This window comes from Asterias amurensis, chromosome 16 (assembly GCF_032118995.1).
Source record: "Asterias amurensis chromosome 16, ASM3211899v1".
Lineage (NCBI taxonomy): Eukaryota > Metazoa > Echinodermata > Asteroidea > Forcipulatida > Asteriidae > Asterias > Asterias amurensis.
This window is the reverse complement of record NC_092663.1, coordinates 4,286,615-4,358,703: the sequence shown is the minus strand read 5'-3', so window position 1 is coordinate 4,358,703 and position 72,089 is coordinate 4,286,615. Positions and strand designations below refer to the sequence as shown.

The 72,089-nt window shown below is 38.2% G+C and overlaps 2 protein-coding genes across 2 annotated transcripts; both read right to left on the bottom strand.

Annotated features, from left to right (window-relative positions):
• Positions 1-38,831: 38,831 nt before the first annotated feature.
• On the bottom strand, positions 38,832-63,367 carry LOC139948907 (uncharacterized). Its single transcript, XM_071947270.1, has 15 exons — positions 63,299-63,367; positions 60,908-61,093; positions 58,402-59,212; positions 56,732-56,877; positions 52,561-52,708; positions 51,708-51,844; positions 50,968-51,103; positions 49,999-50,094; positions 48,711-48,841; positions 47,371-47,465; positions 45,849-46,008; positions 44,548-44,649; positions 42,442-42,600; positions 41,496-41,591; positions 38,832-40,677 (listed from the first exon to the last, which is right to left on the bottom strand). The coding sequence occupies exons 3-15, from the start codon at positions 58,571-58,573 to the stop codon at positions 40,438-40,440; spliced, it is 1,818 nt and encodes a 605-aa protein (XP_071803371.1). The 5' UTR covers positions 58,574-59,212; positions 60,908-61,093; positions 63,299-63,367; the 3' UTR covers positions 38,832-40,437.
• A 2,255-nt stretch (positions 63,368-65,622) lies between these two features.
• LOC139948811 (uncharacterized) lies at positions 65,623-71,842 on the bottom strand. Its single transcript, XM_071947149.1, has 5 exons — positions 71,665-71,842; positions 70,461-70,567; positions 69,249-69,392; positions 67,032-67,196; positions 65,623-66,677 (listed from the first exon to the last, which is right to left on the bottom strand). Exons 2-5 carry the CDS (start codon positions 70,547-70,549, stop codon positions 66,521-66,523), a joined length of 555 nt encoding a protein of 184 aa, XP_071803250.1. The 5' UTR covers positions 70,550-70,567; positions 71,665-71,842; the 3' UTR covers positions 65,623-66,520.
• Between the last annotated feature and the right edge of the window lie 247 nt (positions 71,843-72,089).

Genomic DNA, 72,089 nt, shown 5'->3' with positions numbered 1-72,089 from the left:
TTGCCGTTCACATGGCGTCAAAGAGATCGGGCTGGAAATAATCGTTTGCCCAACACAATGTGTCGGACTATGTGGTTTCTTCTAAAAGAAAGTATACAAGTCGGTTTTGTAAAAATATTTTCCTAATGCAACTCGCAAGACACACAAGGCATGATGAAGGTCACTTCAAGGCGTGACTTACAACTTTTGTTCTTCCAGGGGGGAGGGTTACCACCTACTCTAAGTGAAGGGCTTAAACAGGGCTACCCCCTTTACAGACAATCCAAACGGATGTAGGCCTGGGTGTTAACCATCTGAAGCCTGGCGGCTGGAAGAAAGCACTACCTCCCCTATTTTAAGTGTCACGACCGGGATCGAACCCACACTCAGCTGCTGATCGAACACCAGAGCTTGAATCCAGTGCTCTTAATCGCTGGTACTCTGACCAAAACTTGAATATGAGAAACGTTACTGCAATAACGCCTCTGACTATTAGGGATGTGAAGTTCCTGCGTGGACATCAGCAATATCTAAACATTACTTCGATTTTCATTCCCCAAAAATTGGGTTGGTTATTAACAAACATAACAAGCTGGTCGACTCTGTTTTTCTCGAAAAATGGATGAACTGTGTACTATTTTGTTCAGCAGGACACATGACGAACGGCAAAAAAAATGTCAATCAATTATCAGACCCATTTCAGGTCAGCCCCCAAGAGGGGGGAGGGGACAGGAAAAGCCTCTTGCGAGTTGTGATTTATGGATTTAACGATGTGGAGTGAGATTGACTGGATGCAAACATTCCGGACTCCCTGCAGTCAAGACTGATTTATACCACACCGTTTACTGTACACGGAAGTTGCATTCCAAATCTAGGCACTAGGGTTGCACTAACGAGTATATTGGGAAATGCACTATAATTTCAGCCGAGCACATTTTTGCGTCTCGTCTCAAATAGGAAGTTGGTGTTTACCGTTCAGCCAACACCTGTCTTTAAGTAAAATGGAATTAGTTCTGTAACTGATACAAAATCTGGTTTGCTAAGGGAACGCAGGTGATAGGAACAAATATTAGAAGTTCAACTTGTGTATGTTTTATTTCAATTTGTTTTAATACGGGCTACAATATTTCCGTATTATGTCAACTCAGTTAGCCGGCTCGCGAATATACGACCTAATTTGACGAACTTGACGACTGAAGTGCCAAGTGTGGAGGAATTCCATCAGCAAAGAAAAAAGATGAGGAATATGAAAGATTAGAAACCTTTACTTGACCAGATGGTGTTCTCTGTGTAGGTGTGAATTGTTTGCAGAGCAGCAACGTCAAAGCAAAACGAGGGCGTGAAGACTGCTCTCTTTAAAGCCATTGGACACTTTCGGTAAACAATGTCCAAGGCCCACACTTCGTGTATCACAACTTCTATATAAGACAAAAAAAACTATGAAAATTTAGGCTCAATCGGTCATTGGAGTCGGGAGAAAATATCGGAAAAACCCACCCTTGTTTCCGCACGTTTTGCCGTGTCATGACATGTGTTTAAAATAAATCCTTTATTATCGATATCGAGAATTGATATTGTTTTGATGTTTTCTCAAAAACTAAAAGCAATTCATGGAATAATATTTCAAGAGAAGTCTTTCAACATTACCTTTTGTAAACCCTGTAAGTTATTTGTAAATCTATGAACGTTTTTTCTGTACCGAAAGTGTCCAATGGCTTTAATTGGGAAACTTTATTCTAGTAAACAAATCATCAACATCATCAGTAAAGGTAATGGGGCTGATTGCTTATGAAATTATAACAACTAAAACATTTCTACCGCTACACACGAAGTGTGGACCCGAGAACAGAAGGTCCACAAATAACGTAGGGACTTGAAACATATGTGGACTAACACACGTCCACAAAGTGTTATTTACAGTACTTAAGTATTGTTCCCAGTGTGCAGTACATGGGAGTTATGTCCACAATGTAACTGCAACACAGAGCTTGTGATCTTCCGGTTAAAGGAATGTTACAGACTTGGTAAGAAACAAAACTCGTGGAGATCACAGATTTACATAAAACTTACATGCTTTGAAGATGATAGTAGAAAACATCCCTTGAAATATTTCTGTCTGAAATTTCATATTTGATTAGAAATAAATAATATATATTCGCGATGAAGTTTATCGCTCAGTGAGTGTTTTTATCATTCATTTTTATTTTGGCATCGATGCAATGCAAAATTTGTAATCGGTTTTCACTATTCTCTCGTGACCCAGATGGCCTATCGATCTCAAACTTCTACAGGTTTGTCAGTTGATGTATATAGTGGACTACTTAAAGTGCTTACACTGCCAGCAACTGTTTTGTTTTTATTATAAAAAAATGTTTATTGCATTTTTGTGTGTTTGAGGGTGTATGTAACGAAATTCGGCGTTTGTTTATCTGTTTATTTTCGTTTTGCTTAGTTCTTTTTTGCCTGTGAGCGTTCTGTATGTGCATTAACGCTAGACTCTAAGACCCTCCGGCCCAGAATTGACCCGGATCCGGTATATAAATGTATTTTCCTGCGTTACAGCGTATAGCAGGAAAATATTGTCTGTTGGTCACTAGCAAGCGCGTACGCTTGCAAAGAATTTGGTATGCAAAGCCCAAGTTGGGCTAAGAAAGTAGCCCAAGGTGTGGCGCATTCCTAAAGGCGCCACAACAAAGAGAATGGGTTTGGGATCATTCTAGCCCGCGAACACCATTCTGCTGGGACGGGTTAATTTTAAAATTGAGGGAATACATGTTTGTATTATAAGGAATTTAATAATGGGATACAATCCAGACAAAGATTGGAACGGTTTCATAAGTTATTACAAAGCGTAAATCTAAGTTATTTTATAGCTTAATTTTAGGGGACAAAATTATTCATGGCCCTTAAAGTCGAAAGACGTAAACGTTTATATTCGGTGGCAAGAGAAAAAAGACAAAGGATCTGAATGTAATTACCATAATGCAATTAAAATTACTTTAACAGGGGTATATTTAATTACTTCTATAATTATTTGCATTAAAATAATTTGAGAAGTGTATTAAGTTTCCATTTTGCTAAATTTGTAACAAAATTAAGCGTAAGTTTTAAGCTATTGCAAAATAACGTGAAGTGTAGATTTATTTATTTTGCTAAATTTGTGACAGATAGTAGGCCACAAGGTTTTCCAGAGTCTTTTAGCTCAATGAGTTTTATCTCTGGTTTTTAACCCTGGGCACAGTAAGTGGGAAAAGTTCCACATGGAGCAGCCTGAAGGGCCATGTGTGCAATGGCACGCAGACAATAAGAATGTCATTTGCATTGTAAATGTACGTGTGGTATACTAAATATCAGAGAATGACAAAAAGGATGTAATACAATGTAATGAGTAAAAGTACTGAAAATGTAAAAATCAGTTGATTAAACTATCCCAGCAGCAAGTTCGGCAGGCTCAACTCAATTTTGGTGTAAAATTGTGAAAATTATTATAATTAGGATAATTTTGGTTTAATGTTTGTCAAGACACGCTATGCGTGGAAAACAGACGAGTCTTTAACCTTTTCTTGGTCAGTTAAACCAGGAAACTTTGTCAAAACTGCATTGAAATTTAATAAATCTTTTGAGCAACCATTTGCGGATCAGCGTGACCCGCAAATGGGTCAGTTCCCTTTAGGACTTGGAAACCGGGTTAAGTCCAAACCGGGAGTTAAATATAGTGTCGGACTACGCTGACGAATGTAAGCTCACTCACTTCCCATTGTTCATTTCACTTGTTCTGGTCTTAATATTTGTATACGGTTTCAATTGTTCCATTGTTCGGGTTTGTCACATGCTAAGACTACGGGTCACGATGGGTGTTATTCGTGCATTGTATTTCTCGTTGCTCTTTATGCACGTAGCGTCCTGTGGGTCCGGCTTTCTGTGCTCTATAAGTTTCAATTTTCCTTTATTTGTATTATATCTCCTTAAAGCGCCGCAGGACACTGTTTGGGGGGGTTAGGAGGGATGTATAAAACACGTAATAATAATGAGAGAAAGTACTGGTCAATATGGATTAGATGGCTGCAAAGTATTTCTATTTCAAAACTCATGGGACGGGTGTATTCGAACAATCCGAAGAAAGTACGATGAACTTGGTTTCAGTTTCATCATCATGTTTGTTGTTATCCGGGGAGAGGTTAAAATTTCACTTTAAAAAATGTTGAATAGTATTTGTATGACAGATATTATATCAAAATCAATCTTCAAATTTGATTCGCGTTGCACACACATGGCATCGAACACTATTTAATTCAATTTCACCACAGAACAAAAATCTATAAAACACTAAAATACTCAACCATAACACGTTTTGAGTTTGTCTTTGTTTTTTTGTTTTTGTTTTTTTTTTTTTAAATTATTTCCCTCTTTTTTACTTAAATATTGACAGTATTTGAAGAAAAAAGAAATACTCCCGTTTCTCGAACATCTTGTTTGTCACAATTGGGTGTTTTTTCCCCGAAGATAAACAACCAAAACCTTTTTCGTGTTTTTTGTTTTTTGTTTTTTGGGCGTTTGTTTGTTGCTAATTTGATAAAACAATTTGCTGTGTTATGATCATTATTTTGAAAGATATTTGAAGGACTTCAACAAAACTGTACACTCAAGTTCATACGAAATTGGAAAAATCTGTAAAAAAAAATATGAAATTTAAAACAATGCTAATAACTAAACAATCAAAACCAACTGAATAAAACGCACGACGATTTAAAGGCAGTAAACACTATTGGTAATTGTCAAAGACTAGTTTTCTCACATGCTGTATTTCAACATATGCATAAAATAACAAACCTGTGAAAATTTGAGATCAATTGGTCGTCGGAGTTGCAAAATAATAATGAAAGAAAAACACCCTTGTCACACGAAGTTGTGTGCGTTTAGAAGCGTTTGAAGTGCCATTAGTTTCCGAAGTAATTTTTCACGAATTTGACTTCGAGACCTCAGACTTAGAACTTGAGGTCTCGAAGTCAAATTCGTGGAAAATTACTTCGGAAACTAATGGCACTTCAGAGGGAGCCGTTATTCACAATGTTTTATACCATCGACCTCTCACCAATACTCGTCACCTAGCAAGGTTTCTGTGGAAATCATTATTTTGAGTAATTACCAATAGTGTCCACTGCCTTTAAACAGAAAGTCACCGTGAATCTGAAACAATATCTCAGGCGTACATTAACACAGAGGGATAGTAGTCCAGACAATCGAGGTTGGGTATTAGCTTACGAGCCCCCCCCCCCGTATTCCCCACCCCTCCCCCATCCCAAACACCACCACACCAATAACATAGTGATCAAGTTAAAATCAACATGGGACCAAACGGCTCACACATGTCAGCACATTTACAGAGGATGAAATTCCGTTAACTGATGTCTACAGCACATTATATCACCATTGGGGGAATTATATTAGGAAGATAGTATGTTGATCCATCGCTCCCTAAAGTGTTTTATTGGATAATGAGGTGGGAGTATTCGGGAATGCATCTTGAGACGATGAGTTAGGTCTGTTTTTGCAATCATCGGCGGTATTTCAATTACCTAGAATTTCAAGCATGAAGTGGTCGATTATCAGGCTGGTAATCACGGTGGCACATTTTATTTGCCAGTTCCTAAAATAATATAGGCCTACTCGTGTTTTTCGCCGCTATGTCGCCGCTTTATTAGCCTTTTTGAGATGGTGGACACTATAACGAGTGCATTGTTCAGTTTGGGTGTATACAGTCAACTTTACCCAAACTTAATAGTGTTACAGTTTTGTGTCCATCATATTATCTCAAAATTGAATTGCGTCATTCGTATTATTTTGTGCTACGGAGCCGAACAGATAGCGGATTAAAGTAGGCCCTACACCCGGCGATTAAACGCAATAAATTTGGTAATAAAAAAGGCGCCATAACATACGGCGAGCGCACTAACACGGTAATACATATAACAGAAATACGGTGATATAACGGCGATATAGAACAATAGAGCGTTGTAGTACTGGTAATTACTCAAAATAATTGTCAGCATAAAAACTTTCTTGGTAACGAGCAATGGAGAGCTGTTGATAGTATAAAATATTGTGATAAACACACTCCGTAGTAACGTAATTTTTGAGAAAGAACTAATTTTTAACTAAAACATTTGAATTGAATTCGAGACCTCAGCTGTGAGGTATCGAGTCCAAGCATCTGAAAGCACGCAACTTAAACGACAAGGGCTTTGTTCTTCCAATTATTCTCTCGCAACTTCGTCGACCAATTGAGCTCAAATTCTCATAGGTTTGTTATTTTATATACATGTTGAGATAAACCAAGTGAGAAGACTGGTCTTTGACAATTACCAAAGGTGTCCAGGGGCCGATTTCACGAAACTTTACGCAACTGCGTAAGTCCACTTGCGCAACGTTTATGGCGTAAGTTGCGCCATAAACGTTGCGCAAGTGGTTTTACGCAGTTGCGTAAAGTTTCGTAAAATCGGCTGCAGAGCCTTTAAAGGCATCTTTGGTATAGAAAAAGAAGAATACAAAACACGATCTTGTTTTAGTTGTGTGAGTTACGGGAGACATGCTTGAAAGTTGATGCTATGGGCTTTCTACACCCGTCATTGGTTTCTTATCCAAAACACTCAAGTACGGATATCGAATACATAAACCAGACACAAAATCGTGTACAGGGCCGTTCGACAAAATCGCATCTCACAGGGGAACGAGGAGGGATAAGTAGAACGCGTGATAATACTGATACCCTCAGTATCACCATGACACCGATTCGATCGACCCCGAGGGAGCAATTCCTAAGTGACAGTTATAGACACCAATCAGAGAAAGTGCGTCAAAGACGGGGGACAATTTGTGCAAATGACATTTCATGGCTGTACTGTTTCTATAGCATTGATTCACCAACCTGTGGCCCATGATGTGTACTGACGCACTGATATCACTGAGTGCCTCTATTGAATGATTGTAAACAAGGTGCCACGTGGAACAGATCTAATTTCAAATTTAGGCATATAACGGTTTACGCATAATAGCTAAATCGACACTGTGCTAAAACATTTCAAAGTTTTTGCATTGGAAGTCATAAATGATCACTGTAGAAGAGCTTTTAAGTGTTATTAATGATGGAGGAAAGTGCCTTAATGGCATGTAAACAAGGTACCACGTGGAACAGACCCAATTTCGGTAAATTAACGATTTACGCTAACCAAATCGTTACTGTTTAAGATGCATTCCTTGATTCTCTAAATAAAAATGTTGCAAAGCTTTTGCAATGGAAAGTCATAAACGATTACTGTAGAAGACCTTTATAATGCAAATGCTGGAGGAAAGTGCATCCATTGCATGTAAACAAGGTACCACGTGGTACATACCCAATTTCAAATTATGTCATTTAACGGTTTACTCAAAACTAAACCAATTGCAAGCGAAACGCGCACGGTGGTTCAACTATAATACTGAAATCTTGCAAAGCTTTTGCAATAAAAAGTCATAAATGAGGACTGTAAAAGAGCTTCTGAAAGCAAATGTTGGAGGAAAGTGCATCCATTGCATGTAAACAAGGTGCCACGTGGAACAGACACAATTTCAAATTCTGTCATTAAACGGTTTACTCATAACTACATCAATACTGTGCAATCGGAACGCGCACCGTGGTTCTACAACCAAAATAAATCTTTTAAAGCTTTTGCAATGGAAAGTCATAAGTAAGCACTGCAGACGATTTGTTAACATTGTTGAGTGATCCTTTCTGCTCCTGGTAAACGTTTGTTAGTGTATACCAATAAAATATAAATAAAATATCTTATTTAGTGCAGATTAAGGAGGAAACCTTAATTTATCTATAATTTATATATTATTTGTATGCCAGTGTAAAGCTCAAAACGGAGAAGATGAAAAAGAGAACGAACTACTCAAGAAATGATCACAGTGAAAGGTCTTTTTAGTGCAAAAACCTAAGAGCGTTTTATCTTTTCAACGTCAATTTCTGAAAACTCATAGTGAAGTAACAGGTTTGGGAAAGCTGGAATGACAGTTAAACGCAGGCCGCGTTCAGTCTGACAGTAAGTAGGCTTCGCATTTCATTTACGGAAAACAGACAATAAATGATATGATATTGCCCCTAAAAAGGTAATATGCATTGTAGTTCTAAACTCAATGGAAATGGAGCAAATTGAATCACATTGGATTGAGAACATTAACAGGCAGTGGGCACTATTAATAATTACTCAAACTAATTTTTGAGGTTGTTAGTATAAAACTTTTCATGGAAACGAGTAATGGGAACAGGTTGATAGTATAAAACATTGTGAGAAACTGCTCCCTCTGAAGTAACGTAGTTTTGGAGAAAGAAGTAACTTTTCACAAATTTGATTTCGAGACCTCAGGTTTAGAATATGCGGTCTCGAAATCAAGCATCTGAAAGCACATAACTTCGTGTGACAAGGGTGTTTTTTCTTTCATTATTAACCCCCAACTTTGACGACCGACTGAGCTCAAATGTTCATAGGTTTGTGATTTTATGAATATGTTGAGATACACCAACTGTGAAGGCTAGTCTTTGACAATTACCAATAGTGTCCACTGCCTTTAATCCTAGCGTTAGACTAGAGCAAGATACTTTAAATTTATATTAGTATCTCATGGGATTTATGTTTACCGGACTCTCAAATTTCAAAACCAATGTGGACAGTTTCACCTGGAATTGGACGTTAAAGACACATTTTGTCAAAGCATTGGTTTATATCCGACAACTCAAATGTTAAACCATGCTCACGTCGAAACCGATTTTTCATGACCAATTTTTTATTTATGTATTTATTTCACTCGACGTTTCGATCAGTATGCTCCGATCGTCTTCTGTGGAGAAAGCTGGGGTGGATTTCACAAAGGTAGTCCCAACTTAGGACCAGTCCTAGGCACTGCTATAAGAGATATAGGACCGGTCCTAAGTTAGGATGAGTTACTGGTTCTCACTTAGGACTGGTCCTATCTCTTAGCATTGCCTAGGACTAGTCCTAAGTTAGGACTACCTTTGTGAAATCCACCCAGGAAATATAAGTATTTTCAAACATAATGTTTGCACACGTTTCAAAGCTGGAAACTTACCGTGCGCACAGATATTTTTTTGTTTTGTTTTAAGTACAGCCACTTTCTGCTTTTCTAACCCATCTATTAATCAATGTGTCAAGACCAACGCCACAAAAATAAACTAGTCTGTCCATTCTTTTGTATAAATATAATCAATTACTCAGTATCAATTACTTGCATAGATAGATAACTCGACGCAGATTATGTTGTTTTCAGATGATTTGTTTTAATCTTTGCGTTAGCCTCATTTCCCAGTGGAAGAAAGGCATACACTGAACAACACAACTTCAATATTCTATTAAGATTTATCATCCGGGCCTGCCTGGAAAGCTCATTTACAGAAAGAGTCAAACAGTTATCATGAAACTCATCCCAGCTTATCACGGCTCTAATATCTGGCAACATCAAGCCGGGGCCTGTCGATAAATCTTACCGGTGGAGGAGTCCAAGCTTTCATGCCGCAAATGAATTCAATTTCCTCCTCCGGGTTTGTTCAGGCAACAGGATCTCAGGAGATTTGATGATATCCCTAGTGGTATTGAGCTACATATCAAATCCATGCTATCTGACAGCAATACATCACTCAGCAACGTCCCATCAAGGGAAGTGATTCGATATTACGGCGCTTGCTCTCTCGCGTGGCAGGGGAAAACAGTGCCGTGTGAACACAGTGTACTTTTGACTGACATCCACCCACACTGTGGTGTGGATAATGCAATGGGCAGGGGAGTGTGTGTTAAGTGATATCGGGCGGAGCTGTGATGGCTCAACATTGTGTCAACCAGTGGCCAATGGGTATTGGCAATTATGGCAAATAATACACTAGTTGCTTTATGCATGGAACAATAAACTATTGCTCCATGCTTTATCTCTACAGCCGAGCTATAACAGTATTTCATGCATCAGAAATATAACTTGCTTTTTCTGCAAAAAAATAGTTAATGGCCTGACGTTTCGACCCTAGCAGAGTCTTTCTCGAAGACTAAAAAGTAGGGGAATGCGTAGCCCTTAAGAATAACACATTCAGGGTATCATGACTAAGCGTGCTATCGCGTCGAAGTTATTAAGGTATTTTTTTGTGCTACAATTCAATCAGGTTTACGATACCTGGGAGCGGCAGCCAGGGGCCACCTTATGGAGGCGTTCCTTTTTGTTTCAGATATCCAATAATCAGCCACAAAAGAAACTGAACGCATTGTTGTTGTGACTATTGTTACTGTGATTGTAGTTGGTGTTGTTGTGATTGTGGTTGTTGTTGTCTGTGGTGCTGTTGTTAATGCTGTGTTGGGTGTTATAGGGGGTAGTTACACCATGGAGGAAGGAATAGATGGTTACACTCATTCACCGTCCTAACCCCCCCCCCCCCCCCCCTCCGCCTAAACCAATCACTAAACCGCTATCCATCAATCAAAGACAGGCAAGTGGGTTTTGAAACTTTGCATGTTGGAAATACGATATAGAAAGGATAGCGGTAACACCATGTAATGAAAATCTCTGGGTGGTTCTGAAAAGAATCACTGTTTTCAACTCGACGTTTCGATCAGTATGCTCTGATCGTATTCTGGAGAAAGCAGGCAGTTAAATTAAACTGATGGCTTTGTGCAACATGCAATAATGGTTAATTTAAAAAAAAAAAAACATGATATGCCTTCACTCACCATACATTGACGTTGGCGTTTATAAACTCAATTATGTTGAAGAGGGTCTTTAAGGTCGATTTGGTTTTGTGATGCTCTCTTTTCCCGGAGTCCTTTAGATAAGGGGAAAATGATGATATAATTATTATTATATTCAATATCATTCCTGTGTGAATGTTGTCAATTTACTAAAAAACATCCAATGAGGCTCAATACACACGTGTCTGTGTTTTTGAAATAAAAATGTTTTAGTCCATTCCAGAGTCTAATTACAATTAATCCAGAATCTAATTACAATTAATCAAAATAAATGACGGGGTTTGTTTAAAGCCATTGGACACTTTCGATAAACATTGTCCCAAAGGCCCACACTTCGTGTATCACAACTTATATATAAAATAACAAACCTGTTAAACGGTTATGTTAATTATTTTTGGTACCAGGAACAATTTTCTTTTGTTAATCCAGATTCGATGACAGTTCATAAAATAAAAACTGAAAACGAACTTGACATTGATGCTATATAAAATAAAATTCCTTGGTGGGATTTAACATACCATTTCATTGTTTATATTTATGGGCGTCATGTTTCAAGTTTTGTTCTGAAACAGAAAAAAGAGAAGATATTTCACACCATTTTTATGAGGTAAAAACTTGCGGGTACAACCCAAAACTATAAATATATGGTGATTGTCAAACTACCCTCGTTTTTTGCCAGCAGCAATTCAATCTGCCAGTACATTTCAAATTTTAACATCTTGTCTCAAAACTTGAGATTTTAAAGCAATCGCACAACATCGGTAAACAGTATTGTCCAACGGCCCACACTTCGTGTATCACAACTTATATATAAAATAACAAACCTGTAAAAATTTAGGCTCAATCGGTCATCGGAGTCGGGGGAAAATAACGGGGAAAACCCACCCTTGTTTCCGCACGTTTCGCCGTGTCATCACATGTGTTTAAAATACATCCGTTATTCTCGATATTTTGAGAATTGATAATTGTTTTAATGTTTTTTAAAAAGTAAAGAATTTCATTTAATAATATTTCAAGGGAAGTCTTTCGCCATTACCTTCTGTAAATCCTGTAAGTTATTTGTAAATCTGTGAACTTTTAAATTTTGTTATGTTCAGAAAGTGTCCAATGGCTTTAAAAATATATATTTTTTGTAGCATTATTGCTGTTTTCTGTTTTAACATTTGTTTCTTCTGTTTTTACTTACATTTTCTGTATATTATTGGTTTTAATTGTACAGCGCTTTGTAAGGTCTGGGACATGGAAGGTGTTTGAAACTGAGAAATGGCACAACTTCGCCAATACCAACATCCAACTGTCAAAATTGCAAACAAATTACTATTTGAAAAATATCTTTGACAAAACACACAATTAACTCGTTTCCAAGTTTTCCTGATAATAATTATTATTAGGCTTAGATTACAAAACTGTAAGCATTTCGACGAGATGTTTAAAAATAATTTTTAAAAATCGTCAATGAAAACACACATTGAGCTACTTTAATCATCGTTTCCAGCTTTCAGTGCCTTTTAAACTTGGGTTAATAATTCCTTATAAAAATGTCAAAGTTATTAACATAGATTTTTCTATGAATAGCGCGGTGCTACAAAGGCATCATTGACTGATCTTAGTAAGACAATGTCGTGATTTCAACAATATGTTATTTTTATCTTTTATTTGATTGTATCGACAAATTATTTGCTTTTTATTTTATTTTTAGTTTTTAACAACAAAGCAATTGATATTATATCAAGGCCCATGTCCCCTGTGAGCTAACATCAATACATTGTGAGTGGGAAGATGTGTCATGTTGCTACTATGAAGTATAGTGGTAATGGATCGATTGCGAGAGAGGACTCAAAATGGGTTTATGCCTACAGCGGGGGGGGGGGGGGAGGGGGCTGTTGCTTTATTTTTATGTTGTTGATGTTGTTGTTGCTGTTGTTGATGTTGTTGATGCGTTGTAAATGCTGTTGTTGCTTTTGTTGTTGTTGTTGCTGCGTTTGTTACTGCTTTCATTGTTGCTGTTTAATAATGATTTTGCTGTTGCTGTTTCTTTTGGTGTTGTTGCTGCTGATGCTGCTGCTGCTGCTGCTGCTGCTGCTGCTGCTGCTGCTGCTGCTGCTGCTGCTGCTGTTGTTGTTGTTGTTGTTGTTGTTGTTGTTGTTGTTGTTGTTGTTGTTGTTGTTGTTGTTGTTGTTGTTGTTGTTGTTGTTGTTGTTGTTGTTGTTGTTGTTGTTTTTGTCGCTGTTTCTGTTGTTGTTGTTGTTGTTGTTGTTATTGTTGCTGCTGCTTCTTCGGAAATTTCACCGATGAAAAATGTAAAACTGACACATTCCAAGTAACTTTGGGGACTCGAGCCACTTTGGAAGCTAAATAAGCGTTGTCAGTCAGCACATCACTACCAGGGGTTAGTGACGAGAGGTATCGGTGTGCTGTTCAATGCTAGCGAGGGTGATTATAATATAATCTCTCAGCGTCAACTCGTCATCTTCAATGGAACCCATGCGACACCGGGTACTATGTAACCTTATTGGTTGCTGTCAGTATCATCAAGTGTTGATCGCTCACCATGTGGCCAGTGTTAGAATGGATTATAGGGGTTATTAGTGATATCGGTCAAAGTGTGGACAGGTGAGATCAAAGGTGCAGACCACCGTGCCTCTGTAGCAAAGAATATTAATAATGTATTTTACTGGATGGATAGGATACAACTTGTAACTTTATTGCATTTACGGCAGTTGCTGCCGTCGATTTTACAAAACCCTTCCTAACTTAATCCTAAGTTAGGAAGAGTTACACGTCCTAACTCGAGATAAGACGAGTCCTAATTCTTTGTGAAATCGACCCCTGCACTCTTAAATCTCCCGGGTCAAAATTAAAGGCAGGTTTTGGGTCCAAGGGAGCATGACCCACTTCTTGGCAAGGCTTGTTGGTTAAAAACATGGATTTTTAGTTAGTATTATTTGCAAGTGTGACTGACAAAGGTTCTGGATCACATTGACCCATAATGGGTCATGCTTCCTGAGATCCGGAACATACGCTTTTCAAAGACCAACTCGACCGATCCAAGGCAACGTGTTCCTTTAAGCACACGTTCGTGCCACCGTGGTATGCCTACGGATTTAACTGTACATAACATCACGTAACTGCACCATAACCCTATATCAGACGGGTTTTATGCTTATGTTTATAGGAGCATTATACATAATTGACTTTTTTGCTATAAAAAAAAAACAGGTGCCGGCAGTGTAAGCACTTTATTTAATCCACCATATGCATCTAACTAACAACCCTGTAGAAGTAGGACATCGATCGGCCATCTGGGTCATGAGGAATTAGTGAAAAACAGATTACACATTTTGCATGATATCGATTAAAACATAAAAACCACACGCTCACTGAGCGATAAGCTTCAAACTGGATATTTTTATTTCAAGTGATGTTTTCTACTATCATCATCATTAGACCGTGTGAATTTAATGTTAATCTGTGATTTTAGACGATTTGTTTTTCTTACAAATGTTCCTTACGAAGGTACACCTTTGGTAATTGTCAAAGACCAGTCTTCTCACTTGGTGCATCCCAACACAATCATAAAAGAAGAAGCCTGTGAAAATTTGAGCTCAATTGGTCATCGGAGTTGCGAGAAAATGATAACAGAGAAAACACCCTTGTTGGACAAATTTGTGTGCTTTCAGATAAGAATAAAAGTCTTCGAGCTAGAAGTCTTTTATTATTTTAGTGAGAAATTACCTCTTTCTCAAAAACTACGTTACTGCAGAGGGAGTCGTTTCCCACAATGTTTTATACTATCAACAGCTCTCCAATGCTCATTGTCAAGTCAGTTTTTAAGTGAATATTTGTTTTGAGTATTTACCAAACGTGTACCTTCCCTTTAACTGTCATCACATGCCACATTTCTTTACCCTGACACTGTCTTATCGGCTTTTGCACTGCTCTATCTTCCAATTCCATTTTCATCAGCACACATTTATACTTCAATTTAATTTTTTTCAATTACTACTGGTAACGGTTGATCACCCAAAATAATTAGACATGGTGACGGTACGGGTGGGGTATTCACAAATGCGGGTTGCAGGTGTTTCCATGTGCGTTGTTGCGTTACATTACACCATTCCATATGTCACTGTATTTATAGATAGTTGACAATATTGGTAATTACTCGAAATAAATATTAGCATAAAACCTTACTTGGTGTTACGAGTAGTAAGGAGAGGTTGAGTTTCGCGAAAGAAATAATTTTCATGAATTAGATTTTGTAACCTCAGAATTAGATTTTGAGGTCTCGAAATCAAGCATATGAAAGCACAAAACTTCGTGTGACAAGGATGTTCTTTTCTGTCATTATTATCTCGCAAGTTCGACAACCAACTGAGCTCAAATTTTCACAGGTTTGTTATTTTATGCATATGTTGAGATACACCAAGTGGAAAGACTAGTCTTTGCCAATTACAAATAGTGTCCAGTGTCTTTAGCCGTTTATGTGAGTTTATCATTCAAGATATAGAGTTACTAAGCCAATTGCGTTTTAGATTTGAATATTACGGAGGTATAGCTTCAAGTAACGCGAGCAAGAACGTGAACGTGGCTTATTGCATGCTCACGTATGACGTCAGCATGTACGTACCCGGCGTGAAACAATGGTCACTTCAACGTCAGCTTAAAACGTGCGATTTAACAAGACAATTTTCTGGCGTTTTTTTATTTTTGCTCGCGTACAATGACGTGTTTGATAGATTAATTAATTTGAATTCCTCAGACTAGATAGTTGCTACGTCAAATAAGTAAGGCAAACTTTTGCTTAGTTGTGTAAGAGACGGTGATCACCAATACACAATTCTGAACGAATGTGTATGGCACAATTGAACAAGGGTTTGCTCATCTGGAGGTTGCTATGTAAAAGCTTGCCTCGATCCATTTTACATAGCAACTGTCCCTAAGTCTGGGGAATTCAAATGTAAGCGGTACAGTGTGACTAAGCAAGTCATTGTGCGATACAAATCTAACACGCAAATGGTTAATTGTCCATCGGAAATAATTACAAAAGAAATGTGTCCGAAAGTGCATTGACTGCTGGCGTCATATTAACAAGAGTGGTGCATGCTTGTGTAGACATTCACTGTACAACATGTGAATGTCCAATATCCAATAGTTATATACAAGGTAGACGTTCACTGTACAAACCTAGAATGTTCAATATCCAATATCCATTAATAGCTCAAAGGCAACTATTCGCTGTACAAACATAATGTGAATGTCCAATATCCAGTATCGATATCGAAATCCACCATACAAACTATATGTGAATGTACAATATTCAATATGAATTAACTTTTAATATCATGTGTTTCTGCTATCATTTGAAAAAATAGTGTCGTGCATGTGTTGTGTTCGCTTGATCGTGTGACTGCGAGATGCGCATCCAACTCGGCCTTGACAGTTGCGTTGTCATTCATCATTTTTATTTCGTTTCTAAAATTAGATTTCCTTCAACCTTGGCGTGTATAGTAGAACAGCGATGTCTTGAGAGTAACCTACGCGTCTTGGTCTATGAGAAAGAAGAGATCTATTTTTTTTTCCCAGTCTGCAATTTTAATTGCCAAATGTGTACGGTGCCTTTAAAAAGGCACTGCACACATATTGGTAATTTTCAAAGACTAGTATTCTCACTAAGTGTATCGCAGTATTTGCATACTCTAGCAAACCTGTGGAAACTTGGGCTCAATAATTGGTCATTGAACTTTCACGAGAATAATGTAGAAAAAACACACCGTTGTTGCATAACTTTGTGTGATTTCAGAAACAAAAAGAGCTTCGGCTGAAGTCCTTTATTATTCTAAAAAAAACTAGGTTACTTCAGAGAGCCGTTTCTCACAATGGTTTATACTACCAACAGCTCTCCATTGCTCATTACCAAGTAAGGTTTTTTTTTTTTTTTTTTTTTTTTTTTCTTTCTTTTTAGTAATTACCATTGTGCCTTTAATAAACACTGGTCTGAATGTGTCACGTGCGTATGTGTAAACTCGCTGTGCAGTGTATCTATTACACACTTCATAAAGTGGGTTTGAAATGTTATACCAAATTCGAAAATGTTCATTCAACTGCAACCAAATTAAATAACCTCCACTTTGGCCAGTGGCTGCTTTGTACGCCATTAATGTCAATGTTTTAGTATAATTCCATATCAAGCTAAACGTAATTTGGTGCAAAATATCATGGAGAAAAAATGCGGATAACAAGTCAAAAAAGATAATGTATTCATGAACATCGCGTGATCAGATCTGTTGAAAATGGGCACCTGCAGCATGGAAACAAAATCTTTTTGTAAACAGCTATACGTGAATGTAGCAAATTAGTCTCTAATATTATACCAAATAATATTAAACATTATAATCAACTAGCAAGCAGCACCCAATAACTATTTAAACACCAGATCCATATCTTGGGAGACAATTAGTTGTTTTAATTTTTTGATCCACCACTTAGTTAATTAACTTGTCGCCGTTGTGTTTGCTTTTTATGTCCAAGATTGTCAGAAAATTCCTTTAGGTCTGTTAGTTAGTTGTGGGTTTTTTCATGCTTTTGCCTGAGGACAAGTAATGAGCTGGGTTTTTATTTTATTTTGTGGGGTTTTTTTTGTGGGGCGGCTATCCTTGGATAATTGTGCTATAATAATATTTGTCATTGTTTTCTATTTTCGTTTTATTTAATTTTATTTTTTTGCTCCATTCTTATTTTCAAATCCTTGCTGTAATTGTACCATTCAGGTGAATATTCTGCAAATGTTCTATAAATATTACTTTTGCTGAGTTTATACAACCAAATTGATATGCACCCTTCAACATTGTTTAACCAGCGTAGTAGTTGCCGATCAGAGCCGGTTGTCATCCATTCAATGTCAATTATGTATTAATTTAAAACAAATTGAGAACCGAACCCATCCTTTTGAAAATATTATTATCTTGCCATCTTTAATCGCGAATGATTAATATGGTAGACTTATAGACAGAGGTTTCGAACGTCAAGTGAATTGAAATTGAAATAACTCATGGTCGAACAGAGCATGGGGATATATCAGATGGACCCCAACAGAGCCTGTTCCAATTCCATTCCTTTGATTCGACGTAACAAAATTCCGTGCCCATGTGTGTGTCTTCGTGACAGGCAAATGCGTAACATTTTGCGTGCTGATGAACGGCCGACGAGTGGTACAATTCAATTGCTCAATAAAAACGACGCATCTCTCGCCGGTTTGTCTGAGCCCCCCCCCCCCCCCCCCAGCGGATTTAGTTGTAGCAAAGTACTCGCGTAGTGAGTGGGGGCAGTATACGAGTGCGTTTTGGCGCTCGTAACCAATAACTGTTTTGGTAATTGGACAGTGATAAACCGACGGGCAACTCAACCGAAACAGTTTGGTTAGGACAGCCAAAACGTACCCCAGTTTTTCCCTTAGTTTGGTCGTCTGTACGGCACCTAATGTAGCCTGACCTAAATGTAGCCCCAAACATGTACCTATATGTAGCCCGGACCTTAAAGCTACATTTGGGGCCCTGGCTACATTTAGGTGCCGCACAGTCGTCCTGGTATGGTCATCTTCATTTGTCTTTATTAATTTCTTTAACTGGTTCTTATATTGCTATTATTTTGGGGCATGAATCGTTTATCTCACTAACAGGTGTATTTTCCAATTCTCCGGTCCGTGTTTCTGTTTTGTTAAGTTGTCTTTGCTTATTGTTTTGTGTTATGTTTATGACTGTTCCTTACAGACACAGGTTTTTTTTACAAGCCTCTTAACTCACTTCTTATATTAATGTTTTTTAAAGATCATTTACATTGGACATTCTCTCTTTGCTTGTTTTGTAACTACTGTACATTTTGCCTGTTGATTATGTTTTTTTTCGTATGCTGAGTACGGAACGGTAAACAGGTGTACTGCTCTAAAAGCTTCCGGGTCAAAATCACTTCCGGATGCTGTGATTCCGGATCCGGGTTTCCCATTTCCGGATGACACTGACCTAAAAATTGGCTTTACAAAGTGACTCTAACCATGTCATGTTGACGAGTTCTGGGTCATGTTGACGAGTTCTGGGTCATTTATGTAAGTTCCGGAAAAGAGCACTATGATTAACGGACACACCTTAATATTCCTGGTCAGTGTGACGGGATCCGAAATGGGTCAACCCTCGCTAAATACAAACAGCTCCAGGCGTAGTCACACCCGGAACATTTGAAGAGTGACCAACTTTACATGATTTAACTGGACAGTACTCCACTCAAATACACATAAGATAGTCCGAAATACCATTTTTATATGTAAAGGAAAAAAATCTGAGCAAACAAGATATTCGCGTGTAACTCTAACGTATTTTGCACTGCAGCATGTCAAGAATATGAAGTTGGAGTGCTTTTCCAGTAAAACGGATATCACAATATTTCAAAAGCTTTTACCCTAATGCATGACGGCACCGCCCCGCTTACAAATCAACCCAGCATCGCTAAGCCGTTTAGTTCTGCGGACATAACATGTCAATTGTGCTGAAGGAAATCATCGAAGATTGAAATTTGCGAAAAAGGGATAAAGATGGTAAATTTTTTATCAGTGGCTACGACAAGTTGGCCGTAAGTAATATGCTTAGAAAGGTATGGGCTTTGCTTTTAATTGATCAAATAGATGTTGGGGGTTTGGTTTGGTTCGTTTCTTCTTTTGTTAATTTTTGTAACGTTTTTTTTTTTTGTTTTTTTTTTTCATAGCACTCTTAGTACGGAGTCCCTAAAGGGACAGGTAAAAATAAATTGAAAGGGTAAGATAATAATACTTGCGTTTCCTTGAAATAACATTTCGGGGACACAAATCAGTTCGAGGGAACAAATGGTTTTTAGTTGCAAAGGGTATAGGCAAGTATTGTAAGTGCTTAAAATAAGAGTCTACAACTTTGTAGGTTTTAGCGATTCAAGATTTAAAGATAATTGCCTCTAACCCATCACATGACTGTTGTCTGACAATTAATAAAAACAAACCCACGGGAATGTCCAGTATCAAGTAATATAGCAACATCGACATTCGCTGTACAAACATGTGCATGTGCAATATCCAATTTCGATGTACAGTGTATAAATTCACTTAAAGAGCCAATAAAGGATGATCTCAATAATTATTTCAACTATTACCTTTTTATGGCCAAATATACATCGTAGATACCGGTTAATAACCATTGTACTCTAAAAAATTTGCATTTAGTAACGAATAACTCGAGTCAAAAATGCATCCGGCCGCACGGCTTTTTCAGTCGAGAGTCAAAAACGGCCTATCTATTATAATGACCTCTAATGAGGGCGCTATTTTCCCCACCATTTAGCCACCACTGACGTCACGATTCCTTTGTCGCGCAGGTTTGTTTGACCCCGCAGTTTTCAGAAATTTTGCTAAAAGCGTTCTGTAGAAAAAAAAAACATTTTTACCATGTTTTAACGTGAGGCAAGAGACTCGTTATATTTTTTGTATGTTTCCTGTGGACTCCAGCTAATAGAAAACTGTAATATCTATATATTTGAGTTCATCCTTTATTGGCTGTTTAATCTACGTGAAGGTCCAATATCCAAAAAGCAACATTGATATTTGCTGTGCAAACATATGTGAATGTCTAATACACAATTTCGATATACAAGGTAAACATTCACTGTAAAAACCTACGTGAATGTCCAATAACCAATATCGATGCCAAGGTAGACATTCACTGTACAAACCTATGGGAATGCCCAATAACCAATATCGATATACAAGGTAAACATTCACCGTACAAACCTATGGGAATGTCCAATAACCAATATCGATATACAAGGTAAACATTCACTGTAAAAACCTACGTGAATGCCCAATAACCAATATCGATATACAAGGTAAACATTCACTGTAAAAACCTACGGGAATGTCCAATAACCAATATCGATATACAAGGTAAACATTCACTGTAAAAACCTACGTGAATGCCCAATAACCAATATCGATATACAAGGTAAACATTCACTGTAAAAACCTACGGGAATGTCCAATAACCAATATCGATATACAAGGTAAACATTCACTGTAAAAACCTACGTGAATGCCCAATAACCAATATCGATATACAAGGTAAACATTCACTGTACAAACCTACGGGAATGCCCAATAACCAATATCGATGCCAAGGTAGACATTCACTGTACAAACCTACGGGAATGTCCAATAACCAATATGGATGTAAAAGGTAAACATTCACCGTACAAACCTTCGGGAATGCCCAATAACCAATATGGATGTAAAAGGTAAACATTCACCGTACAAACCTTCGGGAATGTCCAATAGCCAATATGGATGTAAAAGGTAAACATTCACCGTACAACCTTCGGGAATGTCCAATAACCAATATCGATATACAAGGTAAACATTCACTGTAAAAACCTACGTGAATGCCCAATAACCAATATCGATATACAAGGTAAACATTCACTGTACAAACCTACGGGAATGCCCAATAACCAATATCGATGCCAAGGTAGACATTCACTGTACAAACCTACGGGAATGTCCAATAACCAATATGGATGTAAAAGGTAAACATTCACCGTACAAACCTTCGGGAATGCCCAATAACCAATATGGATGTAAAAGGTAAACATTCACCGTACAAACCTTCGGGAATGTCCAATAACCAATATGGATGTAAAAGGTAAACATTCACCGTACAACCTTCGGGAATGTCCAATAACCAATATCGATATAATATTCAAAGTAAACATTCACCGTACAAACCTTCGGGAATGTCCAATAACCAATATGGATGTATAAGGTAGAACTTTACTGTTCAAACCTAATGGAATGTCCAATACCGATACACAAGGTAGACATTCACTGTACTAACCCATGTGAATGTCTTGCATACAATGATACCTCAAAAGCAACAACGATATTCGCTGTACAAACATAATGTGAATGTCCAATATGTAAAAAGCAACATCATTATTCGCTTTAAAAACCAATGTGAATGTCCGATATCCAATATCGATCGAAGGTAGAAATAGTAGAAGGTAGAAATTCACTGTACAATCCTACTGGAATGTTCATTGTTGATAATTTAAACAGAAACATTATAGTGATCGCCGTTCAAACGAAAGTGAATGTCCAATATCCAATATCTCAAAAGCAACATCGATATTCACAGTAAAACATGTGAATGTGAATGTTCAATATCCAATATCAAACTCAACTTTACTCTCATTCAAACAGCAGCCCTTTAATTTCCGAACGGGTAAAGAATCCATTACCGGGAAAAGTACTGTATAGTCTGAGCTTGAGGGAGGGATAAAGTACGTCAGGAAGAGGATTTTTTAGTGGAGCGTGTTCTGCCACTCAAAGTACAATGATCTTTTTCATTCAATGGGACTTCGAAACATTCTATGATACACAAAAACAAGGGGATTTTTTTTTCTTTTCTTTTTTATGAAGGCAGTGGACACTATTGGCAATCACTGAAAATATTAATCAGCATAAAACCTTACTATAGGTATCGAGTAATAGGGAGAGGTTGATAGTAAAAAACATTGTGAGAAACGGCTCCCTCTGAAGTAACGTAGTTTTCGAGAAAGAAGTAATTGTTCAGAATTAGATTTTGAGGTCTCGAAATCAAGCAGCTGGAAGCACACTACTTTGTGTGACCAGGGTGTTTTTTCTTTCATTATTATCTCGCAACTTTGACAAACAATTGAGGTAAAAATTTTACAGGTTTGTTATTTTATGCATATGTTGAGATACACCGAGTGCGAAGACTAGTCTTTGACAATTACCAATAGTGTCCATGTCTTTAAGAAGAGCATAATGCCTTGCACTTGCATCACTTTAAGAGTCAACAAATCAACGCCAAACTAAACCTCGACAGATGTTCAACCCATGATTATGACAGTTGTTATTCAATGCAATCTGAGTTAAAGGTAATGTGTATATTATAGAGGGATATTTACAAAGAGAACATGCAATGGTTCTCCGGAGTATTTAAAGGAACACGTTGCCTTGGATCGGTCGAGTTGGTCTTTGAAAAGCGTTTGTTATAAAATGTATATAGGTAGAAAGATGCTGTAAAAGTAGAATACAATGATCCACACAAACATGCCTCGAAATTGTACGGTTTTCCTTTTACCTCGTCGACTAACACAGTCGGCCATTTATGGGAGTCAAATTTTTGACTCCCATAAATGGCCGACCGTGTTAGTTCGCACAGTAAAAGGAAAACCACGCAATTACGAGGCAAACTTGTGTGGATCATTGTATTCTACTTTTAAAACATCTTTCCAACCATATGCATTTTATAAAAAAAAACGGTTACAAACGCTTTTGTTTTGACCAACTCGTCCGATCCAAGGCAACGTGTTCCTTTAAGCAGTGTGTGTTCCTATCAGCAACCTTTTGTACAGGAAAAACATGAACAACAAAAGAGGTATACAACACAAACTTTATACAAACACAGAGAGCAATGAGTGGACAAAATACTTCATATCTCAACCAGAGATAGTGTCACATGACATAGAAATACGAAATGCAAACAGGAGTTAAAGACACTTTAAAGGGACAATAAAACTGGCTAAATGGAGATGGGCTGGGCACAGCCGGAATAGCACACAACAGATAGACAACAAGAGTATATTGGTGGAGTGGCAAACAAAGAGAAAAGGCAGACAAAGATCTTATGCAGAGACAGTAAGGACATGAACAGCAACACGGAAATGAATGGAAAGGCAACCAAGGAAAGGGAAAATGAGAAGAGGTAGTCAGAGAAGAAGATGGAGGGATGACATCAGATCGTATATGCAGTATTATTTCCGTTTTACAAACACATTTCTGCTGCAAGGCTTTGAACATTCGGGAAAGCTCGAACAATATTTCAAAAAGATACATGAGTTATATATAAAAGCATCTTGGACAACCTTAAAATCAGCCAATACAGGCATGCAGTAGACCCTGGGCACCCCCGGCACTGAGTTCCTTTTGCGAAAGGAATAGAAATAGACGTGTACAAAAGTGATGATAACTCATTATAAGAAATGTGATCGCTCAAGCAATTTAACTTCTAAGGTGTTGAGTTTTGTGTTTTAAATAACATCTTTCCTAACCCGACTTCAAACGGCAATCTTTACCCGTAAGGGATAGTTCATATGAATTCTTTATGTTTTATTATTACGATTTTGTTTAACAGTAATTATTCCCATCCTCTTATTTCCAATAAAAATCCAGTAGGGCTTTGAATACGTGTCCAAAAACTCTTCAGTGCACGCAAAGTAACTTTCAACTAATGTCACAATCACTCTTTTGCGAAATTATGAACGAAATGTGAATGTTGTATTATTGATTGATACAGTCCGGCTCATCTGAGCCAGATCTGGGGTCGATTTCACAAGGATAAGGACTAGTCCTAACTTAGGACAAGTCCTTGGAGATATAAAAAAAACGCATGGCTAGTCCTCAGTTAGGACGAGTAAGTCATCCTAACTCGAGATAAGACTAGTCCTAGCTGTTTGTGAAATCCACCCAGGAGGTGTAGTAGGTGGCTTTACCCAAGATTCAAGGGTCAATATAACTCGAGTCCCAGAGGGACTGGTCAAGATGGGCGTACTTATGACCGGGAATATGTGACAAAATCATGGGGTGACTCAAACTAACGCCGGGTTTCTTTCGTCTCAGTTTAATTTTAAGACATCCATTCCAACAGATAATCAACAAACAATAACAAAAAACAGTTAGGAGCAAATTGGAAAATTAACCATCGTGAAATGTTCTTTATTTAACTAAGACAAAACATAATCTATGAGAATAATCAAAGTGCGATGCAACTAAAAACAAAACATAGGATTACGCATAGGCGTTCCATTAACAATAACACAGGGTGTATTACACGTAAATTCGAGTTGGTAAATCGTGTATTTCCCAATTTTGCAGTTTTCAAAGAGCGTACAGAGGATACAATTTTATAAGAATATAATGAGATAGCAGATTAACACAAGAATGGAAATTTTTATGCAGAGTTTGTTATACTGGTTTGTACATTATTTGTTCTCCTATTTATCTATTGATTATATACTCGTTCTCTTTTGGGGATTTCAGATGTTTGGAAAGTGTGACTGTAGTTTCCCGAACAAACTGAATTCGGTATGCAATTACCACGGAAAGGACTATGTGGTCGGTCAGGGGAACCGTCGGCCAATTTCCTTCGTTTTTGTATAAATATTATGCCAATGGCTGTGATCGCTTTGGGAATTAACACCCAGGTTTAGAGAAATAAATCTGTGAACAGACGCGTTCCTGAATGAAGTAGACGAGGCTTGCAGTTCATCCGGGAAGTCTAAACTAGTATACTCTCCAGTCACTGTACTATTTACAGTTGAGTTTTGACATTTCTAGACATATTGCCGTTATTCGGACACGGGTATGAACGATTTTGATCTTCGTTCCCTTTCGTTCCGGAAGGACGTTTGTCCCAGTGTTAATCGATGTGGCTTTACCGAGGTTTTTGGTATTTGTGTTTATAGTGTGATGCCTTGTCTCTTGTCATTTCATTTTCTGGCTTTTATTTGCTGTTGACTTTCGTGTTTTTCCGGTTTTTTATCTGGAACTTTATATAATGTATGCTATTATTGATATTATTAATTGAATGTATAAACTTTGTACTTTTGTAGAATTAAAGCCACTGGACACTATTGGTAAATGTCAAAGACCAGTCTTCTCACTTGGTGTATCTCAACATAGTGCATAAAATAATAAACCTGTGAAAATTTGAGCTCAATTGGTCGTCGGAGTTGCGAGATAACTATGAAAGAGAATATACCCTTGTCACACGAAGTTGTGTGCTTTCAGATGCTTGATTTCGAGACCTCAAATTCTAAACTTGAGGTCTCAAAATCAAAATCATGGAAAATTACTTTTTTCTCGAAAACTACTCCACTTCAGAGGGAGCCGTTTCTCACAATGTTTTTTACTATCAACCTCTCCCCATTACTCGTTACCAAGTAAGGTTTTATGCTAATAATTATTTTGAGTAATTACCGATAGTGTCCACTGCCAACACGGTGATGGTTGATCTTATAAACACAGGCAATACTATCATGTGGAAGGTGACTAAGCTGTGGAGACATTATTATTGTTTTTTTTTGTAAGAGAAAGGTTCAAAATGCCATGATGTCAAAATTTAATATTTAGTATACTTAATGATATAATTGGTGACTTTAGGTCGATATCAAGTTAATCAGTGAGGAGGTTTGTTGTTTTTTAAAATAATCTCTGTTCTTGGATATTCTACTCCTCGCCTTGTGCATTTTCGGAAACAACGAGTTAGTCAGCAGTCTCGTACTATTAACAAGTTAATAAAAATCACTTTAAAATAATGCACTTTAGAACTTAAACGCAATTAGGTGGTAAGCGCCGTTGTAATTTTCCTCCGCAAAAAGGGAGGCCCTTTTTATTTGTCTGACCTTCCGTCCCATTAAAAGAGTCATGAACTGCTTGCAAATTGCTGCCGACCTTAATTAGCGTAAGGTACAATATAAGACTGGGATGGGTTTTACAAGCGATCAAAGTAGATTACGACCGGCGTTTGAGACAATTACTTCCTCTAATGGTCGTGTAGCGAATAATAGGAGCTTCCGATCCGTCCACAAAAGTGGAAAGAGTTCGTTCACGCGCCAGCATGTCAAAGAAACAACTTTGAATTACCGCGGAAGTTTTTTTTGTTTTTTTTACCGCGGAAGTTTTTTATCTTTTTGACCTTCCTTTTCAAGGTTGAAAACTTGGTAGCTTTTAGTTCTGCACAAAGTATAGCGTTTGTATAGACCTTATGCATTGACGTCATCCAGCCGCCATCTTAGAGGTAAAACGGTGACGAAACAATCGAAACGCCCAGATTTGTACGCGCGGCGCACAGGATTGGCCAATGAACAACCTCCTTTTGACCTCTAGGTGAGGGCGCCCTACTGAAAGGACGTCATGTGCATAGACCTTTTCGCAAATACTGGGGCGCGCGCGTAAAGCTTGGAATTAGATGCATTGTGGTCTAGCTGGCAGCAAAATTTGATTCATATCTATCCCACAATGCACCTCATTCAACAGTCTGCGCTTGCGCATTGGTATTTGCGATAAGGTCTATAGACCTTATCGCAAATACTGGGGCGCGCGCGTAAAGCTTGGAATTAGGTGCATTGTGGTCTAGCTGATTACAAATTTGATTCATATATAGCCCACAATGCACCTCATTCAACAGTCTGCAATTGCGCATTGGTATTTGCGATAAGGTCTATAGACCTTTTCGCAAATACCATTGCGCAAGCGCAGACTGTTGAATGAGGTGCATTGTGGGATATATTTGGATCAAATTTGGATACCTGCGAGACCACAATGCACCTAATTCCAAGCTTTACGCGCGCGCCCCGGTATTTGCGAAAAGGTCTAAAAGGTCTATTATGGCTTTGATTTTGTATAAGGGGAAATTTAAAATGCTAAGACAGTTTTTGCTATGGTTACATGTTGGTGGCTACCGTCAAGATTTTAATCAGTCTACAAAACTCAAGCGGTTGTTACACAGTTACCGTTCCGCATCGGTGAACGTGAAGGGAACCAACTTGGCAGTTCATCCGTCACGGCTTAGTGCTTGACGCCTCATAAAGCTTCAAAGAGCAATAATTTGGTACTATCCGAGTTTTATATTTGCATTGTTGTACACTGTATGCTTCATACTCTAACCTCTGAGAATCTCATTTCAAAAGGTGGTGGCGACTTTGTGATATTAGGGAGGTTTAGCTGCATGCTACGCGAGCAAATAACGTGAATGTGATTTGTCGGAAGTTTGTTTTACTCATTTCTCAAAAACTACAGCACCTCAGCAAGTAATACTTTAAAGGTAGTGGACACTATTGGTAAATACTCAAAATAATTATTAGCAAAAACCTCACTTAGTAACGAGTAATGGGGAGAGGTTGATAGTATAAAACGGTGTGAGAAACGGCTTCCTCTGAAGTGATGTACTTTCGAGAAAGAAGTAATTTCCACGATTTGATTTCGAGACCTCAGATTTAGAATTTGAGGTCTCGAAATCAAGCATCTGAAAGCATGGAACTCCGTGTGACAAGGGTGTTTTTTCTTTCATAGTTATCTTGCAACCTCGACCACCAATTGAGCTCAAATTTTCACAGGTTTGTTACTTTATACATATGTTGACTATACAACAAGTGAGAAGACTGGTATTTGACAATTACCAATAGTGTCCAGTGTCTATTAGAGAAGCTTTCTACCATCATTATCTTAAAACTGTGTAAATTATTGTAAATCTGTGGACATTGTGTATCCTACAAAAAAGTATCCAGACACTTTAAGAATGTTTGACGTGACGATCATGGTCAATTTCTTAAAGATGACTTAAGCACATTTGTCGAAACGTCTCAACGTCATCATTAATCAAATGAGATGTTTCCTTACTGTCATTGCAAACGTAAACAATTACAATCAATGCCATCTCTGTGGATAAAGGTCTGTGACTTAACTTGACCTTTTGAAGGAATAAAAATAGTATGCAGGCTTGAAATATTATTTGCAGTTAGTGAGAAAAACATTTCTCATCTTTTAATAAGGGATCTGCAAACAGATGGCATGGTAGTCCTTGATTTCATATATTAAGATTTTTGTTATTCCGTAATGGCAAGTGGCTAAGACTTTTATTTACCATCTTTAGCCCTTGTGCGTGTAAAGAATTAACAAAGAGTAAATCATGATTCAGGAACAGAAAGTAGTAAAGACTATACTTCGGACAAATAAACCTATATCTTCTAGATCAACAAAACGGAGAAGACGGAAATTAGAAAAGTTGTAACTAAATTACAAACTAGCATGTAAATTTAAACCTTTCGGATGTATTTGATTGATTCAGGTGGTGTTTGTTTTTTGAATGCGAGTTGACTCGGCCGACTTAATGACATTTGCCAAACCCCATGTTATGTACAGAGCAGTCTACAAAAGTTGAGAAACAATTTTTATTTTATTTTTATAAAATAATATCAGGGTTTATTTTTATTAAACTAGATACCAGAAATAGTTTTTAAAAATAAATTTAATTTGTCTTTATTTATTTTTATTTTTCGTTATTATTTTTATTATTATTATTATTTTGCGAAGAAGCCTATCATTTTTAACAAAACAATTACTAGCAAGGGAAAAATGACAAATTTTGAGCGTCTTTGTGGGAGAAAACAAACACTGCGATAAAACAGTAGGACTGCCAACCCAGTTCATTTGAGGCTCCAAACTAAGGTGGGATTCGAACCCGAGTCACAATGGGAAACTGGGTAAGAAAAGTCCGAATGAAAAGCTTTGGTAAATGCAGGAACAACTTTAAAATATTCGGTTAAAATGAGATGGAAGCCAAACAGCAAACAGCAAATTATTCTGATATTCGCAATCTTTAACATGTTCCATGGTTGAGTTGGAACCGGGTGGTACTGGGGTGGATTTCACAAAGGGTTAGGACTAGTCTTATCTTGAGTTAGGACCAGTTACTCGTCCTAACTTAGGACTATCCATGCAATTTGTATATCTCCTAAGACTAGTCCTAAGTGTGTGTGGCGTTTTCTTTTTCCAGGACGAGCGTGTGCAGATAACTACTCACGTTCGTCATAGAAGAAAAAAAAACAAACACCGAGGTCGACCCAGGGAAGCTAAACGAACGCACCCAATAGCTACGTGTTGACGGCGGCGGGTATGCTTAGGGACCTTCCGCACGAGAACGGGACTTGAATCAAGACTAGGGTTATGTCTATGACGGCTTTCGAATTAGAGGCAAATCTTGCTCAAGATTAACCTGTATCCGTACTTTGCAATGGATTGAGGTCTTGAGTGGGTTTACCTCTTCAAAAGATGCAATTTTGACCTAACTTAAGGTCCAACTTCCACAGTCTCCCCAATTAGAAAGAATTTAGAGCCCCTGATCAGGGCCCAATTTCACACAGCTGCAAGTACATTTGCTTAGCATGAAATTTCTTCCTAGATAAAAACAGGATTACCAACAAAATTTCAAATTGTTGCATATTGCTTGTTACTGGTATCCAGCTCCTGTTTGCTTATCCTGAAAATCACGTGGAAATTGGGTTGGTAATCTTGTTTTTATCAAGGAAAAAATGTCATGCTTAGCAAACTTGTGCGCTTAGCAGCTCTATGAAATTGAGCTCTGATCAGTTACCCCTACTCTATGAGTCGCTGACGCATAAATCGCACTTTTTCAGTAAGTCAATTAGAGCTGCACTGGCTCTTAATGGATAGGGGGAGTAGTGTTTAATTATTTACTAAAATAAAATCCACCACACGCAAATGCTTGCCTCGAAACACCTTTTGGTCCGTATACTGCGTATTGCATTAAATTCGATCGTCCTTTTACAGAATGTGATAATTTGGTCTACCCATTGACTTAAAAGTGCATTAGTGGGGTTACTAGACGAAAAGATCACCACAAAGCTAACAGGTAGACTACCCATTGATAATAGTGTTTAAAGGCAGTGGACACTATTAGTAATTACTCAAAATAATTATCATCATAAAACCTTTCTTGATTACGAGTAATGGGGACAGGTTGATAGTATAAAACATTGTGAGAAACAGCTCCCTCTGAAGTGACGTAGTTGTCGAGAAAGAAGTAATTTTCCACGAATTTGATTTCGAGACCTCAAGTTTAGAACTTGAGGTCTCGAAATCAACCATCTAAACGCACACAACTTCGTGTGACAAGGGTGTTTTTTTCTTTCATTATTATCTCGCAACTTCTACGACCGATTGAGCTCAAATTTTCACAGGTTTGTTATTTCATGCATATGTTGAGATACACCAAGTGAGAAGACTGGTGTACCAGTTGTGTCCACTGTCTTTAAATGACAGTTGCATAATTCACAGAAATAAAATGGTTCTTGTAAAAACTTCATTATAAATAGTTGTGTATCCTTACAATTCTGTATAGTAAAACTCAAATGATTTGGGTAGGGCCCAAGTGTATAGGGCCTACTTTTTGTACGACATTAAACTTACTAGGTTTAAAGATAATGATGGTAGAGAGCTTCCCTGAAAGCACTACTTGCTGGGGTGCTGTAGTTTTTGAGAAATGAGTAATGCTAACATTTTCTGAAAATATTTTTTTCTTTTTTCTTCAATGACACGAAAATTATGTTAGCGTGTACAACGGACTAAAGGCCCGGTCACACAGGCCCCGATAACGAGACCGAAAACGAGAACGATAACAATGCACGCCCTCGATTGGTTGAATGAGCGTGGGCGTATTCTGCGTGGAGCAATTCAACCAATCGCGAGCGTGCATTTTTATCGTTATCGTTTTTGTTCTCGTTTTCGGGGCCTGTGTGACCGGGCCTTTACCCGAATCTCCTGAAAACTTTGCTCTATAATTTTCACTTTTTTTTCTCGACTAACAAAGCGTAAACTTCTACATGTTAATTATATTACAACATATATTTCAATTTGGGTACGAATTCATATCTAACCAAACACTTGATCGCTTGGTCAAAACCCTTAAAACAACTTTGGAGCAACGGAGAAACAATCCCAAATGTATATTTGAAAATTTGTGTTTACATAATTTGTTTCTATAGATACACACGTGTTCATGTGTTTGTGTCATGAGAATGAAATCAATTATACAGTCAGTCAGTCGACACTGTCGGTGAGAGACGGCGATTATAAAGAAACCGTCGACCGCGAGTTAATGCCCTACTGAGTTCTTTGAGCACGGGTCGGAACCGTATGACACTAAGCTCTGACGTAAATTGCACCTGGTAAAACAACTCTATATTGTAATTGATTAACTGAGTAGAATGTGTAATATTTGCATCCTAGGGGCATTTGTTAGCATCTTACAAGCGAGGCATTAATTGTTTTGGGGAATATAAATTGTATCACTTCCTCCCTTACCAATAGATATAATTATCAAACTAATCGCTTTAATTAAGTTATGTATTAAAGGAGCGACTGTAACGTGCTTTAACTTATTCTACGGTCCTTAAACTTATAAGCCCGTGAACAAATGCACATTTCACGCACTTGACATCTGTGGTTATTTTTAGGAGGGGGTAGGCCTATTGGGACTAAAATTTGTAGTCGAACCAGAATCGGCTATATTATTTTTCAAACGACCAGGCACCATGGCCATGTTTAAACTTTCAGTGCAATATATTTTACGAAGATTTCAACGAAAGCGTGATAGGGTAATAAAGCTGCTGCGTGTAACAATATTAAGAGTGTGTATTGCTAACGTGCTCAAATTATTTTAAAAACTTACAAATTACAAGCATTTTTAGATTCGTTTTAAAATTAACAGCATGTTTACATGTTCGTAGAAGGACTTTTTAGTTGTAGTATTTTCTGTTTTAGTTGTGTTTTTCGTTTTTAATTAGTACTATTTCATTTATTATTAAACCGAAAGTTTTTGACAATGTTTAAAATTACAAAGCTATTACTGTTGTAGTTGACTAAATCAGCATAGAGGAACCACTAGATAAAGATGAGATAACAAGCTTCATGAAGGAAGCTATATAATAAATGAAACACCATTATGAGTTGACAAAGATGTGCAAACCTATTCTAACTGCCGTTACCATGGGCGCCGCCATCTTGAAAATGGGGTATGCTTGCCCCATTTACCGTACAGTAAGACAAAACTGGGGTCTGAATACCACTAGCGTTTATCTCAACATTTCGTAGCAACATTTCCTTTGGGATTTGATTATCAACTTGACACAAAATCTTGAAAGTTTACTTACAGTTCTGGGGAGTTCTCAACGTCTTCTCATCATCTTTTCAGTTCAAACACAAGCGAGACAGTCAGTCATGAAGGTCCAATGGCGGAGACAGACAGCGAACCTCTCAGTCAAACACACGCAACACTTGTGGCATGCATGAGTGAACACAACTATTTTATTAACCGTGCAACTATGCAAATTCGTGCGACACCACCCGCCATTGTGTACAATAAAAAAATTTAACAATACCTAATATTCCTAACTTGTGGTAATACTTCTGAATAATTTGAAGTGTCATTACATTAAATATATTTAATGCAAGCACAGTAGCATTATTCGTTAAGGTGTTTTTTGCAAAAACTTGTGAATACCAACCTATAACTCATAACACCCTATGACCCATTATCCAGTAATTATTTGTAACTTTGTCGTTATATTTGAAATTGACATATAAATATAAACAATAAATAAATATGACTCGATGATTTAGAATATCCGGTTAATTGGAAAGACTTTCAACATTATTATTGTGTACAAAAATACTGCGCTTTCACAGTGTAAACATAAATATCGAACCCAACAATTTAAAAAAACAAGAAATAAATATCGAGCCCAAAAAATTAAAAAAAACAAAACCAATTGTTTATGTATTTGCTTTATATATTTATTTATTTGTCGGTTTACTTTTGATCAAACAACCACTGAAAAGGTTATTGCTCTGATAAAAAAGTATGAAATCAACATTACAAGGTGTACATTTTCTGACGGTCTATTGGCTGCATATCTGGTAGTTGTTGACAATGGGGCAGCACCGGAGTACAAATTAACAAATTGTGTTCCAAGGGAGTTGGTTAGACTTTTTGAGATAAGGTGCCAACTATAAGAGTGCACTGGGCCCGATTGCATGGCTCTGCTTACCGCCGAATTCTGCGCTTACGATCGCCATTCCCCGCTTACGTACAAGTACCGAATTTCTGCGCTAGCGTGGAGTACGCACGCGCAGAAGCCGAAATTCGCCGCTAACCCGTGAAATACGCTTGCCGTTAGCACATACTTCCCTGCTTCCGTAAGCGCCGATTATGGGCTTATTGTAAGCAGAGCCATGAAATTGAGCCCTGTTTGATGTGGGTGTATACAGATAGAATTACCCAAAACCTTTAAGCCCAGATAGAATTACCCAAAACCTTTAAGCCATTATACACTTTCGGTACAGAAAAAAAAATCAAAGTTCACAGATTTACAAATAATTTACAGTGTTTACAGAAGGTACTGGTGAAAGACTTCTCTTCAAATATTGTTCCATGAAATGGTTTAGTTTTTGAAAAAAACATTAAAACAATTATCAATACTCAATTTTCACAGGTTTGTAATTTTATATATAAGTTGTGGTACAGGAAGTGTGGGCCTTGGACAATACTGTTTACCGAAAGTGTTAGGATATTGTCCACCATATTCCAAAATGGCTGTTTACGGTTTTTTCACGGCGTCTTGATATCTACGAGCATCGCCAGTAATGATAAAATATGTACAGCAATACCTAACGTGCAGACAGACACCAAGAACATGCAACAAATCCCAAATGGCGACCGGCATTTCGCCACCGTTTCGACTGTAAAACTCCCACGGGCTCACAGTGTCGAATGATTACACGGCACAATAGCGCACCATGCAGACAGAGTCAAGGGTGTTTTGGCTAGAAGTAACGGCGACAACCAGCGAGTCAAGCTCGCCACTCTCGGTCATCCTCAAAGTAACAAGTACACTTCACAATCCAATATAAAAGTTCCGAAAATGATACAAGATTAGCGTGAATTTTTCTGGTGTTGTTTTTTGATAGCCATTTTCCCCAGGAATGTCCCACAGGGGCCAAAACACTGTTGTTACTTTCGTTGGACTGTTTCCAGTATACATCCCGACTTTTTAAGAGTAAAAGCATAATCAAGAACTCCACATATTTTGCGAAATATCACTTCATTTAAAGGTAGGGTTTTCTTTTGGCAGTCAATACCATCATGATAAAGAGCACTGGAGAGCTTTTGATATTATACAAAATTCTTAGAAGTGACCTCGAGGGAGTGTAGTTTTACAGAAAGAGGTAAATTTTCACCCACAAATTGGAATCCGAAAAGGGCTTTTGGCAAGCGACACCCACGGGATGTAGTTTAAGGGAAAGAGATATTTTTTCCGTAGAACAAATTGAATCAGAGAAACGCTTTCGACATGGGTGCTTTCAGAAGCCTGAGAAATTAAGGGTTCGGGCATGAATCCTTCTGTAGCCATCTCAAAGCACACAAATTTTTCTTTAATTAGTTTTTTTTTTCTCGACTTTGATAATCAATTGATCCCATTTTTTCAAAGCTTTGTTTTTATATGCATGTATAACAAATTCTGCATATGTTGGGATACACTTGTTATCAAAAAACATACACTGCCTTTATATCTCAATTGAAAATTATTAGGCCAAGTAAATGAATAATGTGTGCCCCAGAAAAATGACTGCTACACTGACGATGATACTTGATGAGGTGTTGCTGTAACAATGGGCCACGGGGTGCGTGGAACTGACCGGATTTTAACGTACATTGTCATTGCATTCTAAAAGTGCACTTTAGGAAAATACTCTTTGTCCATCATCTTCAATCCTTCCTCTTGACCAAGAGGATAATAAAATAACCTCCATGGTGCCCAAAGCACTATCGCCGTGTCATTTATGGCTTTATGTTTATAAGAGGGAAAAAAATCTCCCCAAATGTTTGTTAACAAGCACGCAAGACTGGAAAACACGCATCTCATTTTTGGAAATCCAGTATTTTAACAGGATTTTCCAGAATGGGAACAAAAACCATACTTGGTAACCGGCATTACATATGCTACCACATGATCTTGCTTAATGCCAGTTAAATAAATGAAATCTGAAGATTGCTTCACAAAACCTGTGCCAAACTAACAATCAACACAAAGAAATATGGTCAAAAATAGTTCTCAATTGTGACAGCTCCGCAGTTACACTCGATGATGACTTCTTATAGGTTTTTAAAGCTCGCATAATATTATGGTAGTCGGTGAATCCCTGAACAAGTCATGGGAGTATATTTGCCCTGGAAGCCGTCTGAAAGACACAACCTTTACCAAGAGCACGATTTCTACATAGAAGGTTTAATTTAATAACAAGCAATTGTAGCATTATGAAAAGCACGACAAAGGTGGGGTCTCACTGAAGAACAGACACGCCGTTCAGTTGCAATCTGATCTCGGCGTTGTCACCTTTCAGAGGGGCCCGGCTCAAAAAAAACTCATTTGCTTTGCTACCACTCCCAGATTATCCCGCCCTGCTCATCCGAAAACTATCGCTGTCCGATGCGGTCCCTGAAGTCAAACCTCATCACCCGCAGCAACTTAAATTCAGATTCTTTCAAATTTGTGGATGAAAGAAAAACTAAAGCATACTCTACCTACTTCCGTCACATAAGGTGTGCCTAACTGGTATTAATTTCATCTCCTTTTTTTCCACGGCTTACAAAAGTACTTTTCATTCGGCATGGAAGTAACGGGATAACATTGACTCGTTTTCTTACTTTTATTTTTATTCCTTTGTTGGTCATGAGAGTACTTTTTCACAGAACAGGCTTATGTTACAGTTTTTCTTAGTGGAGTTTTATCAATGGTGTTTTTGAATGATTAAAAATGTGTACTTTTCCCGCGTGTTCTGGGTTCATTAAAATTCCCCTTCTTTTATTGGCGAGAGCAACAGTGGCGATTTTTCGTGAAGCCCGAGAGTGCACGTTTTATTCCATTACTTCGAAGTCTCGAGCTCATTAAAACCACTGTCTATCTTAAAGGAACATTACAGAATTGGTTGTTGCTAACAAAACAGTTGCTGGCAGTGTAAGCACTTTATGTAATCCATCATACACATAAACTGACAAACCTGTAGAAGTTTGAGATCGATCGGCCATCTGGGTCACGAGAGAACAGTGAAAAACCGATTACAAATTTTACATTATATCGATGCCAAAATAAAAATTAATAAAACGCTCACTGAGTGATATAAACTCCAAACGCGAAGTTAGATTATTTATTTCTCATCAAATATGACATTTCAGACAAAAATATTTCAAGGGATGTATTAAACTATCATAATCATTAGACCGTGTAAGTTTTATGTAAATCTGTGATCTTCACGATTTTTGTTTCTTACCAATTCTGTAACGTTCCGACAATTATAACACAATTGGTCATCGAAATTGCAAGAGAATAAGAGAGAAAACACCCATGTTGCATTACTTTGTGGTCTATCAGATGCATGATAAAAGGCTTTAGCTGAAGTAATTTTTTATTTTGTGCGAGAAATTACCTCTTTCTCAAAAACTACGCTACCTGAGAGGAATACGTTTCTCATTCTAAATGAGTTATAGGCCTGCCATCAACAGCTCTACATTGGTAAAGTATAAGTTATTTTGCAACAACTTAAAGCACAGCAGCCAAATGCCAGTAAACTGTCTATAGTATAAGTTCTCATTTTGCAGAACGTGAATGATCCAAACCTTTTGTGAACGCACACACGCACTAACATTTGATCGATCGCTCGTGAGCATTTGCTCTTTTCAAAATCTAAGGTCTTTGTGAAGCTAACTGAGTTACAGACTGGATCTCCCCAGTCTTATTATCAAATCTTCTCAAATTAAGAACTGCACTGACGATGACTAGAGCAAGCTAGTCGAAACGTTGAGACCAATTCAGAACTGACTCCGCGGCAGTACAGTTAATTACGATCCTAAAAGCTAAAGTAGTAGTCCAGTCTAATTTCTATACCATCCGCCCTGGTAATAGTTAAAAAGCAGGACAGTTCTTTTCAGAACTGAGAAGTCTCCCGAACCTCCGTTTATCTACTCCGCGGCAGTAGAATAAAGCAAGACAGTTCCCTAAGAACAACTCTACCTGGCAAGTAGATACACACATGGTGTTACCGCAAACCAAATATACATTGCACAAAATAAATCACGGCATCTTTGGTTCGGCCTACATCTTGGAGACCTATGGCGTTTAGTTTCATATATTGGTCGAACAATTATCAAAGCATGCCTCATCAGTTATCATACAAGTTTAAGGCGTTTTGGAAACTAGAAACTCGGGGGAAAAAAATGACTAGATTTCAAACGCCGATATTCTGATCAATTGTGTTGAGTAAGTGTGAGCCGTTATATGCATTAAATTAACACAGAGATCTCTTAAACTTGCGCAGAATCCGAGCTTAAATCCAGGTGAAAATGAGCCGGAAAATTTACCAAAAAATGTAAAAGAAAGGAAGGGGGAAAAATATAAAATCGGAAGTATGACGACCGAGTAAAAGCTGTTTATTTAGAGGGTTGTGATATGGAGGGACAAGTTTTCTTCGGTCACGTGGTTGCTGGAGTGCAAGCCAACCAGTTCGGCTGACTAATCTGGCACCCTGTATTCGCCAGTGCGGTAGTGTTTCTGGATACAAAGTGGCTTACACTTTGGGTGCGTTCGTTTAGCTTTCCTTTGCCGACCCCGCGGTGAGCCCCTGACAAGAGCCAATCGAACGATCATACCCCCTCGTGGTGACGTCATGCACTTGGGCTAGCCCCCAAGTTACCCATTACACAAGCAGGGCACTTGGGGATGACCCGGTTGAGCCCCAAGAATGACGTCATAGCTATTCGAACGTACCGGGGGCAGACCGGGGTCGACCCATGGAAGCTAATCGAACGCATCCTATGGAACATGGATGTGCATGTTATCACAACTCTTCAGTTCACAGCTCTGGACTGGACCGGAACTCGAACCTAGATTCTGACAACACCAGAACTTGAACCCGGTAAACGAGACAACTCGACCACGAAGTAAATCAAAAGAGGTAATTCAACCTTGGTGCCATTAATTTTGGGATGTTTGTTACTTCTTTTAATTGTCAATATCCGTATCAAACAAAATATGTACAATGCATCGTTTAAGTGCAGCTAGCTGTTTAACAACCAAAACTTTAAAAAATCAAATTGTATAATTTTAAATAATATCATATTTGGTAAAACGTATAATATTTCAATCAAAAGCTTATAGATAAAGGAACAGCAGACCCGTCACCGATGATTGAAAGAAAAACAAATTAGTAACTTTGGTAGTTAGTAATCGAGGCATGCACAGTTACCTAAAATTATTAGATTTGTCCACGAAAATCTCTTGCGTGTATTGATTTGCATACCATTAATTTGCATATTGTTGATTTGCATACCATTGAGTATGTACTTCTCAACACATGGATACATGGTTTTGGTTGTCGCCAAAAGAGAGGTATCGCAAGTCTCCGGATACACATACGCAGATACCGATACGTCGACACTTTGTGTGTTCACGTGACGCTTGTCCGCAACTATCGTATTTTGCACACACGTTAGCAACGAATACAGGAGCTCATATACGCGTCGTAGAAAAACGGATACTGTTTGCAGACTTTTAGTTGTCTTTAATTTGTCACAGATCAAAATCAATTTCCACGGAATTGCTTTCAGTGGTATCGTGCTTGATAGATACAATTTTTTTTAGTCATTTGCAAGCAAAACGATGAGTAAATGCAGTGTATAAAACACGGTGTCTGTCTGTCATGCTTGTCGGGAAAAACACTCATGATGAACGCGAGCGCACTCAAGTGACACATCTAAATTTTGCGAGACAAAATCCAAAACGCGGCTGACGTGAACGGATACGGTTATCATAATTATCCATTTCTGTATCTGTATCCGCACGCTTGTGCAAACCTCTCTACTAATAAGGTACAACGTTTTAAGTTGAAAACAATAGTTTCTTATTTTAAATGGAAATGAATGGAATGGATGGAGTGATTATTCAAGTTGTATATCAGTGTTTTGTATAAATAATAATCAAATCTTTTGTATAATTATATTTTGATGATTGTCTACCTCTACACATGCAAGCAAAATTGAGCATACGGGAGACGGTTATTTTGTTTGAAACAACCGATCGCACAAACCCCAATCGATTGTCCATATATTCACCAACCATTCATCACAACATAAGTTTTGAGTAGTCCACAGGGGTTTGTACTCAAATTGGCATCACACTTTGCTAAGCAATTAAGAGTTATTCACAACTAAGATCAATCTTAGCTATTTGTAAAATCAAATATTGTTAGTAAAATCTTCGTAAAATTTGTGTGCCTTCTCGTCGTCATGTTTTACAAGCTACAAAGACAAAAGAGGGCGCTATTTCAAATCACCGCTCACTCACTGAGAATAAATTCACCCAAAACCATTGGCAACAGAAGTTTCTTTGTTAAATGAAGATTCACAGTTAAGATCAATCTAAGTGTTTGTGAAATCGAGCCGTGCCTTCTGTGATTCTGTCCCTGAATACCACGTTTCATGAGCTACAAGAAGCAAATACTCGGTACGTGCACAATAGACGTGGAACGAAGTGCATGCTGGTCTAGCTAGCTATCAAATTTGATTATTAGCTAGACCAGCATGCACCTCATTCGACAGTTTGCGCTTGCGCAATGGTATTTGCGAAAAGGTCTATTGATGTATAAATTCGCCGAAACCCATTGGTTATAAATTATGGCCATACGCAATTTAGATAAATCTAACCATTTTGTTGAATGTTCCATCCAGCTTAGTGTACCTCTGATCTGCCACACACCTAACACTTTCTTTATGTCATAATTTCACGAGACACAAGAAGACACAAGAGGGCGCTATGTCAAACAAACGCTCACTCATTAATTACCAAAAACCATTGGAGAAATATGTTTCTTTGGTTAAATTATAACTATCGCGTATTTACATACCCCTTTTTGTACGGGGATGAACACAGACCAATCACTTGGTCATTCTCCTTAGCGTTCCCCTGACGAACTCATCGGGATGCGTTGTGGCTCAGGGACTGGTGTAACTGTAATGACCCCCAGAGTGGACTGGCTTCCTTCGGCTGATGGAGTGCAGAGAATTTGAGAAGATTGTCCGTTCGGTGACAGCATTGTTGATTTGGATACAGGAACATGTTGCTTGCGCACCAACTTGTCTGGATTCTCTTTTATCCACTGAGTCAAAAAGGTCGACGCACTTAGTTCGCCTTGCTAAAGAAAATACACACCAAAAAGGTAGAGGGGTGATCAGTTGCGTGAATTAAACAACATGCAAAAACGGTGCCAACAGTATCTGGCTCCGTAGGAAGCTATAAAAGGTTTGATTGGCAGGGGAGGGATTTTGGAAAACATTTAAAGACACTGGACAATATTGGTAGTTGTCAAGACAAGTCTTCTCACGTGGTGTATCTCAACATATGCATAAAATAACAAACCTGTGAAAATTTGAGCTCAAGGATCGCTCGTCGGAGTTGCGAGCAAACGAAAGAAAAAATACCCTTGTCGCACCGTGGTTACACGAAGTTGTGTGCTTTCAGATGCTTGATTCGAGACCTCAAATTTTAAATCTGAGGTTTCGAAATCAAATTCGTGGAAAATTAATTCATTCTCGAAAACTACGTCACTTCAGAGGGAGCTGTTTCTCACAATGTTTCATACTAACAACCTGTCCACATTACTTGTAATCAAGAAAGGTTTCATGGTAAAATGTATTCTGAGTAATTACCAATAGTGTAGCACCGACTGTAAGCACGACACCTAGAAGCAAGCCTGCTGCAAAGAACAGATGGCTCCACTTTATCAGATGGATGGGTCTGGGTATTATGTCCTGTACAATTAGTTTTGTGCATTCTGCATTTCGGGCGGTTCATTAAAAAGGGCCCCATCAAGAGTCTGACTCGGGCAAGATTTATTTCGGGGGATAAAGCCTGACCCCAAAATGGGTTAGCCCGCTCCCTCATAAGGGTTATTCTGACCCGTAATCCGAGTAATTTCTGACCCGGAATTTTTAAGAGTGATTATTATAATACCTGAACTAGAAACTTCCGGTCTTCTTCTTCCAGCTTGAAGTCTGTGGCACTAACGTATAAAGTGTCTATACCAATAGTTCTTTTCAGATCATTATCCTGAAACATAAATGAAACACTGACCAATAATAACAAGTTTGTTTATTACATAAAACAACATTTGGAGTACCAATTACAGAAGCATAGATAGGTAACGCTTTTGCTGTAGTAATTAACACAAGTTTATAGGTAAAACTACAGAATTCCTTAGTATAAAAAAAACATAATCATGATCATGAGTATATTTTTGGTATAAAAGCTAACTGATTTAGGCCTATGTTTATTCACTTTTCTGTGAACAACCACTGAATAAAAATGTCTTTGCCTAGAAAACTCCATGCACATTATCAATGGATGGGAGTTGCTTCTTTTAGAACTGTGCACAGCTTCAAAAAATACATGAAAAACCTACTTATAACCAGTATCCTCTAAAATGACACCACCTGTAACTATAACACGCGTACCATGATTATCCATTCCAAATTATCAAGTTTTGTAATTTCCTAAATAATGTTCTGTTAATTTTCCTTTTTGTTATCAACTCTCAATATGTATTTATGGCTGCATAGCAAACAAATTTTTTCAAAACAGTTTAATTAAAAACAATCATTGTTTTGTGTTATTTTTGCTGGATGCACTATACCTTTCACCGTACCTTAATTTCAATAATCAATATTGATATTGTTATAAACTAAAACCTATTAATTAATTTTGATTATTGATGCTGCAACAGAAGTTTGTAGTCTGTACATGCTTATACTACATTTGATACATTTGTTTGTTGTTGCCAATAATAGAATAAATGTGTAAGCTACCAAACTACAAATTAATTAAATTATTTTAATTAATGAGGCTCCATACTGATTAATTAGTGGAATCCACGTCTCATCGGTCTGGTATCCTGACTCACCGTTGTAAAGACTCTCTTTACGTTGACAAGCAGTGTGTTTGATAAGGTATCCAGAAATCCCGTTAAGCTGGATACTTCCTGCCTCTGGTACCCTAAGAAAAACGTCTGGAGACTGACGCCCTTCTGCTCCGCTAAACCCATAAGTTCCTGGAAGGAAATCTGGAATATAAAATTAGTAAATAATTCAGACATCGGAATCGAAAGGACATGGATCCAGCATCCAAAAAACGAATTGTCAGCAGAAAACTTATTATCAAAATAAAGAGCAATTAAGAACTGTTGTTGGTGTAACACATAGTGAGAAGCAGCCCCCTCTAAAGTAATGTAGTTTTTGAGAAAAAAATATTAAAAGACTTCAGGCATAGAGCTTTTTTTCAGGCATCTGAAAGCACTCAAATTTGTGCAACATGTGTTGCTCATTCTTTCATTATTCTTTTGCAACCAAAATAACCAATTGAGTCCAAGTGTTCACACATTTGTTATTTAATGCATAATATGTTCGGATACACCAAGTGAGAATACTGGGGCCAATTTCATAGAGCTGCTTAAGCAAAAAAATTGCTTAAGCACGAAAATAGCTCGCTTATTTTACACATTTTAATGGCAAACATTTCCTGCCATATACATTGCTTATGACTAGTATTAAGCTGTTGTTTACTTAGCATTACAATTGAGTGGAGTCTTGGCTGGTAATCTGATTTTACTAAGCAATGAATTTTTTGCTTAAGCAAAAATTTTTGCTTAAGCAGCTCTATGAAATTGGGCCCTGGTCTTTACAAAGGTGGTAAGTGGTAAAAACAATTTTCACTTTAATTTATAAAAATGTTACTAGGTTGTCCTCGCCAAATTTAAAAAACAAATACATCCATTTTAACATCCGGCTTATTCAGTATTGTTATAATCAAATGCATTGGTATGAGAAGATACACAAACACTTTCCATGAACCACACTTCTGAAAATTTCTCAATTACTTAAAAAGCATACCTTAAAGACACTGGACACTATTGGTAATTGTCAAAGACTAGTCTTCTCACTTGGAGTATCTCAACATTTGCACAAAATAATAAACCTGTGAACATTTGAGCTCAATTAGTTGTCGGAGTTGCGAGATAATAATGCAATAAGAAACACCCTTGTCACACGAAGTTGTGTGCGTTCAGATGCTTGATTTTGATACCTCAATAATAACCGTATTTATAACGCGCCTTTTGCCAAAGGATACAAAGCGCCAGGTATCATTACTGCAAGGAGTGGGACGAATTTTGAGATATAAGATCTAATCCTTAAGCACCATGTAATGGTTTACAAGGTGCTGTGGCGCAATATGCTGCCAATCCAGCCAGGAACACCGGGGCAAACCCCTTCTCTTTTTGATAAGTGCACTGGGTGCTTTTACATGCGTTTACACAACACATGGGACCAACGGCTTTACGTCCCATCCGAAGGACGAAGCAATGGTTATGTGTCTTGCTTAAGGACACAAGTGTCACGGCTAGGGATTCAAACCCACACGAGTTTGAATTCGGTGCTATTAACCGCTCGGCCACGACACTCCCACGTAGGTCTCAAAGTCAAATTCGTGGAAAATTACTTCCTTCTCGAAAACTACGTCACTTCACAAAGGGACACCATTTTATACTTGAGATTTTTAGTGAATAATTATTTTTAGTAATTACTATAGTTTTCACTGCCTTTTAAAGCCATTATACACTTTCGGTAAACAGTATTGTCCAAGTCCCACACTTCGTGTATCACAACTTATATATAAAATAACAATCCTGTGGAAATTTCGGCTCAATCGGACATCGGAGTCGGGAGAAAATAACGGGAAAACCCACTCCTGTTTTCGTGCGTTTCGCCGTGTCATGACATGTGTTTATAACAAATCCGTAATTCTCGTTAACGAGAATTTATATTGTTTTACCGTTTTCTCAAAAAGTAAAGCATTTCATGGACTAATATTTCAAGAGAAGTCTTTCACCATTACCTTCTGTAAACCCTGTAAATTATTTGTAAATCTGTGAACCTTTTTTTTCTTTCTGTACCGAAAGGGTCCAATGGCTTTAACAGCAATCAACGATGTGAAATTAAACAGTTGGATCTACCGTGCCGTCTCCATTGATGTCCAAGAACTCAAAAACGTCATCAATGGTAAAGTTTTCACCAAAGAGAATTCGGGCTTCCCTGTCGGTAAATTCATCCCCTTCCTGTAAAAGTCGAAAGTACAAAATAATATACAAGAGTGTGTACAACAAGGAGAGCAGGATCACCAAAGACATGTAGCCAATTTGACCGAATTCGGTTAAGCTGTTTCTTAAAGGGAAGGATCACTATTGGTAATTGTCAAAGACCAGTGTTCTCACTTGGTGTATCTCAACATATGCATAAAATAACAAAGCTGTGAAAATTTGACCCCAATTGGTCATCGGAGTTGGAAGAAAATGATAAGAGAACAAAGTTGGATGAATTTGTGTGCTCCAGATAGAAATAAAAGACTTCTAGCTAGAAGTCTTTTATTATTTCAGTAGGAAATTACCACTATTTCAAAATCTATGCTACTTCAGAGGGAGCCGTTTTTCACAATGTTTTATACTATCAACAGCTCTCCAATGCTCGTTACCAAGTCAGTTTTATGTTAATAATATATTCTTTGAGTAAGTGCCAAACGTGTACCTTCCCTTCATAAAATTTGATTAACAAACTCTTTTGCTTGACAATAGTGGAACAAGATAAGAATTATCGATAATAAACTTGAAGGCACAACAATTGTGAAAGATCTCTATCGAAGATGTTTTGGATCAGAAAGGAGTTGGTGAGGTCTCCACATTTCGAACAGTACTCTGCTCGTCTGCAAGAAAAAGCTGGAATGCTGTGACGCTGCTTAAAATAACTTTGAAAGATGCACATTTTGGGCGATAAGCTCTGATTAAGCTGCATTACCACCAGGGCCCAATTTCATAGAGCTGCTGAGCACAACAACTCATTTGCTTAGCATGAAATGTCTTCCTTGATAAAAACAGGATTACCAACCAAATTTTCATTTTGTTGCATATTGCTTGATACTGGTAGTGAAATGGTGTTTGCTAAATCCTGAAAATCACTGTTTTATCAAAGAAGAAATTTCATGCTTAGCACATTTTTGTGCTTACAGGCTTTATGAAATTGGACCAAGCAATCCAGCTTTCTCCTGAAGAGGAGCAGAGAAACTGAACTGAAACTAGATTACCTTATTGAACACTGTTTCTAGCTCCTTCCTTGAGATCGAACCCGTGTTATTATCCATCTTTATCAAAGAAGAAATTTCATGCTTAGCACATTTTTGTGCTTACAGGCTTTATGAAATTGGACCAAGCAATCCAGCTTTCTCCTGAAGAGGAGCAGAGAAACTGAACTGAAACTAGATTACCTTATTGAACACTGTTTCTAGCTCCTTCCTTGAGATCGAACCCGTGTTATTATCCATCTGATTCCGAGATAAGACAGCAATAAACTTGGCGAGTGCATCCGTTACAATCTTATGCTCTGTAGCAGCATCTTTTTGCTTGGATTTGGTGTTCTTCCTTTCCCTAAAATAAAAAGTATGGTTGTTAAAGCCATTGGACCCTTTCGGTACAGAAAAAAAAAAAAGTTCACAGATTTACAAAAAATTTACAGGGTTTACAGCAGGTAATGGTGAAAGACTTCTCTTGAAATATTAGTCCATGAAATGCTTTACTTTGTTTTTTAAACGGTAAAACAATAAAAATTCTCGTTAGCGAGAATTACGGATTTATTTTAAACACATGTCATGACACGGCGAATACGCGGAAACAAGGGTGGGTTTTCCCCAAAATTTTCTCTCGACTCCGATGACCGATTGAGCCTAAATTTTCACAGGTTTGTTGTTTTATATATAAGTTGTGATACACGAAGTGTGGGACTTGGACAATACTGTTTACCGAAAGTGTATAATGGCTTTAATGTTGTTATTATTATTTGACAATGTCATTAAAACACTTAAAAGGCACTGGATCCTATTGGTAATTACATATTTATGTAATTATTTATTATTTCTCACTTAAACATTTAAAGGCAGTGGAAACTATTTGTAATTGTCAAAGACTAGTCTTCACAGTTGATGTATCTCAACATATGCATAAAATAACAAACCTGTGAAAATTTGACCTCAATCGGTCATCGAACTTGCAAGATAATAATGGAAAAAAAAACACCCTTGTCACACAAAGTTGTGTGCGTTTAGATGGTTGATTTCGAGACCTCAAGTTCGAAACCTGAGGTCTCGAAATCAAATTCGTGGAAAATTACTTCTTTCTCGAAAACTATGGCACTTCAGAGGGAGCTGTTTCTCACAATGTTTTATACCATCAACCTCTCTCCATTACTCATCACCAAGAAAGGTTTTATGCTAATAAATATTTTGAGTAATTACCAACAGTGTCAAATGCCTTTAAATCTGAAAGCACACAAATTTATGCAGCAAGGGTGTTTTTCTTTCATTATTTTCTTGCCACTTTGATGAACATTTGAGACAAATATTTCACAGCTTGTTGGGAAATCCCAAGTGAGAATACTTGTATTTGACAGAGTACTCATTACCCTGGACTGGACCACTCCATTTTCCAAGAGGGGATAAAGTCCTAGTGTGTGGTTGTGATACGTTTTGGTCCTTTTTTGTTTAGGGGGCTGTTGTTGTTTACTCAACATGCGAGACAAGGTCTCTGGTGGGGCGACATACAGCCCCTGCGCGTGCAGATTGGTTTACATGTATAATGAAAAATCTTTGAGACGCTTGGTGGCAGCAGACTTACCAGGTAAAATCCATTGTTCTCGGTCGTGTGCGCACGCTCAGAACTACGTAAACAATGGAAATTTACCTGGTAAGTCTGCTGCCACCTACTAGCGTCCCAAAGTGTTCCAGTCGTTCTTACCTGGATAGTTTGGTGTCTGGTCGAGTGGCAAGAGGAGTGTAAGCATTATCCGTAGCGAGTTTGTCAACCATCAGATCCTGCTCGTCACTGGAATACTGAATAATCAAGAAAATACCCGTGCTTTCATTGAACCACAAACGGTGTATGGATGTACAGTGATAATAATTAATGCTATCCCATTATTCAGAAGAAGAACAAAATCATATTAATTTGCTCACACTCATCCTTTCAAAACCATAGATTAGGAAAAAGATGCCACTGTGGCAGGGTATTCTAGAGATGCTTTCACAAATCAAGATGTCAAGATGTTGTGTGGCAGCGCCCTCTTTGGTCCAACCGGTGTTTTATTACAATACATGGACGTTTGGAAGTTGATGTGAAAAGCATTAAAAAATGCTTTAAAGCCATTAGACACTTTCGGTAAACAGTATTGTCCAAGTCCCACACTTCGTGTATCACAACTTATATATAACAAACCTGTGAAAGTTTAGGCTCAATCGGTCATCGGAGTCGGGAGAAAATAACGGGAAAACCCACTCTTGTTTCCGCGCGTTTCGCCGTGTCATGACATGTGTTTAAAATAATTCCGTAATTCTCGCTATCGAGAATTGATATGTTTTAATGTTTTCTCAAAAAGTAAAGCATTTCATGGAACAATATTTCATGAGAAGTCTTTCACCAATACCGTCTGTAAACCCTGTAAATTATTTGTAAATCTGTGACTTTTTTTTCTGTACCGAAAGTGTATAATGGCTTTAAACTGAATTAAACACAACTGTGTATGTGACTATGTTCAAATGTCACTTCAACAGCTACCTGAGCGGAATGTTTTCAACAGAAATGGTATTTTTACTTGTTTATAATGCACTTGTTCACCATTTTAATGTAATTTTGATATGTGTACACTTCTGAACTTTTCGTAATTATCGATTAAAAAATCAGGCCCCTACCTAAAGGTTTTTTGAAAAACTAAAAACACTTCTGCCGTTGAGAGCGGGCGTCAAAGGACAATACCGCTAACATCATTTGTGGGAGTTTGCTTTGTTATACATCCACGCTGCAACAAAGCGGCTTTATCTACTTATGACGTTTTGAGAGTGATTAAGTAACGGAGCTTTTCGCAAATCTCGCAGAAAAGCTCTGGACAAGGGCATACAAAATGATTGTTTTTTTTACACAATTGAAACCTATTTATAATCATATGACTCGATTTCCTTATTCATCGAAAACATTTTAAGTGGAATTCAGCAAAGTTCACGACTTGACATTTTCGTTCAAGCGCTTGAATCAATGTTACGAAAATCTTGCATACCAATAAGTTGTTGGTTGATAATACTTACAAGCAGTAGCCCAATAGTTTTATCGTTGATAGGCGAGAAGCGTTCATTCTTCTGCATTAGCTTTGCGGCATCCTCCAATGGTTGAAGTCTCCTCAATATGCTATCTTCAGGCTTCATAGAAAGCCACCAACCTTTGAAATGAAAGATGAATGGTTTGTTATAACCATAAAAAAGTACTTGAAACTTACTTAAAGAAACTGGACACTATTGTCAAAGACCAGCATCTCAACATATCAACATATGCATAAAAAAATTTGAGCTCAATCGGTCATCGAACTTGCGAGATTATAATGAAAGAAAAAACACCCATTGTCACACGACGTTGTGTTTTTTCTGATGCTTGATTTCGAGACCTCAAGTTTTAAATCCGAGGTCTCGAAATAAAATTCGTGGAAAATTACGTCTTTCTCGAAAACTACGTTACTTCAGAGGAAGCCTTTTCTCATTTTACACCATCAACCTCTCCCCATAACTCGTCACCAAGTAAGGGTTATGGTAACAATTATTCTGAGTAATTACCAAAAGTGTCCAATAGTCAATTTCACAAAGAGTTAGGACTCGTCTTATCTCGAGTTAGGACGAGTAACTCGTCTTAACTTAGGATTAAAGGAACACGTTGCCTTGGATCGGACGAGTTGGTCAAAACAAAAGCGTTTGTAACCGTTTTTTATAAAATGCATATGGTTGAAAAGATGTTTTAAAAGTAGAATACAATGATCCACACAAGTTTGCCTCGAAATTGCGTGATTTTCCTTCTACTGTGCGAACTAACATGGTCGGCCATTTATGGGAGTCAAAATTTTGACCCCCATAAATGGCCGACGTGTTAGTCGACGAGGTAAAAGGAAAACCACGCAATTTTGAGGCATGTTTGTGTGGATCATTGTATTCTACTTTTACAACATCTTTCTACCCATATGCATTTTATAAAAAACGGTTACAAACGCTTTTCAAAGACCAACTCGACCGATGCGAGGCAACGTGTTCCTTTAATCTTAAGGTCTGCATGCTACAGTGCAGGGTTGGGACTCGTCCTAAGTCCTAAGATTAGTCTTTAGTTAGGAAGAGTTTTGTGAAATCGACGGCAGAGCACTTTGGTTAAAGGAACGAGGTACCAATATTTGAGTACAGGAACATTTAGAGCGTTACCTGATATAGTCAGATATGGATGTCTGCCGAGGGACCCCGCTGCGTGTGGCGCAAGGGAGCCCAAAATCATATCATCCTTCACTATTATTGTAATTAGTGTTGTTCTGTGAATAATAAACATATTCAAGTTTGTCCTTACCGTCAAAACAATGTATAGGATAGTTGCATAGGAGTCCGCCATCCACGTAGAGGTCCGTACGTCCATATTGGCTGTACTGCACAGCACAAAATAAACCTATTAAACAAAAACAAATATGAAAATGAAAATGCCAATTAACGATACAAACTTAATGGGAATGTATCACTCTTAAAGATAATGGCAATAAATCCTTGTTGATAGTAGCTTTCGATAGTATGAAGCATTTTTGGAAAAATATTTCCCTTCAAAGTAAAAATGTATTCTAAGAAACGTTATTGTCACTAACGTTTCTCATATTGAGAACAAAGTTCCTGTGGAAATTTGCACTCTGAATAAGGAATCAAACAAACGATTCCAAAAACCAAAGGTTGTCAATAAGCTTAATTGTCTCCAAGAACTGCATCTCTTTAAAACTCCTTACTTTGTGGTTTTCCTCCATTCTACAATCTAGTCTGTTTTAAGAGGAATATCAATTCCTACCTTCAGCTCCCCTGAGTTCTTTTCACATCACTAATTCATCTTCTTGTAGCCTAATCCCAAGAATAGCATTAAGTCTTGTTTTGGACGAACTTTTATTTCACAAAAAGAAGAAGATTTGCATATAGAATAGCTGGGGTGTCTTCTTGGCCGAGCGGTTAAGAGCACCAAAATCAAGCTCTGCTGATTCTGTTCAGCAGTGTGTGGGTTCGAATCCCGGTTGTGACACTTGTGTCCCTGAGCAAGACACTTAACTATTATTGCTTCTCTCCACCCAGGGGTAAATGGGGACCTGTGAGGGCAGAGATGGTTCTTGTGATTGATTTAGCCGAGTAGCGCATTTGTTGCACGAGGCTGTATACTTCCCAGGGAGCTGAGATGGTTTAAGGAGTGAATTAAGGCCCAGTGACATGGGGTAATAATTTGAAGCGCTTTGAGACACCCATTCGGGAGTGAAAAAGCTCTATATAAACTCAAATATTAATTAATTACCTGGTATAGCCATTGACATACGTGCCGCCATACGAACCGACATGTTAGGTGTTGTCTTAACGTGGCAGTATTCAGCATCCATCAAGTTCACGTTGGTCACCACAATACATATTTCAGTTTGATACGTGTCGTAAACCTTGTAGGAAGAAAAACAGCAACACAAAACAAACTGTTAATGACTTTTCCCTTCCAAGTTGATGGTACCACAAGAGCTCCGTACATAATGAGTGCATTATCGCACTGAGGGTTATGATGATCGTGTCAGGAAACTAGTCGCCTCTCTCTTCAAATATCCCATAATATGGTAGCTTCTTTAAAGGCTGTAGACACTATTGGTAATTACTCAAAATAATTATTCGCATAAAACCTTACTTGTTAACGAGCAATGGGGAGAGGTTGGTAGTATAAAACATTGTGAGAAACGGCTCCCTCTCTTGGGAAAGGCTTCGGAAGTCAACCCGATTAAAACTCCAGCTATGTATAAATGGCAAGGGCAGGGACTGGTGGGCCTCTCAAGCCTTGATATACACCTCTAGGAGGTTTTCTCTTTTTGAAGCTGAAACTCCCACATGTAAAACATATAACATTCATCTTCATTAACATTGAGTGGGATTTCATGGCATGGTTAACAAAAATTGATCTACAAAAGTTATTAAAACCCGTTCAGCGATGAGAAAGTTTAAATAATGAAATTCTGCTGAAAAGTTTTTAGTGAAAACTGTGAAAGAAAACAAGGATACCTGTTTGAAGGTGATGTCTCTAAAGCCAGTGGCTTGCTCCAGGCGATCTCCAAACCAGGAATATAACTTACGAGCTGGATGCCATCCGTAATACTTCATCAAGTTAGGTAGCATAGTGCACAAACCGCACGAAGCATCTGCAAAATATCATGAACTTTAATAACATGGGATTTAAAGCATTGCAATTGCATAGTGATGTATCAATTATCTTTGGCTTGCTGTAACACCATCTGTGTATCTACTTTTCAGGTAGAGTTTGTTCTTGCAACGTAGAAGTGATCAAATGAGTCCACATTTTCACAGCTTTGTTATGTTTTGTGTATGCATGTCTGGATACAACAAGTAGGAGTACTGGGCGAAATTTCATGGCTCTGCTTACCGCCGAATTCTGCGCTTATGATCGCGATTCCCCGCTTACGTGCAAGCGCCGAATTTCTGCGCTAGCCTTGTAAGCGTAGAATGCCTAGTAACGTGGAGTACGCACGCGCAGAAGCCCAAATTCGCCGCTAACCTGTGAAATACGCTTGCTGTAAGCACAGAATTCCCTGCTTCCGTAAGCGCCGATTCTGTGCTTACGGTAAGCAGAGCCACGAAATTGGGCCCTGGTCTTTGAAAATTACCAAGTGTGTCAAGTGTCTTTAAGAAACTTAAGCCTGCAGCATTTTGGACGAAAATGTTTCAAATGGATATTTGCGCTAATGGGGTACGTTTGTGATGCTTGGTGGCAGCAGACTTAACAGGTAAATCCAGTTGTTCTCACTAATCTGCGCATGCTGAGAACAATGAAACAATGGAAATTTACTTGATAAGTTTGCTGCCACCTAGTGTTCAAAAGTCTCACATTCGAACTCACCTAAAAAATACGACTTGAGGTCGAGACTAAGGAATTCCTCTACGTCATGCGAGGTGTAGCCGACACCAAGAAGCACAGCCCACATCGCACCAGCACTGGCCCCACCCAGTTTCCGTATCTGTGGCCACACCCCAGCTTTCTCCAATACCTTGAAATCATTAAAAATTGAACAATTGTTTTATACTACCAACCTCTCCCTATTACTCTTTACCAAGTAAGGTTGTAATATAATAATTGTTTTGAGTAATTACCAGTAGTGTCCACTGCCTTTTAATCAAACGGATTCGATCGGACATATTTTGTGATGGCACACTAAATATCCCCGTCCGGTGTGGAAGGAGATGCAGTTCCCCAAAATGGCGAACTGTGTACAAATTACTATTGGTGGCGCCCTCTTTTGAATCATCCTCCTCCAGCTAATGTCATTTTCCCAATTGACCCATTTCACCTGACGTCATCATCAGAATAATCTTGAATGCGCCATTTTGGTGGTCAATGTCAACGTGTGTTATTCAGAGAAGTGCGCATTTTAGGCGACGCGGCGTTTACACGTAAACCTATTGACCACCAACATGGTGAGCGTGGCATCAGTCGCCGCGTGTGACGCGCGTGCAAGGGGTCAATAGTGGACAGAATCTCAGGTGCAATTTTGTCCGCCATGCAATACTGTCCGCTCCGGACACTTTTGCATATGCAAACATGTCCGGGGCTATGCAAAAACCGCCCGGTGGACATGTACATGACTATACATGTATGTGCACGCGTGCATGCACTGAACTACGTGTATGCAGCATGAGTATTCACGTATTATTTATGATTGCAGCGAATACCCAAAGGCCGAACATTTCCCATGTCATTTATGAGATGCACTTAGCTTGTAAAAAAAATGGTCCGTGACCAAGGGCGTTTAATTTACTGCAAGGAAGGCTTTGCACGGGGGCGGACACAACTGCATATGCAAATGTGTCCGGGCGGACACAATTGCATTACGCAGCAGCGTCCGGGCGTACACAATTGCATATGCAATAATGTCCTCCGGATAGTACTGCATAGAGGACATTGCATGCGTCACCGGCATGAAGTTGCCTTTGTCCCCATGGGTCTGGTTGGAGAAACATTTTTTCGGCACAGCAAAAAGTGGGGTGTTAAAATTGACACCATGTGTGTTATTACCTATAGATACCGCAGAGGGATTCAACATTCATAACAGCAATGTGATTAAAGGAACACGTTGCCTTGGATCGGTCGAGTTGGTCTTTGAAAAGCGTTTGTAACTGTTTTTTGGTAAAATCGATATGGGTAGAAAGATGTTGTACAAGTAGAATACAATGATCCACACAAACATGCCTCGAAATTGCGTGGTTTTCCTTTTACCTCGTCGACTAACACGGTCGGCCATTTATGGGAGTCAAATTTTTTACTCCTATAAATGGCCGACCGTGTTAGTTCGCAAAGTAAAAGGAAAACCACGCAATTTCGAGGCAAACTTGTGTGGATCATTGTATTCTACTTTTAAAACATCTTTCCAACCGTATGCATTTTATAAAAAGAGGGTTACAAACGCTTTTTATAGACCAACTCGACCGATCCAAGGCAACATGTTCCTTTAATGAGTGTTCAAGGGACAATAAAACCCAAAAACAAACACATTTTGTGGAACAAAGAACAAGACCTAAACTTAAGTGGCAGAGAGTTCTAGTTTGAAAAACGATGCCCCTCTAAAGAATGTTGTATTGAGCACGATTCAAATAGTGTTCAATAGTCTGAGTTTCTCATACTGTGTATTGTAACTACGGATTTTGTTCACTGTGTGCTTTGACATCCGTTGAGCAGCTCGTCCTAACTTAGGATGGGTTCAATGCGTCTTAACTACTATGGTTACGGAACCTAACTCATCCTATTTCTTAAGATTAATCCGAGATTAGTTTGGTGAAATCGACGGCAGGTCCGGCACGTGTGCGTTTTAACGAAAAGCTCCAACGACCTTGGAAGTACTACTAAGGGATTACATGTGGGACGTGGGAACTTATTGTTGCAGCTACCGTGGGTTCGGGATTGGTGTTTATAAGTAAACATAAAATGTTTGTGAAGTGCAAACATACTTATAAAGTTAAAGGTGTGTAAAGTAAACATATGAAAGTGAAAGTAGTATGGGTAAGCTAGCGATCACATAATCACCTTGTCAACAATAAAGGAAAAGACAAATACTGACAGCACGAGCATCTTAGGAACCCATCTCTTAGATACACAAATCGTAACTTAAAAGCACTGGACACTATTGATAATACTCAAAATAATTGTTTGCATAAAAACGTACTTGACAACAAGCAATGGAGAGCTGTTGATATAGTATAAAACATTGTGAGTAACAGCTCCCTCTAAAGTGACGTTGTTTTTGAGAAAGAACTAAACAAATTGAATTGAATTCGATACCTCAGGTGAGGTCTCGAAATCAAGCATCTGAAAGCAGACACAACTTGTGCGATAAGTGTGGTTTTCCCTCGCAACTTCGATGACAAATTTGCTATTATTGATGCATAAGCTGAGATACACCAAGTGAGAAGACTGGAACAATATTACCAAATGTGTCCAATGCCTTTAAATGAAAATTGCAGACTTGGTGACAAAAACAATCGATTAAGATCACAGATTGGCATAAAAGTTACACGGTCTAAATGTTGATGATAGTAGGAAACATCCCTGGAAATATTTCTGATTGTACTTTCATTTTTGATGAGAAATAAATAAAACTAATTTTGAGTTTATCGCTCGTTGAGCGTTTAATTCATTTTTTTTTTTTAAATCGGTGTTTTGCAAGTAATTACCGTATCGGTGTTTCACTCTCGTGACCCAGATGGCCGATCGATCTCAACCTTCTACAGGTTTGTCAGTTAATATACAGATGATGGATTACACGAAGTGCTTACACTGCCAGCAACTGTTTTGTTAGCCAAAGAAAAAAACAATTCTGTAATGTTCCTTTAACACGGCAGCAATGGACAGGAAAATAAGTATTATAGACCATTCCGCATTATAAGCTGTGGTGAAAAGCTTTTTGTTTAGATAGAACATAAACTGTTGAAAAGTCAAAGAAGAACCTGTTATATGCTGTTACCACTGGCTATAGGTAGGTAAACATAAAGACTCACGATTGATTGCACACTCCGCGGCCAATTGATTAGTTTGAATGGGCCTTTTCGAACGGGACCCGTTCTTAGAATCCCCATTCAACAATAACTGCTGGAGCATTGATCGACTTAAAATGGACTGACGCATTTAGACTAACGGTAATGAATAAATAAATACAAAAGCCTCCCCCCCCCCCCTCCCTGAGCTCACAAAGTGAAATACATCCCTTGTTCCCTTGCCTACTCCCCTGTATTGACAAACATCGTAGCCCTTCTAAATTATGTTCGTTTCACTTTTTGTTTTTTTGTTTCATTTTCTCAGCACGTAAATGTCACATTGAATACTTTCAACTTTAACTATATTTTTTTTAAAACCCTGTACAAACGAAGCAGAAATCCCGAAATAATACGAGGTACAAAGTGTCTTGTTAAAAAGGTACGAAGTGTCTTGTAAGAAAGTACGAAGTGGGAACGAGCGGGGACGCTAAAAAATTGTAATTTTTAGTGTAATTTGTATATAACATAATATTTTTAGACACGCAAAACCAAAACGAATTTCACTGTACTAATATTTGTTTTTTTACAAGTGACAATAAAACATTATTCTATTCTATTCTATTCTAAACATGTTTTCATTTGTATGTTTCATTTTAGCTAATAAATTAAAATGATTTTGATTTAAAGACAGTGGACAATATTGGTAATTGTCAAAGACTAGTCTTCTCACTTGGTGTATCTGAACATATGCATAAAATAACAAACATGTGAAAATTTGAGCTCAGTTGGTTGTCGAAGTTGTGTGCATTCACATGGTTGGGGATTTCGAGACCGCAAAAATAATTTCGTGGAAAACTACTTCTTTCTCGAAAACTATGGCACTTCAGAGGGAGCCGTTTATCACAATGTTTATACCATCAACCTCTCCCCATTACTCGTCACCAAGTAAGGTTTTATGCTAATAATTATTTTAGAGTAATTATCAATAGTGCCAACTGCCTTTAACCTTAGTTTTAAACAATTAAAAGATAAAAAGCACTTCTTACTCTGACGGCTCCAGCATAGGCAAGCCCCTTGTTGCCTCCTCCTTCGAAGACGATGTTCTCGAAGGGGTACACATAATCTTCAAAATTGATAGTTTCGGAAGGGGAAGCCCCTGTTTGAAAATCATCGCAAGCGACTCCAACAGTAACTACAAAAGGAACAAAACCGAGAAAACATTTATATAGGGTTGTAAAAAGTAATGATCCAAAATGTTTGTTGATTGGTTTGTTTCAGTAAATTTTTGGTGTTTGTTTCGGAAAAAGATAATCAGAATTTACGCAAATTTGTTTTAGTTTGAATTTGAACGAATAATGCTCAAAACCTCTTCTTTTTTTATGAAAAAAAGAGAGAGAGATTGAGCATTATTCGTTAAACTTTAATGAGGTGGTACGAGTTGGCTTAGATACAAGTTGAGTTGGGTACGAGTTGACTTGGGTAAAATAGTTTGGGTGCGAGTTGACTTGGGTACGAGTTGACTTGGGTACGAGTTGACCCGTTGTTTGTACGTGTTGTCATCAAGTAGAGAAAATGTATACACATTCAAACCGAAGACCTATAACAAAAGAGGACAATAGAGTCCACGGTTCTGGAAAGGTCCACAGTTTGGAGAACGTGTTGGGATAGTGCAAACAGAGGTAAAGGAGGTCCACGGGTGCAGGCGTAAACAAGCCAGTAAAGTTTGTTCTTTAGACTGTCGGCCTCATGCTGACGTACTCTTTTGTTCATTCCTAGTTATTTATTTATAATTTGCTTTAAAGCCAGTGGACACTATTGGTAATTGTCAGACTTGTCTCACTTGCTGTATCTCAACATATGCATAAAATAACAAACCTGTGAAAAATTGAGCTCGATTGATCGTTGAAGTTGCGAGATAACTATGAAAGAAAAAACACCCTTATCACACGAAGTTGTGTTCGTTCAGATGCTTGATTTCGAGACCTCAAATTCTAAACTTGAGGTCTAGAAATCAAATTCGTAGAAAATTACTTCTTTCTCGAAAACTACGTCACTTCAGAGAGAACCGTTTCTCACAATGTTTTATACTATCAACCTCTCCCCGTTACTCGTCACCAAGAAAGGTTTTATGCTTATTATTATTTTGAGTAGCCACCAATAGTGTCCACTGCCTTTAACATCTTAACTTTAAAATGCTCTTTTGATTTTATTACCTTTCTATGTACTGATAAATTCTCATGTTGAGTTTATTACCCAAAATCACATGGAATAAACGCCATATTAAAGGCAGTGGACACTGTTGTCAATTACTCAAATTAATTATTATTTAATTATAGACCTTTCTTGATTACGAGTAATGGGGAGAGGTTACTAGTATAAAACATTGTGAGAAACGGCTTCCTCTGAAGTGACGTAGTTTTCGAGAAACGAGTAATTTTCCACGAACTTGATTTCGAGTCCTCAGATTTAGCATTAGTATCTTTTTGAGGTCTCGAAATCAAGCATCTGAAAGCGCATAACTTCGTGTGACAAGGGTGTTTTTTCCTTTCATTATTATCTCGCAACGACCGATTGAGCTCAAATGTTCACAGGTTTGTTACTTTATGCATATGTTGACATACACCAAGTGAAACAACAGGTCTGTGACAATTACCAATAGTGTCCATTGTTGTTTTTTTTAATCATTTTTTTTTACACATTTTCCACTGTTACTTACCGGCAGTTCCGGGCCGGAGAGAACTTTGTGATGTTGTTAGTTTACTCTGCACAGCAAGAGAGTCAAACCTCCTCCCATTTCTTTGTTGTACGGTACTAGGTAACTGTTCCTCGCCTTGTACGAAAAGTGGGTTCTCTTTATCAACTGCTTTCCTTGAACCTCCACCACCCATGATGACTATAGCGTGCTGGGTACCACTAGGTGCCTACTTAGGGCCTACTGGGCACCTACTGGGAGCTGACTGGGTGCCGTCTATCACTCCGTATGCACCCTCCGTATCACCGCGTTGGTTCAATACTATTTCCAGGGATCAAGGTTGCAGTTTTGAGTTATGTAATTAACACACGTGCTGTAATACAACTGTTCTCACACCAAGATGGTCCGACTTGGCTTCTGACGTCTAATATGAGGTTGTTGAACACCTATTAACAAGAAGACCAGTTCTGCTTGCATGATAATATATATTATACACGCCTAGGCTCTATCGTTTTCACCAGTACTCCTCCAGTATTGTATCGAAGCAATATTAAAACCAGTGGTGGTAAAACTCAAAGCATTGCAGAAGCTACCGAGAGCATGGACTTGTCCGTGCTGAAACCATGTTGGATCGGCGCAGTAAATATTTTTGTTGGGCAACAATTTTGCTCAATGGACGAAAATGCTTAAAGTGGTTTTATGGATGTGTTGTATGGAGTATTGACACCATTGTCTTGATCGTGCATGTAGGCCCACTTCAAATTGAAAGACGTTGTTCACACGGCACACTGAATTCCTGATCTCGATGGTGCAATAAATACCAACTATACAACTGCTGTATTTAACATAAGAATGGTAACCAAGCACGCCTCATTGTGTTGTGTATTGTGTACACCACTGGGTATAAAGACCCTAAACCTGATCTGTTCGTATTACTGAATAGGTTTACATGCATTATGTTTACTTTAGAAAAATTGAAGTTTCGATGATGTGTTGTTGAATAGTGAAACTAGTATGTTAAAATATCATCCTCCACAAATAATAAAATTGTTTGCCAGAGACACGTACACCATTGGGTAAAGACCCTATACCTAATGTGTTCGTATTACTGAATAGGTTTACATGCATTGTTTACTTTAGAAAAATTGAAGTTTCGATAATGTGTTATTGTATAGTGAAAATATTGTGTTAAAACATCATCATCCACAAATAATAAAATTGTTTGCCAGAGACACGTACACCATTGGGTAAAGACCCTACATACCTAACCTGTCCGTATCACTTGATAGGTTTACATGCATTATGTTTACTTTAGAAAAATTGAAGTTTCGATGATGGGTAGTTGAATAGTGAAAATGGTATGTTAAAACATCATCCTCCACTAATAATAAAATTGTTTGCCAGAGACACGTACACCATTGGGTAAAGACCCTACATACCTAACCTGTCCGTATCACTTGATAGGTTTACATGCATTATGTTTACTTTAGAAAAATTGAAGTTTCGATAACGTGTTGTTGAATAGTGAAAATAACATGTTAAAACATCATCAAAATGTCATATTGTTTGTGAGACACACTGCACAGCACTTTTCTGTTCCCATATATAGGTTTACAAGCATTATGTTTACTTTGGACGCTGAAGTTTGGAGAACGTGGTGTTTAATAGTGTAGATAACATTAAATTTAAAAAGATCATCACAAAACATAATTTTGTGTATTTACGAAAGACACTGTAGGCCTACACCGCTGGACAAAGACTATACATGTCTTACCTGGGCCCAATTTCATAGAGCTGCTAAGCACGCAAATTTGCTTAGCATGAAATTTCTTCAGGATTACCAACCAAATTTTCATTTGTTGTATATTACTTGTTACTGGTATCCAGCTGTTGTTAGCTTATCCTGAAAATCACGTGGAAATTGGGTTGGTAATCCTGTTTTTATCAAGGGAAAAATGTCATGCTTAGCAAATTTGTGTGATTAGCAGCTCTATGAAATTGGGCCCTGGTCGTAATGTTTTGGTTAAATTGAAGTTTGGAGATATGGTGTTTATATTCACAATTTTGTATAAACATCATCAAAGTAAAGGAAGTCGGGTTAAATACCAGGCCAGGATTCTGCGATACGAACAGCCCGCAGTTTCATGCTGGAATCGGTCATTTTGAACCATGTTTGAACAGAGCATGCGTGCACCCATGCACACACTAAGAACATCGCAAAGACAGCATAGGCTTATAGTGCAAATTGCTGAACATTCAAACATACTTGTTTCTAAGCACTTATGCTTTTTATATAGTCTAACAGCTTTTTATATAGTTAACTAAAGATTTAATATCCATAGAGACACCTAAACTACTATACCATTCAGTTCAGTGTGGCATTGGTTGTCACAAGACCCGAAGAGTTATTCTCCCTTCAAATAAAAACATCTTACACACTTTTCTTGACAAATTTCCGACTGGCAATTGATTTGTGCGGTTTTACTTCGCAAACTTTAGAAAAAGAAAAGAAAACAAGAGCATCGCTTACCAGTAGGCTAATAGCTTACGGTCCAAACTCTGCTTCGCAAATACACATCAACTAGAAACAGATCACTGCGTGGCATAGGACTCTTCCCTACACTTCTGATCACCTCCATGCACTGACTGAGATTGCACAACTTGCCTTCGATGGCGTGTTTTACTCTTGCTATAGCAACTTCAAGAGTTCACAATCCTATTCGAAAGGAAAGGAAAGTTCACCGTGGCTTAAAGACCTTTTTAATTGTTGTAAATCGTCTGGAATACACAATATTGTTAGGTCATTGTATACTTTTCCGGGACTGCAACGCTTCACCGATTCTAGGCCCTTTTCGAAACCACTGCTTCGGCTTAGAAATCGGCTCCAGGCTCCGTCCCCTCTCGTCTGAAGCCCTGTCTCAAGCCCAGTTAATTTGTCAAAACAACCGCGGGACCAAGCTAGCCCACTCCACGCTAACCTGAGCCAAATCCAAAACCGAAACCGTAGTTTCCAAGAGGGCCAACGTACGACCAAGGATCTTTCTAAAAAAATAATTATAATAGTTGAGTATTATGCGCAACCCGAGAGTTGAATAAACCAACTACTTTCGTTTTCGTTTTTAACCTGAGCCCAAAATAAACCTGGGTCGAACTCTTCAATCACTCTGGAAATAAAAACGCAGTTTGTACCCGAGTCATCCTGGCATGTCCCTGCATCAGAATTTCAGGGCGGCTTCGGGATATCTTCATACCTGAAATGACAAGTACGGGTGGGGACGCCCCGAACGTAGCTCAACATTCTCCCAAATGTTTTTTTTTTTGCACAGAGCTATCAAAGAGAAAATCAAAACTTAATATAAGTCAATTTGTCCCAGACTATCAATGTCCAATCTGAACAAGTTTTCTACCATCGTAAGGCCATTGTCAAGTTTTTTTCACGTACAAATGTAAATGCTATGCCTATTTTCTAGGCGGGGCCAGTGGCCAGGAAGTGGACATTCTACCACCTAAAAAAATTGATGCACTCGGTGTATGCATAGGGAGGTATCGTTACATCGAAAACTAGGCAATATCTCAAAAGTTGCCAAGGTAGACGACTCAAACCATTTTCTTCCTATATAGAAAGGTTTGTGGTAACACCATGTAATGACTATCTCTAATGACTTTGGGTGGTTCTGAAATGAACCGTTGGTTTAAACTCGACGTTTCGATCAGTATGCTCTGATCGTTTGTTTCTTTTTTCCTGCTCATCGCCCTTCATTACACCCCATATAATTCATACGATTTGGAAAATAAAACATTTCTGCCGAATTTGGACAAAACGACAACGGGTATACACTTTTAATTTCCGATTCGCCTAAAAAATTAATCAGGTCCTTAGGGATGTCTTTTACATGAAGACAGTCACCATGTTAATACACGGTTGTATAGAAACCTTACATTTTAGAAACATGTAGGCCTGGCCCATAAAATAATCTCAAATACAACTATCCACGAATTGAAGTTGCAATGTAATATGAAAACTACGCTACACAGAAAAGTTGGATGTTTCATCTAATGGACGGCCAGTGTCAGATGCAATTGTGTCCACCATGCAATACTGTCCGCTCCGGACACTTTTGCAAATGCAATCGTGTCCGGGGCTATGCAAAAACCTTCCGGCGGACATGCATGTACATGACTGCGCGGGCGTAAGCGAGCGTGCATGCAGCGTATATGCAGCATGAATGTTCACGTATTTTATGATTGCAGCGAATACCCAACGGCAGAACATTTCCCATGTCATTCATGACATGCACTTCGCTTGTAAAATAATGACGAACGTGTTCCGTCGACCAAAGGCGTTTAATTTACAACAGGACGGTTTTGCACGGGGGCGGACACAACTGCATATGCAAATGTGTCCGGGCGGACACAATTGCATTATGCAGCAGCGTCCGGGCGGGCACGATTGCATATGCAAAACCGTCCGTCGGACACTGTTACACATGCAATAATGTCCACCGGATAGTATTGCATAGAGGACATAATTGCATGCGTTACCGCCAAGTTGCCATAGGCTATGCAATGGGTGCCAGTTGGCCCAACGTTAGTTACTTCTGTTGCTGCATTTTGATTTTTGTTGCTGTGTAGTGTTCTTTTTCCGTATATATGCCCTTTTATCTGTCTGTGTTTCGCTTTTTAACTCTGTATTTTTATGTGAGCAATAAGGCCAAAGGAATTTCCCTTGCATGGACAATAAAGTTGTATTGTATTGTATTGTATTCAGGGTTGCCGTTGTTTGTGTTAGGCAATATAAAGGTGGAATAGAATTGCGACAAAAGTACCCGTTTTAAGACAATCTATAGGTGTTTACACGTCTTCTACGAGGTTGATCTTATTCTACTTTATGAACTTAAGTAAACTACATGATCAAGCTTACCCATAGAGACATCAAATCACATCAAACCATCGTAAGTACATCCACGGTGTTGACAAAATCAAGCGCGGCTGGTGGCCATTTTGAATATCGCGTCACTGCATCAAGCCGTCGGGTACCCGGACTTCTACTCTATGTTTATCTGTTGTTCGGTAATCGGGTACCTGTCGGTTGCTTTGGCTGGTTCCAATCACCGGTGCCGGTCTAAATTTACAGGGGTACGCAACTGGCTCCCGCAAGTCGAAGGCTAGAATCTAAACGCCTTTCTAATGTTAATAAATATTGCGGTTATTAAACCAATTAGCCTAACGTTAGTTATTTAGCTCAACGTGTAATAACCTCAAAAACAGTGGACACTATTGGTAATTGTCAAAGACCAGTCTTCTCACTTGGTGTATCTAACCATGCATAAAATAAAATAAAATGTGAAAATTTTAGCTCAATATTGGTCGTCGAAGTTGCGAAATAATAATGAAAGAAAAACACCATTGTCACACGAATTTGTGTGCTTTCAGATGCTGGATTTCGAGACCTCAAATTCTTAACTTTATGTCTCGAAATCCAATTAGTGGAAAGTTACATCTTTCTCGAAAACTACGTCACTTCAGAGGGAGCCGTTTCTCACAATGTTTTACATTATCAACCTCTCCCCATTACTCATTACCAAGTGAGGTTTTATGCTGATAATAATTTTGTAATAATAATAGTGTCCACTGCATTTAATGTATACGGACTATTTTTTTCTCAATTTATTATTTGTAGGAATAAATACCTTTTTTCTATTTTTTTTTAAAGTGACGTTATTGATTTGTTAAAATGTTCTCACCCAAATTTGCGTCACGAAATAATCAAACTTTTAAAAACACTTCAACGCCCCTCCAAAAAAAAGTGTCATTTGTATTAATTTTGTCCTTTTTTTGCGAAAGTACTTTTTTGTGTAGACATTTGAATTTGTACCCAACGGTAAACCTTGCTTTTTTTTACTGAAAATCTCAGTTGTACCTCAAAATAATACATAAATAAAATAAAAATGAAATAAGAATAACTAAAACGTCGGCCCCCCCCCCAACATCCACCAAAATTCCCCAGACGGAAAAAAAATGAGACAATGCAAACAAAACTTTTCAAGACGACAAAACTGGAGTTTCTTTTTATTTCACATGGGTTTGAACTCATGTCACATGCAATGCATAGTCGTACCTTTTTGCCAGGCGTAGCGTATACCAAATTATACATTCTACCGATAGCTGTAGCTTCAGAGCAAAACATTGCTGAACACTTTTCATCTATAAAGCACAAAATATTGAACATGATACTAGCACAGATGGTAAATGCGAGATATCTATTTTGCTGGCAACTGTATTCTGTGACTTGTTTTTTCTACGATTTGGACCTGATTTTTTGATCGAAAATAACGAAAAATTACGATAGGGGGCTTTTTATAGAAATTAAAACATAATTATGATAAACAACCAATAATACCATGGAACGCATAATGCACGTATTACTTAATTCTTGAAAAAATTACAACCTTTTGTCTATCTATATAGCATAATTCTTATGAAATGCAAGCTTAATTTCTTGAAAAATAACAAGGCTGCCTTAAATATAAGAGGATTAACACATCTTAAACAAATGGGTATAAATCAAGGAATTGTTCTTAATTGTAAAAGTGAGTTCCATTATAACTAATGAAAACTGATTTAACACTGACATGGCGGAGATCTTTTGTTCCAGCAAGGCCAAATGAAAATCAGTCACAGGGGACCCTTTGTTATTTGAACAAGTCGTAAAGTATCTGACGTCATCACTCAAAGGCATTTTGTGAAGGATGAAGTCAGGAGACCAGCCTAGGGGTACCAGTCTAGAGCCATCGGTTCTTCTGTTTTCGTCAATGTAGATTGCATTTTCCACCAATGAGTTATGCTGTGAATTTAGGGAGTGTTACTCGAGGGTTTGTGCACGGAAAAACGTTGTCAAAAATATACAGAAACACCCCTTCCCAGTGTAGGCTAAACTAAACGCAAAAGATGACATTATTTAAGAGATGCATTATAACAATATAGTCATAGGAAACTTGTGATACGCGTCACCCGGAAAACCCCAGCGTCAGTGGAATTAAAGAATAAATACAAACATACAAAAATAATTATTAACAATAGTAATTATTAGCTTTTGCAAACTGCTTACCAACCATATAAGGACCTTTGTTATACAAATGCAAAAAGAAGTTAATGGCATGACGTTTCGACCCTAGCAGAAACTTTCTCGAATGCTAAACATGTTTTACCCTCTTCCCCTTTGACCGCCCGGCGAACCGCCCCCCCCCCCCCGGCTCTCTCCCCTCCCTGTATTTTCACCTCACTGCTTTACACTTTTCACCCGTATCTCTCACGTGTAAACGGCAAACTAACTTCGCTCGGCCCCAGCGGCCAGTCTATCCAGGACCGCTGGGAGGGGCTAATCGCATGCACAGATTCTTGTTCAGGAAGTACGTCATGCGTACAGTGCATACAGATATGGTGCAGTGTGAGTATGATGCATGATGGGACTGCGCATTTTGAAACCATTGACAGTGCATGATACGTTTGCCCATCCCAGCGTCTTTGGTTAAAGCAAGGCGCTGGGGACAAGCGAACAAACCAACTAGCTGTTGCCTGCAAGCTGGACATGGGGTAAAGAGTCTCAGCTCATGCTCGTGTCATACCCCGTTTCCCCCATTTTGTCGAGTTGGATTTTGAAGTGGAAAATTACACGTGAGCCCTGTTCAAACTATAGTAATTTCCCGGGACTTTTGGTCGATCTTTTCACACTACAAACACAACTTTTTGCCAGGAAATAATTAACCTTGCTCAGGGGTAGAGTTTAGGGCAGTTAACTCGGGGTAAAACGTTTTTTTATTCCCGCGAGCAACCATGCATATTCATGGGAAATTGTACTCCCGGGAGTTACCAAATTGCGACAGTGATAACGGTTTCTGTGGTGGCGTTGGGGTTAAAAATTACCCGGGAAATGGCTCTGTAGTGTGAAAGGGCTTTAGTTACTTGTTTGCTGTGTTGTCTTTTAGCCTCACAGAAAGACTATGGTATATGGTCGAAACATCATGCAATTAACTGTTGTTTTGCTCATATCAAAACAATCAAACGCAGAAAACCATTGATAAAACTGGGGAAGATTTAACATCAATGTTGACTGGTGCGGTGACCTTTTCAGACTCGTAGTTACCTATTCATCTACAACGTAAAGAAACCCTTTTGGTTGCAAAGTGTGATACTGCATAATTCCCTTATCGATCAAAGCCTTCAAGTTTTCCCAGCACTTATTGTTATCCACATCGACACCCTTGTAGCTGGAATCCCACCTAGAGATGGTCCACCCAGATCTAAAAAAGGAAGGGAAATGGGAATAACGGTTAGGAGAAAAAACTACAAATAAATAGTAAACTGGCGGGTAAAAATTAATCTACGTTGCTTGGGTTTAATTAATATGTGACAGGGAGATCTTGGGACATCTTAGCCGTAACCTCATTGACCGAGGACACCACTCTAAAACGAAGAATGTATTATGCGCGCGGGTAGGAATGGGTTAGGCTTCAAATCTGATTTTCGTGAAGAAACAGTATCTCTAAAGTTTCCACGTGAATTGAAAACGTCGATCGACATTTTGTCTTTTTTGAAATCAACCTCTCTGGGGTCACACTATTGGTGGCGCACTCTATTGTTAACTGTATACTTACTGTCCGTTGGCGTCTGGTTGATCAGGTTTTAAGTAACTGTTGCCGTTAGCTGATAACGGGGCAAGATCGTAGACACCTTTGTTGGCGTTGTACAGGATCAGATACTCATTTTCTGGTATGTCCCCGTTCTTGGGAGCAGAATCAGTGCAGCATGATTTCACCTCACTGATGGGCAAGAAATGAAAAACGGTGAAATAATGTCATAAATATTCATATTATGCAAATCATACTTCTTAACATAATTTATGAAGAACAGTGATTTAAAGGCAGTGGACACTATTGGCAATTACTCAAAATAATTATCATCATAAAACCTTTCTTTATTACGAGTAATGGGGAGAGGTTGATAGTATAAAACATTGTGAGAAACAGCTCCCTCTGAAGTGACGTAGTTTTCGAGAAAGAAGTAATTTTCCACGAATTTGATTTCGAGACCTCAAGTTTAGAATTGGAGGTCTCGAAATCAAGAATCAGAAAGCACACAACTTCGTGAGACAAGGGTGTTTTTTCTTTCATTATTATCTCGCAACTTCGACGACCGATTGAGCTCAAATTTTCACAGGTTTGTTATTTTGTGCATGTATGTTGAGATACACCAATTGTGAAGGCTAGTCTTTGACAATTACCAATAGTGTCCACTGCCTTTAATTATTCACATTATGCAATTCACACTTCCTAACATATGAAGAGCGGTGAAATAACTACATGAATATTCATATTATGCAAATCATACTTCATAACATAATGAAGAGCAGTGAAATAATGTCATGAATACTCATATTATGCAAATCATACTTCCTAACAAACGACGTTCAAAACAATTGAATCATGGTCACTCTCAAATTGAGAACGGTACATCCATTCGATCCCGTTAAAGGCAGTGGACACTCTTGGTAATCACTCAAACAAATTATAGGCATAAAACCTTACTTGGTAACGAGTAATTGGGAGCTGTTGATGGTATAAAACATTGTGAGAAACGGCTTCCTCTGAAGTAATGTAGTTTTCAAGAAAAAAAAAGGGTTTTCCACGAATTTGATTTCGAGACCTCAGATTTAGAATTTGAGGTCTCGAAATCAAGCATCTGAGAGCACACAACTTCGTGTGACAAGATTGTTTTTTCTTTCATTATTATCTCGCAACTTCGTCGACAGATTGAACTCAAACTTTCACAGGTTTGTTATTGCATGTGTTTAGATACACAAAGTGAGAAGAATGGCCTTTGACAGTTACCAATAGTGTCCAGTGTCTATGTTAAGAACTGGGCTGACTTTATCCATAGGTAAATTTGTGTATACGTCTAGCGGTGGACACAGGCTGGGAGTCCCAGGGAACTTACTTGGTTAAAAGAGCTGTTGAAAGTATAAAACATTGTGAGAAACGGCTCCCTCTGAAATAACGTAGTTTTTGAGAAAGTAGTTACACTACAATTATTTGAATTGAACTCAAGACCTCGGCTGACATCTGAATTCAAGCCTTTGAAAGCACACAGCTCGTGCGACAAGGATGTTCTTCCCAATTATCATCTCGCAACTCCGGAAACCAATTTATGATATAAAAATTTCACAGGTTTAATATTATTTATGCATAATGTTGAGATATACCATCAAGTGAGAAGATTGGTCTCAAAGGAACACGTTGCCTTGGATCGGTCGAGTTGGTCTTTGAAAAGCGTTCCGTAACCGTTTGTTATAAAATCGATATGGTTAGATAGATGTTGTAAAAGTAGAATGCAGTGATCTACACAAATATGCCTCGAAATTGCGTGGTTTTCTTATTACCTCGTCGACTAAACACGGTCGGCCATTTATGGGAGTCAAATTTTGTGAGAGTCAAATTTTTGACTCCCATAAATGGCCGACCGTGTTTGTTTGCGACGTAAAATGAAAACGTGCAATTTTGAGTGATACTTGTGTGGATCATTATATTCTACTTTTAAAATATCTTTCTAACCATATATGCATTTCATAACAAACGGTTTAAAACGCTTTTTATAGACCAACTCGTCGGATCCAAGGCAACGTGTTCCTTTTTAATAGATGCTAAATTTGCATCGGGGATAAAGAATATTAATTTTGGTTTTTACCCATCGTCGATGTGTGTTAGCACTGTATACTAAGTTCTTCCCCGAGTCCTGTGAAGAAATATCACAGGCATATTACTCGGGTGGTATTCGAACCCACGACCCTTGCATTTTTTTTTTTTTTTTAATCTTACTTGTTACCGGTCGTGCACACCACACAAGCTGAATTTTTGTAGAAGAAACACACCACGGACGACGCATGGCTCGATGGACCTGTCCCCATGGTGCTATAGAGGGCGGGCTCCATCCTTGAGCCAGAACTCCACTGCTGGCAGCAGCTGAAAATACAGGGAAATAATTATAAACTACTAATAAACAGGAAAAGAAAAGAGTTTCCAAATTATGGTGAGGTAATTTCTCACTCAATTTAATAATAAATTACTTCAGCTGAAGTCTTTTATTGTGGATCTGAAAGCACACATATAGCATTTTTTTTCCTTCTTTTTTTCTCTTGCAGTTTCGATGACCAACTGAACCCATCACAAGTTTGTTACTTTTATGCATATGTTGGGATACACAAAACGAGAATATTGGCATTATTAGTAAATGTGTCCCGCCGTCGAATTCACCAACTCTTCCCAATTTGAAAATAACATAAAAATTAGGACTTGGGAAGAGTGAAGTTCCGTATCCAAAGACGTTTGGAGGCAATTCGCAATGAACCCATCCTGAGGTATAGGACGAGTTTCGTGAAATCGGTTGCAGTGCCTGTAAAGTTAGTATTATTTGAAATTTTTCCATGGTGTGAATACAAAATAAGAAACTATTAATTAGCAAACTTGTTGGTACAACCATGTGTGTAGATCTCTTTTGTGGGAGTGTTGGCTCAGAAAACTCCTGAAGATGAGTCTAATGTTCGAAAAGTCGATACCACACCGGTTTAAAACACAGATAAGCTAAACACTCAGATAAGCTTAAAACCTGGTTGGCCCACAAGTTGACTATTTATTTTCAGTTTCTACCTACCTTTAAAGGCAGTGTGATCACTCAAAATAATTATTAGAATAAGACCTTAATTGGTAACGAGAAATGGGGAGAGGTTGATAGTAAAAAACATTGTGAGAAACGGCTCACTCTGAAGTATTAAGTTTTTGAGAAATAAGTAATTTTCCACGAATTTGATTTCGAGACCTCAGAATTAGATTTTGAGGTCTCGAAATCAAGCATCTGAAAGCACATAAGTGTGTTTTTTCTTCCATTATTATCTCGCAACTTCAACGACCAATTGACCTCAAATTTTCACAGGTTTGTTATTTTATGCATATGCTGAGATACACTAAGTGAGAATACTGGTACTTGACTGTTACCAATAATGTTCAGTGTCTTTGAAGTTAAATGAAACTTACGTATCCTCAGGCTGGTCGGGTTGTTTCGGACAACATGTTACACTCGTGCAGAGAGTCACGAAGACGACGATTGAACGGAACACAGCCATGGCTTGCAACTCGATCCTCTGCCGCAGACGTAAACAACAGCAACAACAACAAAAGCAAATGAAGAAGAAAGGTGTTATCAAAATTATAGTTAAAATTTGCGATTTGTGTCAGCGGTCCCATTCATCCATCAACATAATAGAACCGTTTACGTGGATCAAGTTTCGGAGAATTTGTTTGCACTAGTCACGACAAAATCAACGAAAGGCAAATTGAACGGTTATGATTTGATAACGATCCAGTTCTGTTCTGCCATTATGAACACCAAAACAACCAAAAACACAAACTAACATCCCATACCACCCCCAGAAAAAAGGGTTAAAATTTAGCTTTAAAAAGAGAGTATACTCCGAGTTTTTGTTTTCTTATAATGCTTTCATTTTGCTGTTAAGCGCTTCGAGGAATGCTAAATCGTATTGCGCGATATACATACTGTTTTATTGTTGTTATTGTTAACAAACAAACAAACAGACAGACAGACAGACAGACAGACAGACAGACAGACAGACAGACAGACAGACAGACAGACAGACAGACAGACAGACAGACAGACAGACAGACAGACAGACAGACAGACAGACAGACAGACAGACAGACAGACAGACAGACAGACAGACAGACAGACAGACAGACAGACAGACAAACCAACAAACAAACAAACAAACAAAAGTCAGGCCATTAACTATCTTATGCATTTACTAAACCATGGTTACAGTCTGGTTGCAGTTTGGTATGCACTTTGCAATCACTCTACAGGGGCCGAGGTTGCTCAAGTTTTCCTCAATGCTCAAACTTAAGGAGAGTAATAACTTCAAGTACCACTACCTTCTTTTAAAATTGTAGGCACACGTAATGTAATAATAACTACAACATCCATTGAACAATCAGGGGGTCGATTTCACAAAGAGTTAGGACTCGTCTTATCTCGAGTTAGGACCAGTAAATCTTAGGACGAGTAAATCGTCCTAACTGAGGATTAATCTTAATGTATGCATACTACAGTGTAGGGTTGGGACTCGTCCTAAGTCATAAGATTAATAATCTTAAGTTAGGAAGAGTTTTGTGAAATCGACGGCACAGAAGTACTTATTATGGAGGATTAAAACAAACAGCCTACCTGTTTAACACAACACAGATGTTATCAAGTTGACAGCTTCAGTTAGTCACCAAACTCTTGATTGTCACTGCGTAGGTTTAGGGTTTTATACCAAACAACCTTACACACAATTAGTGTGCTTTTAAGTGGAAAGTCTGACCTTCATGGTCTGACCTTAACCAAAACAACCACTCTTCAATACATTTTGTATACAGTGCACTGTGCTGCCAAGCGTGGAGAATCCGGGTTCAAACAGGGGTGTTTAAATTGACGCCAAGATCTTGGGTTTAGTGTGACGACATTAGCACCCGTATGTTGCAGTGCAGTTGTCCTACAGGTGAACAATGCATTGATGTTCGATCAGGAACCGGACCAATACATGTCCTAATGAATTTAATAAATAATTGCCAGGTAAAATGCGGGAAGCATTAAGTTTTTGCATTTGA

Coding starts and splice junctions, on each gene's coding strand:
- LOC139948907 (XM_071947270.1), bottom strand. CDS start 58,573: ATGGGTGGTGGAGGTTCAAGGAAAGCAGTTGATAAAGAGAACCCACTT. Junction 51,845..52,560: donor CCTCAAGTCGTATTTTTTAG/GTGAGTTCGAAT, acceptor GATATTTTGCAG/ATGCTTCGTGCGGTTTGTGC. Junction 47,466..48,710: donor AAACTATTGGGCTACTGCTT/GTAAGTATTATC, acceptor TTGATTATTCAG/TATTCCAGTGACGAGCAGGA.
- LOC139948811 (XM_071947149.1), bottom strand. CDS start 70,549: ATGGCTGTGTTCCGTTCAATCGTCGTCTTCGTGACTCTCTGCACGAGT. Junction 69,393..70,460: donor CCCGACCAGCCTGAGGATAC/GTAAGTTTCATT, acceptor CTGTATTTTCAG/CTGCTGCCAGCAGTGGAGTT. Junction 66,678..67,031: donor CAACCAGACGCCAACGGACA/GTAAGTATACAG, acceptor TTCCTTTTTTAG/ATCTGGGTGGACCATCTCTA.